The following is a 71,702-nucleotide window of genomic DNA, read 5'->3' as shown; positions in this document are numbered from 1 at the left end:
TCATATTTTGGAAGTCATCATTGCATCTTTATACACATATGATCATTTTTAATGTTGATGTCATTCGTGCATTTTGTGAGGCATGGTGTCCAAGCACCAACACTCTATAAACTCCTCTAGGCGAGATGTGTGTCTCTTTGGAACTTATATCAATTTAGTGACTCCTGTCATTGGCCTTTTCTTATGAAGAAGTGAGTCATTCCTTTTATATGAAAAATTGACTAGACACAGTGAGAAAAGTAGAGTCATCCCAAGGAGCTATGAGTACTTATTTACTGCCTTCCATCAAAAAGAAGGAAAGCCGCATGTTTTGGTGGATGATTGGATTGCCTTCTAGTTCAAAGGGAACTCAGAATACACAAAGCCAACTACTCAAAGGCAAAAGAAATCATGTCATCCTAAGTGACGCGGGACAATCAAAACAAAATTGAAACAACAATAAAATAAAGAGATATGACCTAAGAGTCAGCACCTAGGCCTTGCTTGGAGTCAGCACCTAGGCCTTGCTTGGAGTCAGTACCAAGCGGGGAAACCTCTAGGAGTCAACACCTAGGGTAGACTTGGAGTCAACACCAGACCAAAGAAAGACCAAACGGCCATTTTTCATTCATCAAAATATCAACTATTTTCTCAATGAGTACAATAGGTTGCTTATAAAGGATTGCTAAATCCTAGTTCTAATTGGCTAGGAAACCCTAATTGCCTTATTACGAAAATAACCTTGCTTCCAAATTAAAATATTAATAGCCTAATAAACTACTAGGATCTAAAACGTAAAAAATACAATTGACTTGCAAACATAAATAATACTAAATAAAAATCTTCTTGCATCTCCCGCATCATTCTCCTCTAGTTGGAGAAAACTCGACCTCGAGTTTGAAAGCATTGAAGGATTAGGATGTTGACAAGTAACACTTGCTTCAAGTCTAGAATCACCTTAGGGAGCACAGGAAAAAGAAAAACCTTGAATTCCACCACATCAGACTCATTTGGAATAACAAAATCAATGTGTGGAATCAATATAATCTCTTCTTGAATCTTATGAACCATAGGAAGCACTGTGGTTTTAACCTATTTGAATTCACCAAGATGTAGATCTTCAAGGACTGTGGAAGGACCCTTGGGTGCCCTGGATAGTGGGGTTCATCCCTACCCCTAAAAAAGAGGAGTATACTCAGCTCCCGGTCCTTGCTAGTCAGTTAATCGACTCCAACCTGCACTGTTGGAGGCATCATTTAGTCAAGGAGTTGTTTGACCCCCCTTCTGCTCAAGGCATCCTCTCCATCCCTATCCCTACTAGACCTCTCTCTGATAGACTCATTTGGACACCGGACCTTAAAGGGCGCTTCTCAGTCAGATCAGCATATCACACTTCCCATACTCACCTCCCTGCCTTACCCCCCATTGACCTCAACTAGAGTAATTTATGGAAATTGAAGGTTCCTGAGAAACTGAAAATGCTACTTTGGAGAATCGGCGTCAACTCTCTGCCCACAAGGAAAAATCTCCTGACCCACCTCCAAGTAAGTGACCCATCTTGTGTCTTTTGTAAGGATAGCTCTGAATCCTCTTGTCATCCCTTCTTCAACTGCCCAGCATCTAGGTCCCTATGGTTTGCAGCTTGTTGGGGTCTAAAAAGTGAACTCTTATCTATCTCTCAACCTAAAGACATTGTTAAATTCGTGCTAAACCCCCCTGTCCCTTCTTGCGTTGCTTCTGGAATTGGTCATGTTCCCCTGCTCTTAGCCTTAATGCTTGAAGAAATTTGGCAAGCAAGGAATTTTTCCCTCCATCACAATTGCCATTGGGACATCTCTGCATCCATCAAACTGATCCAATCCAGACACCTTGAATACTCCGTAATCTCAGCCCCACCTTCTACTCCCAACCAACCTCCCTTGTGCACTCTTGGTCCCCACCGCCATTAGGTTGCATCAAGATCAACGTGGATGCAGCAATGTCAAGCTCTCAAGCAGCTATAGCAATCGTTGCTCGTGATTACCACGGTGTTCCTCTCAAAATATGGGCAAGGTTGATAAAGAAAACATCCCCCCTCTAAGCTGAAATTGAGGCTTTGCTATGGGCAGTTCAGCTTGCAAAAGTGGAAAAATGGAGCCATGTAATTTTTTAATGAGATGCCAAGTAGTGTTTTGACGCCATCAACACCCCCAACCATCCCCCCCCCCCTTGGTGCATTCACACCCCTCTGTTCAACATCCGTGCTTTGGTTGAGTGTTTTATTTCTTGCTCTTTTGTTTGGGTTAGTAGAACTTGTAATGGTGTTGCACACCACATAGCTAGTTTTTCCTTAAAATCTTGTTAAGCTTTCTTTTTCTTTTTGGAAAATCTGCCCCCTTCCTTGCTGGATTTATGTAAGGCAGATTTTCCCCTTTGTTCTCTGTTTCTGCAGTAATGAATTGCAGCTTATCAAAAAAAAAAACAACTTCAACTTTCACATCATGTGCACCCTCAAGCTTGTTGGGTAGTTTTTGAGTGGGTGCCCTTATCTTTTCTAGCTGGGCATTAATCTTAGTGATTATTTGCTCCCCCAATGTCCACAAAATAGGTGAAACATTCTGATTTTCCTTTCTTACAATAGCAAAAAGTGAACTTAGAAGATCCAAGGAAATGTCTTCACTTTCATTTATGACCAGACTCATAATTGTTTCCATGGCTGAAAGTACAACAGGTGGATGGTTGGACCTAATCATCTTTAAGAAACTTTGAAACATCTCAACAACCAACGCATCACACTCAAGATCCAACATCACCAAGCATAACTTGACCTTTGCAATGGTATCAAGAATTGAACTCACCTTCTTATAAGAGCGAGTAGACACATGAGACATATTTTCACATGCTGCCACAATCAACTGAAATATTTCCTTCATTTGCTCATCCTTATATGGGCATCTGGTGCTGTTATTCTTGTAATCTCAATAATGCAAGATAGAATTGAAACCTTCACATCCATTTCAGCATGTCTCAAAATTTTATTATTGATCAGAGCCTTTACTAAGGGAAAAAGTGCATCTCGCACTAATTTGGATGGTACTTGCTCCACGTATGCTAACAAATTTTCAACTTCATCAAGAAGAGTAAGGAGGTCATCAATGGAGGAAGGAGGGTCAAGGAGTCTATTCCCAGCCTCCTTAAGTTGCTTTTCAAGTTCACTATGAAAGGAAGTCCTTTTTTTTTTTGTGGGGGTCGGGTCTTCTACTTTTAAAGGAAAACTGATGTTGTATAAGCTGGGCTTAGGGCTTCTTAAAAGGATCGGGCTATGGGTTTTGCCATAGGATGATTTTTTTTTTTTATTATTGGGTGTTGGCCTATTGGATTGAGCTAAATTTATAATGGGCTATGTTGGGTTCTTTATTTGGGCCGGGTAAAATTGCGTTTGAGTGGCTGGGTACAATTTTGAGAGACAAATGCGCTTGTTTTTTTTTTTTTACAAAAAGCTTGGTTACGTAAATGGCTAAAGAGGGAAATAGGGGAATTTAGACAGGTTAGTGGGTTACCTCATGAGATTGGATAGATGCAGGTTTGGCGTTGCAGTAGAACCAGTGGCATGCGAGGCTGAGGCTTCCGATGGTGTTGTGGTTGTGGTGGTTGGCCCTTCCGGCAGCTTGTGATGGCTGTGGGTAGCAACTTTGGAACGACGGGGTGAGATCGGTATTAACGAATTCTTGCGGTACTGTTCTGGTGGAATGGGTTATGGGTTTTCTGGATCCGGTTTTCTTTATGGTGGTTGGCTTTTGTGTGGGTATTATGGTTTGATGGGATGAGAAACATGGCAATGAATTTTTTTTTTGGGTGATATTTTCTGGTTCTTTATTGTGGTGATGCTTCAATAGATTGGTGTTTGCTCTAATACCAAATATGACGCAGGACAACCAAAACAAAATTAAAACAACAATAAAATAAAGGGATATGACCTAGGAGTCAGCACCTAGGCCTTGCTTGGAGTCAGCACCAAGTGGGGAAACCACTAGGAGTCAGCACCTAAGGTAGACCTGGAGTCAGCACCAGACCAAAGAAAGACCAAATGGTCATTTTTTTATTCATCAAAATATCAACTATTTTCATAAGGAGTACAATAGATTGCTTATAAAGTATTGCTAAACCCTAGTTCTAATTGGCTAGGAAACCCTAATTGCCTTATTACGAAAATAACCTTGTTTCCAAATTAAAATATTAATAGCCTAATAAACTACTAAGACCTAAAACATAAAAAATACAATTGACTTGCAAACATAAATAATACTAAATAAAAATCTTCTTGCGTCTCCCGCATCACCAAGCCACCTTTTTATCTTGCTAGCTCTACACGTTTGTGTTTTTGAGTGAAGATATTCACTCAGAAACACAAACGTGCAGATCCAACAAGATAGTTAGGTGGCTAAGGCAATCCAATCATTCACAAAAACACTCAGCTTCCATTCTTTCTTGCTATGATATGGAAAGCAACAAATAAGTACTCACATCTCTTTGGAGACTTCATCATTAATAAAAATAAAATTTAAAAGTCAATGATAAAGAACCTGTGAAATTGATATGAGTCCCAAACAAAGATAAACATCTTGCCTAGAGGAGTATTTTGAGTGCTGGTGCTTGGACACCATACCTCATAGAATGCACGAATGACCTCGACATTACAATCATATGTGTATAAAGATGCAATGATTGCCTCAAAGATATAAGCCTTGTGAATAATTTTCTCACTTCAAGAAAGTACATACCCAAGCCATTCCCAATAGTAGGGTATGTAGCCAAACTCGCCATTGATTTTGAAAACTTTACCCTAACATGTTTTACCATAAATAATGTGATGACTCGCCATAGAACTTAACTCAGGTGTATTCTTATAAATGTGTGGTGCGCAAAGACCATTCCCTAGAAGGAGAAATTAAAATCTCTGAGATGTTTCGTACGTCCACTCGGTGACGACTTTTGGATTCTTAAGGGTCCGTTTGGTTAGGAGGATGGAAAAGTGGAAGGATATAAATTTTTTTAGTTTTCCTCATTTGTGTTTGGTTGAGATGATGGAAAAGTGGAGGGATGGAAAACTTTTTGGTTTAGTTGAAAATAAGGTTTGTATAAATTTACTATCATATCCCTCTTAAATAAAACAAAAAGTAATACATTATACTTTTTTTAAAATTGTGTATAGATGAAAGTGGACATTTCCAAAAATAACATAAAAAATCATCCAAAAGTGTTTTTAAAAAAATAATAAAAATAAAAATTAAGAAAAAATAAAAATTAAGAAAAAAAAAAAAGAAGGAAAAGAAGAAGAAGAACCCACCACCTGACAAAACCCAAAAAGAAAAGAAGAAAAAAAAAGCAAGCCAACATTACAGAGGCAACTGAAAAGTTAAAAAAAAAAAAAAAGGAGAGCCAGTAATGTTAATTAGAGGTGGGGGAAGTTTTGTCCAAATACTTTTCCCACTATTCACTCCAATTTGGAGAGATTGTATTTTGAAGGGGGAAGAGAGAAAACTAGTGAGCCCCACTACTTTTCTCTCCCCCTCCCTCTTTCAACCAAACAGTGAAAAATGTCATTTTCCACCCTATTTTCCATCCTCCCAGTTTTCACCCCAACCAAACATACCGTTAAGTTCAAGCCTTTCCCTTTTCGAAACTAAACCAAAAAGGGGCTTTTGGGTAAGCAAGGACAATCCTTTTTCAACCACATCATTTGAAAATAAACCAAGAATTTTCGTCTATGGTAAACGTCACTATAAGAACATCTATGTGAAGGGGAATGTCAATGTAAAAACATTCGAACATCACTGTATGAACGTCATCTCACAGGGAGTTTCTGAGCTAACCATTGGCAACTAGTGATGGAAATCTTGTCGCAACATTCTTGTCTTACAAGATGAAAATCACATGCAATACCACTCCTGCATTGGAGAAAAAAATAAATTATCCATTTTTCTAGGTTCTAATACATATTGGAGGAGCTGCGAGTAGAGGAAAAAATAAAAACAAACAAACAAAAAAAGACCCTGTATGGGAACAGTTGAGTACGAGAACATACATTCGAGAAAATGATCAATGTTTGTTCGAAGTTGTGAAATTTGCCGTCAAAATCAGAAGGAACAAGGGGGAATCAACAACAGGCAGAGACTAGTAGTTAGTAGCAAAAAAAAAAAACAATAACAAAATAAAGGTTGCATGACAACAACAATAATTTGTTTAGTGGAGCTGGGTCCAAGGTATGGAAAGTGATATTAAAGGACTGAACAAAGAAGGTCTAAACTTATTCTATGATGAACAGGTTTCATGTCTATCCAATTAACTAAGATGGAAGCCAAGATTGTATTCTACAACGTTTTTTGGGCAGAGGTGGAGTTACTTGGGCAAAAGAGGGTCTTCTTCTATAACCAAAGGTGGCGACTAGTGAAAAATTAATAAATAAAGAATACGAGGAAGAAGAAGGAGGAGTTGGCCTCACCTTGCAGCAAGTTTGATTATGGAATTCAAGCTTTTGCAAATAATGATAGATGATTAAAGCAAACCCACTGTGGGTGCTCAAGGACCGAGGATGAAGTTGAAGAGTTGCAGTGCTGATGTGGGGATATCACGGGCCCAAAGAGGAAATTCGCCTCTAGGAGAGGAAGGGAAGAGACAAAGGACTATGAGGCATTCCAGGTGGGAAAAAGGGTTTGAAGAGAGAGAATCAATGATAATAGGGGAAGTTTCCAATTTAGGATAGCCTTTTGCCTCGGCATTAAATGGTGGGCAACAGCTTTATTAGCTGTATTGATGAGGAAGTGACATGAACAGTGTAAATTACAGCTAAGCAAACTCCTTCTATCATCTTATTCAGATGTAAAAAGAGACAAGTGTCATGAGGGGAGATTTGTTAGGTAAAGATGGAAGGCAAGGATGTGAAGGAGGGAGGAATATATAAGAAAGATAGGGTTTTCAGAAAAAGGGGAGAAAAAAAATCAAGAGATAGAAGAAGAAACAAGAAGAGCATTGAGAGGAGAGAGTGAATAGTACCATTTTTGTATGACTTTGGCCTCCTCGGGCTAGCTTGTATTGAGACATTAACTCATCTATTAAACAATATCAGCTTTTTCTTCCTTATTTTCAGTCTCGGGCAAGCTCCCTCTTGTTGTTTGTTTCCCTCTCTTACAACTTTATTGTTTTGGGCCAAGGTTGAACTGTATTACTCACTGTTCTAAGTGAGCCTGGGCTGCTTGTTTATCTGGCCCTTACACCCACATAATAAATACAAAGGTTAAGAAAATAAAAAATTTGAAACAAGGTATATTACCAAATGAAGAATAAGAGATAGATGTTGCTAATTGTGTACAAGAGGAGTCAATTGCCAGGCCTGTATTGAAGAAAACAATAATCAAGATTAGAATTTTTTATACGTAATGAAGAACATCTAATTAAGGTGTCTCTTCAAAGGTGCCTATTGAAGGGCCACACCTCATTATCTATAGATAGTGATCCATATTTATGTTAAGAAGGAGATTCATGCCTCTAAGTTTTGGTTTATCATACTTTTATTCATTGTTTGGATTTATTAACCACAAATTTTCTAACATAACAAAGTGCCAAGTGGCATACCAACTAAAAAAAAATGGTTCAAGCCAAACAGAATTAGTAAGGGAAAAAAAATTCAAGATGTATCTGCTAATATACCAATTCAAAACAAAAAGGCAACAGAAAGTACCTCTCCAATCACACCAAATTTTCAAGCTGAAATTGTTGTGAAAATATTGTACTTATAGCTTTATCCGTCTTTCAAAGTATGGGCCAATCCTTTTTTTTTTTTTTTGAGCAAATCCATTTTGGGAGAGTTATTCATGCAAAAGATAATGTTAGCGATAGGTGTGCTATAGCGTGGAGACACCAGCCTTCATGCCATTATTTATAGGTTGTCACGTCATACTATTAAATGTGCATTTGGGTTAAGATTAAAAATTAAAATTATTTCACTATTCAGTTTATTTTTGCTACTATTTATGGGCCCCACTGCACTTTTTGGCACTATTCATGGGCCCACTATACTATTTCAATTAACTTTTACCTCTATCTACAGTACTTTCAGTAATAATTTTATAAGTTTCAGCAAAATAAGTGATATCCAAGCACACCCTAAATGTATATATCTCAGTATTGTCATTTAGAAACTAACAAAAATAGGTGCCACTGAATGAAAATTACAAAAAATATTCAAGAGTCAATCACATATCAACACATGTCGGTCTCAATTTAAAGTGGCACAAGCAGTCTAATTACATATTGTCATGTGTTGATGTTTGGGCAAATCAAGTGATGTCTTGTGTCCCTTGAGGAACAAGACTTACGAAGTCCCATCATTTAAGTTATAACACATGTCGTTAATCAAAATTAACTCTCTTTAAACCTTCTCAAGACTCCTATATGTAGGGAATTAACACGAAATTCCCAACCTGTGAAAAACAAAAATAGAGAAAACACACACTAAAGAAAAAATAATCATACACACAAGACAGTATTTACGTGGATTGGCAATTTGCCTACGTCCACGGAGTCGCAGGAATTTCACTATTATCACGGAAAAAAATACAAAGTGCGGCTACAGTTTTTCACTCTCTCGAAAAACAACAACCGAAAACCCTAATCACCAAAACAACGTTTTTATATATCCTTCCCACAGGATTCACAATGGGCTACAAAACAGGCCAAAAATTTTGTCCATGAGCGCTACGGCTTAGGCCTATCGGCCTAAGCCTCCGCTCTATGGACCAAGCCTCAGAAAATCTCCCATTAAAAATCATGCAACATTATTTGGGTCGGATCGGGTCGTCAACTGGATCAAACACAACTAGGCTCCACAAAACCCAACAAATCTCCCACTTGGAGACTAGTACGATCACCAACATCAGCCGCTATCTTCCAAAAACAATCTCTCATCCCTGCAACTCATTCTCCTGTCCTCAAGCTAGAAGACTAACTGAAGCTACACACAACTTCAGCTTCTCAATAGTGACACCCTTAGTCAACATGTCTGTCTGGTTCTTAGATCCACAAATCTTCTCAAGTATTACTAGCTTATCTTCAATAAGGTACTAGATAAAATGGTATTTTATCTGTATATGCTTCGACTTTGAGTGAAAAGCTGAATTTTTAGCAAGAAAAATTGCACTATGACTGTCACTATGTAGAATGCCCATCTCCTGTTTCTTACCCAATTCATCTAAGAAGCCATGAAGCCAAATCATCTCCTTACTAGCTTCAATTGTTGCAACATACTCAACTTCTGTAATAGACAAAGTAACAATTTTTTGTAGATTTGAAGCCCAAGATATAGTTGTACCACCCAGAGTAAATACAAACCCAATAGTACTCTTTCTACTATCACTATCACCAGCAAAATCAACATCTACATAACCCTGCAGTTTCAAACTTGCACATGTGAAGCAAAGACATGTATCTGATGAACCCCTAAGATAACTCAGAATCCACTTAACTGCCTCCCAATGCTGCTTTCCAAGCCTACTCATGAATCTGCTCACAACTCCTACTGCATGTGCAATGTCTAGCCTTGTACACACCATAGCATTCATCAAGCTGCCAATAGCTGAGGCATAGGGCACCTTGCTCATATGGTCCCTTTCTTCTTCTTTCTTCGGTGACTGTTCTTTGCTTAGTTTGAAATGACTACTCAATGGTGTGCTCAATTGTTTAGCTTCATTCATGTTGAATCTGCTGAGAATTTTCTTCACATACTCTGACTGTGAAAGTTTCAATGTACCATTAGCCTTGTCTCTAATGATTCTCATACCAAGGATTTGTTTTGCACCTCCCAAATCCTTCATTGCAAACTATTTTAACAATTGCTTCTTTAGATTATTAATCTTCTCAATGCTAGACTCTACAATAAGCATATCATCCACATACAACAGTAAAATAATGTAAGAATTGTCAAAAAGTTTAACATAGCAACAATGATCAACTTCACGTCTCTTGAACCCAATTCTATGCATAAAACTATCAAATTTCTTGTACCACTGTCTTGGAGCCTGTTTTAGGCCATACAAGCTCTTTCTCAATTTGCAGACTAGATTCTCTTGTCCCTGAACAATGAACCCTTCTGGCTGAATCATGTAAATGTTTTCCTCCAAGTCACCATGAAAGAATGCCGTCTTCACATCTAACTGCTCAAGATGCAAATTTTCTGTAGCCACCATTCCTAGTACCAGTCTGATTGTTGACATCTTCACAACTGGAGAAAATATTTTCAAGTAGTCAATGCCCTTCTTCTACTAGAACCCTTTCACAACTAATCTGGCCTTGTAACGCTTGCTACCATCACGCTCATTCTTTATTCTGTATACCCACTTGTTGTGCAAAGCCTTCTTTCCTACTGGTAATTCAGTCAATTCTCATGTCTAATTTCCCAATAAGGAATCTATCTCATCCTTCATGGCTAACTCCCACTTGCTTGAATTTTCATCCTGCAAGGCTTCTTCATAACACTCTGGCTCACCACCATCAATCAACAAGAGATAATTTAGAGTGGGTGAATAACGTTGTGGAGGTCTAATGATCCTGGAAGATCTACAGGCTTCAGCTACAAGTGTACTCTGATCTACCTGTGAAGCTACATTCTCCTTATCTTCTTCACCCCTTAAATATCGCATTTCTACTTCTGATGATTTTCTTGTTTTGTTCATCCCAAAACCTATAGTCAAATTTCTCATCACCATAGCCAATGAAAAAACATATTTTAAACTTTGCATCAAGTTTACTACGAGAATCAGAATTAATATGAACATAAGAAACACAACAAAAAACTTTTAAATGTGAAAACTTTACCTCTTTACCGCTCTAAACTTCCTCAAGAAGTCTGAACTCCATGGGAACTGATGGTCCTCGGTTTATTAAGTAAGCTACAGTGCTAACAGCATCAGCCCAGAAAGTTTTTGGTAGTCCAGCATGCAACCTCATACTCCTAGCACGCTCATTAAGAGTTCTGTTCATGTGCTCAGCCACACCATTCTGTTGTGGTGTCCTAGGAATGGTCTTCTCCATCCTAATTCCTTGTGCAGAACAATACTCACTAAACCCTCCATCTATGTACTCTCGTCCATTATCTGACCTCAAACATTTTACTTTCAAACCTATTTCTATCTCAACCATGGCCTTCCACTTCTTAAAAGTCTCAAATACACCAGATTTATTTTCAGAAAATAAACTCATACCTTTCTGCTTGAGTCATCAATGAAAGTGATGTAATACCTTGAACCTCCAAGGGATGCAACCAGAGAAGGCCCTCACAAATCAGTGTGTACTGACTCCAATTTTTCAGCCTTCGGTGTCCTACTAGTTTTCAAGAAGCTCACATTTTTCTGCTTTCCTAAGATGCAGCTTTCACACATGTCAAAATCAACGGACTTCAATTCTGGTAGTTTCCCTTTTGACAGCAGCATCTTCATCCCTTTCTCACTCATGTAACCAAGTCTGTGGTGCCATAGGCTTGCATCAGTACATGCTTCAGCAACTGCAATTGTGTCTCTTGGACTTGAGGTCATATAGAGAGTACCAATCTTCTTTCCACGAGCTAATACTCTGGCTCCCTTTGTAACCTTCCAAGTCCCACCAACAAATAGTATTGCATGCCCTTTATCATTAAGTTGTCCAACGAAAATCAGATTCCTCCTCAGGCCAGGAATATGTTGAACCTTCTCCAGTAACCAAACAGACCCATTGGGCAACAATATCTAGACGTCTTCCATACCCACAACATCCAAGGCTGCACCATCAGCCAAATACACCTTACCAAAATCACCTGCAACATAATTCTGTATGATTTCTCAGTGTGGAATGGTATGAAACGAAGCTCCTGAGTCCAAAATTCAATCATCAAGTGGACTATTTACTGCAAGAAGTAATGCATCCTGTACCTCTTTTGTTACAGCATTAGCAGAATCATCTTCATTCTTCTTCTTAGGACCTTTGCATTGCCTGACCTATTTTCCCACAATTCCAGCATTCTACTTGTTGGCTTGATCTAGATTTACTTCTATTCCGATTAGAATTTCTAGATTTTGATCTACCCCGATTTGAATTTCTATCCTTACCTCTACCTCTTGACTCAAGGTTTAGGGCAAAACCAGATCTTGAGGTTTCACCTACATCTCTTCTGCAAATCCCCTCAGCCAGAATTAAATCTCGTATGTCATTGTACTTCATCTTTTCTTTTCCTGTAGAATAGCTTACTGCCATCCTCATTGCCTTCGAACTGTTTGGCAAAGAACCCAAAACGATCAATGCACGGATCTCATCATCAAAATCAATTTCTACAGACGACAATTGATTTGTGATAGTGTTGAATTTATTCAGATGTTGTGCTACTGATGCGTTCTCTGCCATCTTCAGATTGAACAGTTTCTTCATCAAATGCACCTTGTTGTTTGCTAACAGCTTTTCATACATTCCAGACAAAGCCTTCATCAGATTTGATGTGGTCCTCTCTTTTACAACATTGTGTGCAACAGACCTAGACAGAGTTAACCTAATAACTCCTAGTACCTGTCTGTTAAAAATAGTCCATTCCTCATCCTTCATAGTCGCAGGTTTTGTCCCCAAAAGAGGCAGATGCAATTTCTTCCCATAAAGATAATCTTCAATTTGCATCCTCCAATACACGAAATCTGTGCCATCAAACTTTTCTATTCCGGACGCCTTTCTTGCTTCCTCTGCCATTGCTCCCACTCTAACCTAACCTAACTTTGATACCAGTTGTAGGGAATTAACACAAAATTCCCAACCTATGAGAAACAAAAATAAAGAAAACACACAACAAAGAAAAAAATAATCACACGCACAAGACAATATTTACGTGGTTCAGCAATTTGCCTACTTAAACGGAGTTGCAAGGATTTCACTATTTTCAGGGGAAAAAAAAGTGCGGCTACAATTTTTCACTCTCTCAAAGAACAACAACCGAAAATCCTAATCACCAAAACAACGTTTTTCTATATCCTGGGCACAAATGGGCTTCAAAATGGGCCAACGGCTTGGGCCTATCGGCCTAAGCCTCCGCTCCATGGACTAAACCTCAGAAAATCTCTCATTAAAAACCACGCAACATTATTTGGATCGGGTCGGGTCGTCAAATGGATCAAACACAACTAGGCTCCACAAAGCCCAACACTATAAATAAAGACCCTCATCAATCTCAAGGGATAGACTCAAAAGTTTCGAAATTCTACTAGAATATCTAAAGTATTCAAGAACTGTTATTTATAGGCCTAAGGCAGGGGCTATAAAAAAATTTTGTTTAGTTTGTGACTTCACCATCTTCACTTTTTCTTTGGTTATTTCAGAAATCTTTTGAAGACACTCTTAATTTGATGCTCTGCATTTCCTTTACTGGAGCACCGGTTTATATTCTTAAAATTTGGAATGCTCAGATACTTGCAGTCTTTTCCCACCCTTTGGTCTCTAACTTAGACTTGTTTGTTTGATTATCATTATACATTCGCTGTGATTTAGTTTGACTACAAGATTATTTTGAAGGGTTTGAATATAGGTAAGTTTCCGACACTGGTGACTCAGCAGGAATTCCTGGAGTCGAAGGTTAATGAAACAAAAGCAATGGTGAAGTTTAAACTTAAGAAGGTTCTTTGTATGAGTGTTGCTGTTGGGAAATGCAGAATGGAAGAAAGCAGATCTTCCAGAAAGTACAAATGAGTGTCAACTTCCTTGTTTCGTTGTTGAAGAAAAATTGGCACACTGTAAGCTCAAAAAAATATAGATTAAACTGCAATCTAACATCATGAGAACCAAACATCATGCAAACCAAATACCCCGTTAGTGTTTTATCTTCACATTGTTTAGCGTCGATCAATTTTGTGAAATTGGAGTGCGCTTAAATAGGTGACGTACTTGCATATGAAGAGTACAATGAGAGTTATCTAGGGGAAGAACACGAGCAAAATGTCTAATGAACACTTTCGTTATTATTATTTCCCTTATTAATGGTAATTTTGTTTAAGTAGCTATTAATATTTAAATCTTTGTCTTGGGAAATTTATGTAATAGATATATATATATATATATATATATATATTATAATGTATGTGAATTTTGTGCATAATTTTTTTATAACAATCCATTAATTTATTGTTACTATAGTCATCCTATTAAAAAATGTATTAATGTAGGAAAGTGAATTCTACACTTCTTATTAAAGTAAAACAATTTCATTCAGCATAATTACTTATTAATAAAAGTTCAAACATAATACCGAACGCAATTTATCAAAATAAATTTAAACATAATACAATCTGTCAATACACTCTGAAAATTGTATTCTACTACTGGGATGCATTCCAACAGAATACAATCTAAGAGTATTAAACCCAACCTTAGCATGGTGAGAATTTTAGTATAAAAACCAACTAGTATAGATAGCCGATCAGATTCATGGAGTTCCTCATGTGTTTGGCCCATTCTTTTCGCATAATCGAACTTGAGTAGGTATTTAGTGGACTAGACAATTATTAAAAGTGGGGTGACCTATATCACAAGACAAATTTATTGTATCATACTCTAGAATAGGTTACACTCATAAATCAGTCATCATTTGACACCCCTAAAGCAGGTTCCTGCTTATCAGCAGGACCTCTATATGACTGGGACATGGGAGTAGTCGAACTAGACAATGAGGATGGATCTGCAGCACTAATCTCACTGACCGTTGATGATGCAGTAACAGAATCAACACTATCAGTTGCTGGTGTATCTACTACAGTAGACTTCGGAATTAGTCCTTGTGCCTCCATGGCCTCCCGTGCTGCTTTCTCCTTAGCTTTTTTGGCTCTTTCCAACACATCTTCCTGCATATCATCAATGAATGAAATATTCTCCTTTTAAAACAGTGATGGATTGGATCTACAGTACCCAAAGAACAGAGATGCCATAATGTAAGGTTTTAAGCTTCCATTGCAAATTAAGAAAAATGTGCCCCAAGTAAATTCGATAAATTGTTGTTCATGATTCTCCTGGACCAATGGAGTTTTAATTCCATTTATAAAATCAAAGAACTAAACATTTTCCAAATAAGAGATGGGCAAATCGCAAACGGGGTCTATGCAACCACTAATCATTGTTCTTCATGATTCTCCAGGACCAAAGGACTTTTAATTCCATTTATAAAATCAAAGAATGAAACATTTTCCAAATAATAGATAGGCCTATGGCAAACAGGATCTATGCAACAACTACCTAAGTATTTCCCCACATATGGCTATTATCAAATATTCTGAATAGTGTTCACCTATCCCTAATGAAAGTTCAGAACAATCTAGAAACTTCATAGACACTGAAGATCCTATTATCTGTTAACTTTGTGCACCATCCGCAGATTGAAACAAAATCCACTTACATATTCAGCTTAAGTGCATGAACTTTGAAAGAAACCCATGAAAAAAACGAAAAAACTTACCACTGAAAATCTGAAACCGAAGAGCTATGTGAGACTGGGAAGGGAACTGGAAATAGAGCAGCTCAGATTTGGAAATGGTATTAGAGCAGTTGGATTGGGAACAAGAGGAACAAAGCAAAGCAAAGCAGAGATTGGAAAGGCTGAAACTGATTTGGCAATTGGTGTGTTTTGTGGGTTTTCTTTTTCTTTTTCTTTTTCCTTTTTTTTTGGTGTGGATCGAATTTGGGTAATACCCAAACCCAACCTGATAATTTCAGATAAAACCCGCCTGATTATATTTACCCATGACATTTTGTAAAATGCCCGACAATTTCGAGTAGGGTCAGTTCAGGTACCCGTTACCGTTGGTAAAAATCCAGGTAGAATTCAGGTACAGGTGCTTAACAGGTATTGGGTTTTGGGTATCCATGAGTAAAAGTTTTGGGTCGGCTATACCCAACCCAAACCTGGTCCATGGCCATCCCTACCCTACCAACTCCTAAGAGAGAGGGACACAGAGAACTCTTCATTTGGCATATTATAATACTAGATTTACAAACACAGCTCCATTTGATTTGTAAAGTAGATTCTAAAAATTGTTTTAGAAAATCCTACTTTCTGCAGCACAAGAATGAGAATGAATGATAATAACAATCGAGTTCATCAAGATTATTAAATTGGATTCTTTCATCATTTCTACATGCCACTTTTTCATAATTTAGCTAAAAGTACTGATTGCTTGCCAAATAACAATATTACAGTCACCATGCCATGCAGCTTTGTCCAAAGATGGGCACAATTGTGATTTTTAATTTTGATTTACAACAATATATTTGGTGGAAAAGTGTTAAATTTCTTTAATAAAGACACAAACTTTTACATAGTTACTACCTCTTTTAAGTTATCTTTTTTTTATAAAGTACCTCTTTTAACTTGTCTGCAATAGAAAACAGCATATATGTAATCTTCCACAAGATTTGAACTGTAAATGAAGCTAGTATTGAAAAGAAAGAAAGTAAAATGACGTAGAAAGTAGCTTAAAACCAGAAAGGAATCTAAAGAGAATCTACCACAGTTTGAATTGCCCAATACCTGGAAGTCCTGTACTTGCTTTTGTTGCTCAGCTTGCAGCCTACCAACTGCACTCAAAAACTCGCCAACTGTAGACTCAATGCGTTCATTTAAGGCTTCCGCTAGAGCTTTTCCCAAGAAAAATGCATCCAGAACACCTCTGCTGTCACTATCACCTACAAGATTGAGATTGAGTAACTCACTCATTAGTCATTACAGAGATAATAAAGGAAGTGACATTCTATATTAGAAATGTTATATAAAAGATCAGCATCATTTTTTAGCAAACTTTTTTCAATAAATCTAAGTTTCCTTCTTTCGTCCATCACTAACTCTCTTCATGTGAAGTGAATCACATGCTTTATTAAAGAAAAATCTCTCCATGTATGGGCTAGAGATGGTAAATGTAGAATAGAAAATAATGTTCTGCATCACATCATGAAACACAAATTGGTGAGGTCTTTAACACTAACCCCCCCTTCCCCCCTCCCCCCAAAAAAAATATAATAATAATAATAATAAACCCAAATCCCACACACCAGCAAATGCCAAAAAATAAAAAAATAAAATTTTAAAAAAAAAAGTATACTGGCAAGTGAAGAAATGAAAATTGAAAAGAGAGGCAAAGGATATTGTTGTAAAATGCAAAACAATAATATAGCAAGCACCACAACAGTAACACACAATTTAATGTGGTTTGGCAAACTCCATGGCTACGTTTACGGGCAACGCCAACAAAAATCCACTATCAATAATAAGGATTACAACCACACTCACAAAGTCTCACTAACCGTCACAAAAACTAACCCAAACCCCTAAGACACCCAAAAGCTCCCCATACTACCTCACAAGACAAAACTTAGTCTTTAACTCTCTCACAAGACAAAGCTTTACTCGTAACTCTCACACTCACACCTTAAACAAAGATGCACTACCACTCTATTTCTAGGGACTAGAACACCTCCCTACTTTTCTTTTCAATGTGGGACTAACTCTTTTAATAGGATTAGTGCACCTTCTTTTTATTTGACTAGCCAATGTGGGATTCCAAAACCAATAAAGAAATTTTTAAACTGCACATATCATGGGTTGGACTTAACAGATATTAATTATTCATGTCATCAAAATCTGCTAAATCAGTACCCGTTTTTAATTAGAAAAGGAATGTGTAGAAATGGTCCAAGTAGGCCTTCTCACAAAGATGTCCCAAATTACTAATTTGATGAATTTCTTTCCAGCTATAATATTCCATGTATAAATTCACACCGTTAAGATGATCCTTCCATCAAAAATGAGAAAGTAAGACAAAAGTGACAGAGAAGCTAGAATAACCTACAAATGACAAATGCTTTTCATGGCCCCAGCAGATAATATCACGAAATCTTATACAGAACATCCTAGAGGTTATTCCCTACAAAGGCACTTGTTAGAGAGAGAGTTTCTTGAATCATGAAAGTGAGCCACTTTGTGGTTGAGTGGAACAACAGGCCATCTTGAGACAACAACTTGTATTTTTTTGTGCCCCTGGACTCTGAAAACCAAAATGAAGATGCATTTATTCTATTAACCCTGTCAAAAAAATTCTGTCTTGGTTCAAGAAATATATTCTAAAGTAAGTCACACACTTTAGTTAAATACATACCACCCAGCCTCAATCATCAGCAGACTCAGTGTTGGTAGCCCATCAACAAGTCTAGAAATGTCCAAAACTTAAAGAGTTACGTTTGCAATTTAGTTGTGCCTAGGATCAATGCCTTTAAGGTTCTACTCTCCAAGCAAGCTTCCCTCAAATCAGATAGTACATATACAATAAATCCAGCATTCATATATTCCCTTTTAATTATGATCACAAGTCACCAAAGTATCATTAGTCTGCGGACTTATTGAGCCAGAGTTGCATCATGAAAAATGCATGAACCAACCCCAGCTTCATCAGTACCAGCTTAAGGGTAATTTAAAGTCCAAATTTGTAGTAAATCCTAAACTATAACTGGTTGCTAGCAAGAATTCAAATTTATCTCACCCACAATTGTACCAAAAGAAATTCATTCACTGGAATAAGAGTTTTTAGTCACATAAGCTATGTTCAAAAGACCTTAGCAATCTCTACTTTCCCCAGGGAGATCGCTGATTTCATGATGCACACATTCACTATGTCTCTGCTTAACCAAAATTCCATGATTTCCCTAATGAGAAGCGATTTATGGAACTTTTGTTAGATCATTTGAAACCCATCCATTGCCTCCATATTGATCTGCTAGCCTTCCCATTTCTTATAAGCATTAGCCAATAGCCAATTTCATGACCTCGTCTACCAACTTCAAAGTCCATCTCTTTGCAACTACAAGACTTACTAACTCCAAATTTATATAAAACTCAGTTTCTGTAAAGAAGAATAAGATGAGAACCAAAGCATATTTCACATATTACACCAAAAAAAATAATTAAAAAAAATAAAGCAGAAAATTAGTATCAAACCTATATAATTACAAAGGGAGGAAGAAAATTACAATGGTAGCCGAAACTAAAACTACTCCCTGATCTGAAATTATTATATAGAGAATATATTCTAAGAGCAATTCTAAAGTGGTTGGAAGCAAATCTCAAACAATGAGGGAATGGGAAGGATGTTAAGTTGCTTAGAGGGGAAACTAGTGAAACAACTCTTCAAAATCACTTTTGGAAATTCAGTTCTAATCAGAATGATTTGTTAAATCCTCTCAAAGACCCTTTACAAATGCCTCGACTTTGCTATTTATAGATGCAAAGTTGTGTGGCTTACGCTAAACTTTTTCTAACTAATTCTTGGTAATTCTGGGCTAAAATCTTTAACAAACTAATTCTTAGCCAAGCTTTCTTAAATATGCCAATTACAATTTGTGACAAAAAGTACTCTAAACAAATTGTTACAAGACAATTGTAGCCCGAATGGTACCCTCCCGGTCCCCTTTAAATTTCAATCCCCAATGAAAAAATATTGTTACAAAAAGAACATACAAGGTGTTATACAAGTGCATTGCATCAAACTTCGATATCATCATTGAAAAGACAAGAAACACCAACTAATCTCTGTGTAAAATTATAGAAATTAGAAACAAGTTATTCGTCCCAACAATTTTTCTAAGAAACCCACTGGCCACTAGATATAAGTTTAACAAGTCACCACTTGAAGATCATATTTAATGAGAAATGTTTTGTTCAGATAAATTAGCTTGGAATGAGATTAGTTTGGATTAGGAGTAGTCTTATTGATACATTATAAGTCAGTCATGAATAAATTCAGATATTGACAATAAATTAAGAACAGCCATAACCCATGAATTTCTAAGTTACAAATTATTAGCTAGTCTAGCCTCCCTCAAAGTAGTCCATTTTATCAAATCAAAAGGCCTGGTCTCCTCAAAACAACCAATAAAAAACTGGGTCTTTATCATTCTACTACAAATAAAATTTGAGGAAAAGTAGTAATGGGAATTAATACCAGAGGCAGAACCACCATCAGCACCACCAGGTCTGTTGCTGCTATTACTGTATATTCGATTTCCTTTGGGTCCAGAAAATCTGAGACCTTTGAGCTTGAGATTCGGGGAAGACAAGGTACGAGGAATGAGTGAAGTGGGTGCATAGGAATAACTACTACATCTGCGGGTTGTTGGTGAAAAGCAGCTTTGTAGGGAAGCTGCTGCTGAACCCAAACCCCCACTACTCATTTCTCTCTAACTTTTCTGTCTCTTTCCTTTCTCACTTTTTCCTTTGTCTATGAACTATCAAAAGCAGTAGAAAATAGGTTTCTCTTTGTCTTTGACCTGCAATAAAAATCTGTTTTTTATATAGTTGGTCATAAGAATGTGAGAAATGATTCGTGAACAATATTTTTACAAAAATCTATAAAAAGTAAGTTGTTAAATAATAATATTCATTATTACTAGTGTAAAAAAAAAATTAATGGTGCAGTTAAAATTAAAATTAATAATAACTTACTATCTAGAATTTATTATAAAATAATTGTAAAAATATTATAGAGGTAACACTTCTCAAAAAATTTAAATAGATCCATTTTTTTTTTTAATATTTATTGAGGTGTCAATATTCAATATGTGATCAGTAAACATTAAAAGTGATATCGATTAAAAATAATGTCGATAGCAATATTATGTAAAGTAAGATCCACTACTCATGTAAAAAAATAGAATAAGAATTTATTATACACCCAAAATATTCTATAATTACCACTAAATTACAATATTATTGAAAAAATAAAAAAACTAATGAAATTTGAACATATCATATAACTTATTAAACAAGCCATGTGACTAATATAGGTAGTGTGATTTATCTTTATCACTCATCACGAAGTGGTTTTGATGGTATTTTCTTTTTCCTAGATTTATGGTGCATGTAACATTGTTGTAAAAATCTTGTAGCTCTTTTTCTTTTCTTTTTTATAGTTTGCAATGTATCTCCACAATATTTAAAAAAAAATTAAATAGCTTCCAAATTTTCTAGTATCATTTCAAATAAAATAAAATACTTGTAAAGAATTTACCAGACTTAGCAGCTCCTTAATTCCTCTTCCAATATTCCCCCCATTCAAATATATCTATAGATTCAAAATCCATGAGCTGGTCCAAGCTACACCAGGTAAAATTCAAGGTGCACTTCGTTGACAGTGAGAGACGGTTAAGCTAAAGATATGAGATTGGGAGTTTGGTTACGCTAACGAAGGGGTCACGCAAAAACATGCACATTTTGGAGTCACGCCCAAAATGCTGATTTATTAGTGTTGTGCAAATAAGTCCAAGTGTCCAACCTTAACGGGTGTTTCGTACATGTATTTTAAAACATGCGAAAAAATACGTGTGGGTGAAAAAGTGTATGAAAATGCATGTAATATTGTTTAAAAACTAAGAATGTGTGTTTGAGTGAGTGTACTAAACACCCCCTAAATCATTTATTAAAATGAAGATTAATATTAAGACTACACACTATTTCATAATTTTTTGTCACAATTTTAATGTGGCAGACGGTGAGAGGTTGTCTGCAACTTACACATAGACCTACTATTTTTCCTCTACCACATAATAGTTGTGGCAAAAAAGTTGTGAGATAAGTTATAGTACTAGATTTTTCCTAAGAAGAATAATGTTTGAATAACAATTTATAAGAATATCTATATGTATTATTTAAAAAAAAAACATATTTAACTTCAAATATGTTTGAAACCTTGAGCTCCAACCAGAAAATAACATGTCTCGTCATGTGCAAGTAAAATGAATTTGAATCACTTCATTGGTTATATATATAAGAACTTGATTGATTGGATTAAGTGAATCATGTGAATTGCACATGACGTAACACAGATCATCCAAATTTTTTTCTATTGCAAAACAAAACACACCTTTGACACTCAGAGAATGAATTAATTTAGTGGTAGGCATTATTTTAATTTCGAGTTTGATGTGTGAAATTTATGTGTGTACTCTAAATTTTGGGACGCCTAATAAAGAGGTTGCAATTTGGGTGTCTTCGACATGGGTAAGATATTAAAGTTTTTAGGCATTATTTTTGAGATTATATTTGGGGTACTTACCTTAAGGACATAGATTAAAAAAATTTAACAAATACTCAATTATAACTTAATAGTTCACAATATTTAAAGAATAAAATACACATGTTAATTATTCATTGTCTTACACATACAAATTTATCATAGTTGTTTAATAAAGTATTAAATATGCCCAATCAGTGTTCTTATTCGTTAACCAAAACCTTATTTTTTGAGAAATTAAAGTTTATCTTTGTTATGTGGGAACATTTACATCCAGTTACTAAAGAAAAAAAAAAATTAGCTCACCAAAAAATTACTTTTTCTATTTTAGATAACCACTTTAATAATACATCTCATTTTCTATTCTCTTACCACTCTATTTAAATATTCATTTCTTATTCTATCTTTATTATTTATTCCCAATAGTCATTTTTTATTTTTCTTCTTTAGTACAGAGTGGAATAAAATATGCATTTTTTATTTTTACATTTACAATGATCATCTATGTTTTGATGCTATTGTACCAATGTGTACAAATTTGAACTATAATGCATGATCAGATATGATTGTATTTTTGGTAATTTTTTACTACAAAATCATCTAAAATATATTTATATGCATTTTGCTCTCCTGATGTGATACCATAAAAATATGAGATAAATCAAACTTATCTGATATGATGAATGAAGGACAGCTAGATACATACATACATACATACATACATATATATATATATATATATATATATATATATATTGATTATATAAAATAAGAAAAATGCTCAAGTATTCAAATGATAGATAAATTTAGGACCAGAGCAAAACTCGAAGGATACAAATATTACCACCTGAAAGAATTTAGCTAAGAATACATAACTAAATTAGCTCACCACTTAATGAGATACATATCATCACTACTCAAAGAGATACATAAACCAAAACTCACCACTCAAAGGAATCTACCCAAGGGGTGAGGGTTAATTTAGAAGAAATTCATTTTTTTAAAAGCACAAAGGCTAATTTTTTGAAAAGCCTCTATATTATCTTCATTCCAATAAAATAGCTTTTTATAGTGCTTAGAACAACCCTCTTAAGTATAGGAAAACAAAAATAGAAATTAAAACATTCCATTTTCAAGAGCATGGTCAAATTTGACTCGTAGAAACAAGAAATAAAATAAAATACTTATAAGTTTGTGAGAACTAAAACATAAAGTCAGAATATTACCTAAGAAACCTAAAATAAATGATCTTTAACTTCTTAGAAAAAATGACTTATTATTCTCCAATTATCTTCTGAATTGTTGGAAAATCTTGTTCAAAACGATGACCTTTTGCCACATAATCTGCTACTTCGTTCTAGCGTTACAATTCAAATGCTCTAAAAATACAGATGGATCGGGCAGATTGATTGGGTGGTCCAGCAACTTTGGGGTATGGTCAAACTAGTTTGCTGATGCGATTTTTTTGGTTAGGAGCTGGGAGATTTTAACTGTTTGGGGCCTTGACTTCAACATGGATCAACTTGGTGGCTAATAGAATAGGGGAGAAAGTCTAGAGAAAAATAACTTTACATTTGCTAATGTAACAAATATTAGTAAGCAAAAAAATAATGTTAATAATAAACACAGATAAAAACTAATAAAAACTTATCAATTCAATTACTTCGAGATTCTCAAGTTGGGTTTCTAGAGGTTGTATTAAACTTTCGGTGGGTTAAATTGCGATGGATTTAATTATTAGATTGCAGATATAGTAATTGGATGATTTTTGAGTTGATAGATTGTATCGTATGGTTTGATTGGATTGCAGATTTATTGTGCGTTTGGCATGGCATAAATTTGCCAGCTTATTTTACCATTCAACTTATTTTTTGTATTATTCATGAGTCTCATTGCACTTTTTGATACTATTTATAGATCCCACTATACTATTTCAACTAACTTTTACTTTTATCTACAATACTTTCAGCAAAAAGTTTTCAATTTCAATAAAATAAGCTAATCCTGAACAGACCTCTAGTGATTAGATGATTTTTGAGTTAATGGATTTTATTATTTGATTTGATTGAATTGCGGATCTATTGTGCATTTGACACGGCATTAAGTTTGACAACTTATTATACCATTCAGTTTATATTTAATACTATTCATGAGTTTCTTTACATTTTTTGATACTATTCAGGGTATAGTTTCATGTGTGGCTTAGCTGGGCCGATCAGATTATCGTGGTGTATCTAGATAGCGGGGGTGTTTCAATAGCTCTAATCAGACCAAGTTTTGCTCTAATTTGGTTGGATTTACATTTATCCAAGGGGTTGTGAAATAGAAAATGTTTACATTTTACTTCAAAACAAAACTATAAAATAATTTCTTATGCATTTTCAAGTAAGCAACAACTAGAAGACTAACAAGGAGTGTATCAACAATTTCTTCGGGGGCTGATCATTCAAGTTCCCCAAGAGAGTTTTAGAACACGGGCCAGCACCACAATATACCTATATATATGGCCATAAGCCCAACCCAATTAGGCCTAACACTTTAAAAAGTTAGGACAGAAGGGAAAAAAAAGAGAGAATTGGAATAATTTTCTTTTGTTTTGTAAAATCATAATGAAAATAAATAAATGATTGATTTCTATTCAAACCCACACCTTCAATCTTCCCAAAAGGTAAAGAAAAGATAACATATTCTATTGGTAACTGTTGTGAAATGAGATAATTGAAAGATAGTGTAGTCAACTCAATATGACCAATCTTTTGAAGTTAATAGAAGAAATAGACATTTTGAAGTTAATAGAAGATAGGATTTGTTGATAAGGCTATCTCATTCTTGCCTATTAATGTACGTTAATAGGCAAGAATGAGATAACCTTATCAACAAATCCTATCCTAAAACATAGCAATTAAATTGAACACAAATAAATAACAATATTAATCTATCTATAGGAAGATTTATTCTAGCACTTAACTAAATTCAAATAATTTATCTGGGTCATAACAGTGACTTTATGAAATAAGATGCTACTTTTTCTATCAACAATATTACTCCTACCAAACACTCGAAATACAAAATATCAGTCTCTCCTCGTTTTCATTGTGTGTATCCTTTCCTTCCTAACAAACAAAAGCCTTGAAAGCACTCAAAAAGGATCCAGCAATTATACAGATGTATCTGATTACATGCAGCTTTTAAACGAGCAGAGGGTGGCCGATGACAAGTTCTAAATGCAAGCATCATACTGGGGCTAACAATTTTTGTAATTCTAAGACATCAAGTTTTATTCTAGGCTCCAGCTATAAACGATTAAAATGAAGCTCTGATTAATACATAATATTTCAAATCAATGCAGCAAACAAAAAGCAACTAGTGCAAAGCCCTAATAGCATAAACTCTAAATCCTCACATGCTATGCAACCAGCAACAGTTTTTAAAGGCTACAGTAACTCCAATGCAGACTACACCAGATCAAAGAAACTGCCATTTCCCAAGTCAATTGTTTCACATCAGTTTGAAACATAACACAAAGGGTCTGCAGCACACCCGCCAATTGTATCCAAGTGAAGGCTCCAACGTGGATATGTCAACCTATGATGGCACTACAAATAAAAAAAATTAAAACAGTTAGTATGCTCCTAGCAAAACTTATTTTGCAAAAATATAACACAAGTATACTAACAAAATGCTATAACAAAAAAGCTAGTGTTTTCTCCAGCAAAACATACTATTAAGGCAAAATGCCAACATTCAATTCATAGAACTAACAAAATGGAAAATAAAAAAGAAAAAATAAATTGGCTAATTCACGTATATTAAAAAGAGAGATACTTCTAGGTCATGAAATCAACTGCAATACACTACAAGCTACTAGGGAAAGGTGTGGTGGGCAGGGTGTAGTTTGATACAATGTCCATCAGCATATTTCCCTTGTACAATGGGAGAGCACACACAAAAGGCATAATTTGGTATAATTTGAAAAATACAATTCATGCTAGCAAACAAGTAAACTCAACCAAAATGACAAGACTTCTGTCACACCAAACCATACAATTATCAAATATTTTAAATCCAAATTGCCAAATAGGTTCCAATATACCCTCATCAAATAACTAACATAGAGCTGGGTTCAAATAAATGAAAAATGGATGGAACCACGCATGAGAGACATACTGTATGTAGAGGTATCAATCTGTTCAGGAAGTTCTTTTATATCCACCTCAAACCTCATCTGAACCTGCAACCATCCAACCAAAGAAAATTAGATCCGCCAACATTTGAGCAACAAAACAATAAAAATTAAAATACTGGAGGCCATACATTATTGAGAACCTCCGAATCAGAAGCAGATGAAACAAATGTAATTGCAAGCCCTTTGGTGCCGAACCTACCAGCTCTACCAACCTGTTAGAAGCAGCCAGAAATCTCAGGAATGACAATGTAAAAGAAACAATATCAGATAAATGATCATAATTACTTTGTACCTACCCTGTGCAGATAAGTGTCTGCTGAATCTGGCATGTCATAATTGATGACAATGTTAACCCGTTCAATGTCTATCCCCCTACCAACCAAATCAGTGGCTACAAGAATCCTTGACTGCCCTTCCTTAAAACCTTTGTAGCGCGTCAACCTTTCAGAAAATCATGTTACTCCACATATTAGACCAACACTTTTATAAGTAACAAAAACTTATTGAAAAAGGGAAGAACCATTATGTACACATGATAAATACACAACTCCTAAAGAATTAGGTTTCTCGACCAAAAAAAAAAACTCCTAAAGAATTAGAATTTAGAGTTCTCAAAAACTAGGATTTCAGCTCAATAACCAAGGCCTCTAAATTGAAGAAACAACAGAAAAACCAGAAAAGCCAAACACATTTCAACCTAAAAGATAATAATGAACATAGGAAAATTGAAGAAACGCGAAATAAATGTGTCAACCTGATAATATAAAAACAAAAACAAAAACAAAAAAAAACACCATAATCTATACTATTGCACAAGAAAAAATCATTTGTACTTGGAAAAAAAAGAGGTGGTTTTGTGTAGTTTTGCTCCTCAAACTGCTATGAACATTACAATTTTATTCTTTTCCTTCCAATTGCAACAATGTTACAACCAGACATTTAGCAAATATTCAATGTTACTCTCTATGATTGGAGCTCCAAGAGAACCTTACAAGTTAAAAGTAACACCACATAAGTAAACATGGCACCATTTTAATCCAGTTGCCATTCTGCCACATAGAGACATTAATAAGAAATAATTTTAATTTTCTTTTCTTCTCTTTGAACCCCAAATCTCTTATTTGATGACAAGAGACTATACCAATTGGGCTAATTGGACCCCACAATTAAGGCCACTTGTAGTAGTTTATTCTTCTAATAAGCTGTGCAATGTGCATCAATGTGTTAACTTAAATCAAACAGGTTTGGACAAAGGGACAATGTTAAAAACAATGCTAAATATCTGATTAGTGATTACTGAATTTTATGACAAGAACAAAATTAAAAATACCAATAGAGGTCGAAATATCAAAATTGAACTTCACTTCACCCAAAATAATATAACATTGTAGCATACTGAAGTGAAATACCCCTTAAAAATTTAAAACATGAGAGCATTAACAATCCATTATAGTTTACTTACAAGTCTACAATAAATATGATACAAAATTAATCCATAAAGGAGTGTCTAAAGCAATAACAAATCCAGGGTGCATCATAAACACCACAAAATCAAGCACAATTTCTAAGCCACACACACAATGACAATGACTGCTTGCCATCCTTGGAGAAAATATAAACCAAAATAGCCCAAGTACACGGGGAGTGGAGTATGCATGGAAACAAGAAAATCTTGCTCTTAGAAGTACAAAGATCAAGCATATCCAAAAGAGTATACATAAAGGGAATTAAATTGGACAGAGAATGGTAAAATTAGCGATATAAGGTATAAACTATGAAATACAAAGCTGAACAGCAGCATAAAATAAACAATAAAAATCAAGGAGCATTATTATAGATAAGAAGCTTCTAATACAAACCTTTCCTCCTGGGACATCCCAGAATGGATGCATATGGAGGGAAAATTGCACTCCTTCAGTAGTTTGTTCAGTTCAGCCGCTCTATTAACACTTTTGACAAAGATAACAACTTGATTGAAGTCCAGTGCATCAAGGAGGTCATTCAACTTGCGGTTTTTCTCTGACTCGCTCAATTTGATGTAGTGCTGCCATTATAATTGTCAAAGGTAAGAAATATCAGCAAAGACCAGAAAGGTGAAACTTAAAAACAACTTAAAAATATATAATACCTGAACAAGACCATGCAGGGTCAACTTGGCCTCGTCGTCAACATAAATTTCCATTGGCTGTAAGGAACAAATGTCACAGTAAATCATATTAGGGCCTTTCCTCAAGCTATGGAATCCAGAACGAAATTAATGATGGATGCACATCCTGTGAATCAAGATCCTGCTCCATCTGCTTTGTCTCCTCGCAGGTACTTTCCCAGTCATGCCAATCAAGAACCATTGGCATTCACAGAAATCTACTGCGAAACTGACAGCGAAATCCACGAAGATAACCACCCTCCCCTATCCCCCTCACTTGAAAGTCAAAGCGCACACCCAACATCCATACTCATAAAGTAAAAAGATTAAAAGTGTACGAAAAATAAGTGCAAAACAAAAAGACACTAATCCCATACGATTTTGGGACCATCTAAACATTTGCCACCTTGTTACTCAAACCTCCCCATAAAATGACTGGATATAACACAACGCCAATAACAAGCTAACAGTGACAAAACCACCAGACTTCTAATTTCTATAACTTAACTCTCGGAGAAAGTGGGCATAATGAAAAATAGACTTCTAAATTCAAGTAGTACTGGCCATGGAACATTACTTCTTGCATAAATCTCTTGCAAACTGGGCGGATTTCTTTGCTGAGTGTTGCAGAAAACATCATTACTTGTTTATCATGAGGAGTCATCTTGAAGATCTCCTGCACATCTCTCCTCATGTCTGCATAAAGTATAAATCATACAATGATTACAGTTAATCCCATTAATACCAGACAAACTTGACCTTGAACAATAAATTTAATCAAATCAAGGTTAGAGGGAGGTTATGTCTTATACCAAGTGATTCAAGCATCTTGTCACATTCATCCAGAATAAAATGCCTCACGTTCTTCAAAGAAAGGTCCCTCTCTCTTGCCAGTGCCAATATTCTTCCAGGCGTTCCAACAACAATATGAGGGCATTCATTTTTCAGCAAATCCTTGTGAACTTTGATGTGGACACCACCGTAGAAGACAGCAACCTTTAGATCAGGCAAGTATGTGCTGAATCTCTCAAACTCATGACAAATCTACAGAGTTAAATGAAAAAATATGAGGGACTAGACAAACTAATAATCTTAACAATGGAAAGCAAATGTGTTTTATAAGCCTTTTGAAAATGGAAGATATTAAATATACCTGGTATGCTAACTCCCTTGTATGACACAGAACAATTGCAGAAACTTGGCCGGCAACAGGTTCAATCTGCTGCAATGTTGAAAGAACAAAAACAGCAGTTTTTCCCATTCCGGACTTAGCTTGACAAATGACATCCATACCCAGAATAGCTTGAGGGATACATTCATGTTGCACTGATGAAGAACCAAAGAAAATTGGATCGAAGGAACCATCGGTAAGTAAAATATAACCTCTCTGATCCTTTTAATGGAAAGGGTAACCAAACCACATAAGTTCCCCCAAATCAAGTTTATGACAATAGTATATTACCTGAAAACAAAAATTAAAATAAATTAGGGAGCATAAACCAAAAAAAATAGTAACAAATAAACATGCAATACAGGAAAAGGTCACGTAGGCTAAGATACAAAACAGGTGAAAGAACTGTTTATATAAAATACACAGAACTGAACTCAAATAAACACCAAATTAAAAAGAACAATATGCTGGCGAAAACAGAACAGGAAATATTTCATTCAGACCAACAGTATTCACTGGAATAGAAATTACAATAAAAGGGACCAAGTCAACATATTTCTCTCTTACACTAAAAAATATGTTTAGGGAAAAGAAAATGAAAATCCACAATTCATTTACAGAAAATTTAAACATGAATGGCATACATGAGTACAACAAAAAACTAGAATCCCTATAGGAGTGCTGCTAAAGCATAATTCATGCCAGCCACAAAATATTTGAAAAAAAAAATCTCAGAATTTCTGCCAAAGCATAATTCATGCAGAAATACAGGGTCACAGAATATTTGATAACAAGCTCTGAATAATTAGATTGTTGTCAGCCAACCACTAATCCCTTTTTAACTTTTTATTCCAAATTTTCCTTAAACTAGCAAAGTTTATAACTTATAAGGTTATTAGACGATATAGCTTCACCAACAAAAATAGTTGAGAAAATGCTTAGATAGTTTGCCTTCAGAAGGATGCTCAAATCCCGAGTCCACAATAGCTCGAAGAAGCTCTGGCTTCAAAAGAAAGTCTCTGAATCCTGAACTGTGAATTCCAACATAGCCCCTGCAAAGAAGGAAGAAGCACATTCATAACCAACTATAGACCAATATTGCTATGGGAACTTGGTTAGTATACATGACTACCAACTAAAAGAGGAAAAGAAACATCCATACATCAAGTTGAAAATGCCATAATAATCCCACCCAGATGCGAGATATGGTTCAAAATTGTACTCATATAACATTTTTTTGGGTGGAAAAATACACAAAATCCCTCTGTGATTTCTCTGTAAAACACCCGAAGTTTTAAGTTCAACCTGTGGTATTGTTTTATGGTAAACCATTAAACATCCATGAAAAATCAACCATGAATTGGTCATTTGATCACACGTCCACATTTAGAGTTGCATTTTCACATAAACAATACCACAGCAAGAGACCATATTAGACACAGCAACTTCTTTATCAAAAAATGGAGACTGACTCGTTCCTCAATTTTCTCAGAAACCAAACATGGTTTACAATAGTGCCAAAAGGAACAGTTTGATTCTCATACTCCTCTGTTTGAAACTAACTACGTCATAACAAAACACAAGCGAATACATTCAAAGGAATGTTTTCTTTTCCACTTTCCCATCAAATCCGAGCAAGCAAACAAATAAACAATGAGACATCCATTTCCTAAACTATCTGATAAAGCAAACAGGAAACATATAAAGCAAAATCGAACATCGAAAACAAACAACACACAAGGGCTACTCCAACTCACTTCTTGACTGTTTCGCCGTTGACTTTGGTTGCGACGGAGGCCGGGGCATTGGCTTCTTCATCATCGTAATCAACAAGCTCTTCTTCGTAACCATCGTTCTCCCTGGTCTCTCCCATATTCTGTACAAGTACACAAAACAGATTAACAATTAGGGTTTCGGAAAATTAGGGTTTGGAAAATGAAATTGAAGGAGTAGTAAGAGAGAAAGAGAGATTAGAGCAAATTTTACCTGAGAGGCTGTGTGAGAAGGTTGGAAATTAGGGTTAGGGTTAGGGTTTGGAGAGTCTGCAAATGAAAATGGTTAGCTGAAAAATACTAGGAGAGAGAGAGAGAGAGAGAGAGAGAGAGAAGTCGAAGAGAGAGCGAGTAGAAACAACAACACGAGCGCACAACTCCAAAGTGAGTGATAATAGGGTTGGAGTGTCATTTTATAGAGAGCGATTTCGGGATATTGACCGGAATGCCCCTGTTATCTGTCAATCATATCTTATCTATTGTATGCATATGGAACCATATCATTCGTAAAACGTGATTTGGTGTGTGTTTTGTAAAAATAATTTTTGTCAATTTATTTTATTATTTAGCTTATTTTTACTATTATTATTGTACTTTTTGGTACTATTCATGAGTCTCGCTGTCAGCTAACTTGTAGCCTTTTATCTACTGTACTTTCAACAAAAACTTTTCAATTTCAACAAAATAAACGAATCTCAAACATACTTTAGTATCAATTTCTCCAATTTTTTTTATACATTCATAAATAACCCTATTGTCTAATCAAAAACCAATTTAATAAAATTCAAACTAACGATCGCATAAGGTGAATAAACAGTTTTCAATAAAATATATATATATATATATATATAGTTATTAATAGTTATTATTATCTTCTAAAAAAAAGTTATTATGTAAAAAATGATAATAATAATAATAATTCAAAATTACCTTAAACATGACATCATTTACTACTCTCTCTTATTTTGCTCCACCATACTTCTAAAGCTCCTTAGTACATTCAAAAGATAAGTGTGTGGGGCAAAAGGATCCTGGTGGGAACGTGGGCCTTTTGGGCCTTGTTAGGGAAGGCCGACCTGACCCTGGGGTTAGAGATTGTTGGTGCTATGGGTCGGCCTATACGCCGAGGATCCGAGGAGCCAGGATGGTTTTCCCCTGACCGATATCAAAGAACCCGAGACTTCATGGTAAAGGTTAGGGAATGACACGGTCAAGGCCAGGTGGTTAAAGGAGAGAACCCTTTATTGTCCTATAAGCGCCGATGTTGGAAGTATATCAAAGGTAAAGGCTGCTACCTCCACATTAAAGACGCACCTACCACCCCGGCCGCATTAATGAGGAAGTGACACTTAAACGTGGAAGGGAAACTTCTAGTCGTTCAAAGGCACTAAGAGAAGAAATATCTAGGCTAAGGGAGGAATTGGGGGCAACACGTGGATAAAGTATTAAAAAGAGGAGTATTTAAGGAGGGACCTAGGACAAAAACGGGACGGAACTTTTTGTAACCTAAAAAGAAAAGGAAAAAGAGAGAGAGATAATATAAGAACATTTCTCGCTTACGTCAGGAGGCCATTTACATTACTCCTTTTTGTTTCCAAGACTTGCAATCTTTAGTTTGTCATTTCATCCTCATACACTTCTAACCCGGGTTTCAAGCCCACACTCTACAAATTCATATTGTTTAAAAATTTCATTGGCTGCCATAACTGTTTGGCCCAGTGCAATTGTGCACTTACAATAAGGTTATTGATTCTCCACAAAAAAAAAGAAAAAGAAAAAGATAAGGTTATATTCACATATCATCCAACATAAGTAAAATACATCCTACGTGTCATTGGGGAGAACCAAATTACATTTTGATTTTTTTTTAAATAGAGAAGAAAAACGTTAGGAGAAAATATATTTTGTGGATGTTTGGTTGGAGTGAAGAATGGAGAGAAAGTTGGTAAGGTCTGAATGTTTTCTCTCAAATCTCACCAAAAAGTTCCCTCTCAAATAAATATAAAACTGAAAGAAAAATGTTCAATATATTGAGTTGAAGAAAATGTCCATGTGCATTTGCACATGCGTTTGTCATTTATTGCCACTTTGCCTCTTCTTTTTTTATCCCTTGATTTTTGTTTTTGCCTCTCCGTTGTACTATTTGTGGCTGATTTTTTGTTCCTTTATTCTTTTTTTTTTTTGCTTTTTTTTCCTTTTCTTTTTTATCTTTTCTTGTAATTCTCTTTAGATTTTTTATTTTTTGTGCTCATCTTCCTCTCATTTTATTTGAAGTGTTCATTCACAATTTTCTTTTAAAAGAATGTGTGCGTTACTTTTTTGTTTTATTTTAATGGTGGCATAATTGTAAATTTATACTAACTTCATTTTTCATATTCTCATTTTCCTTCTCAACTAAATAAATAAGTTTTCTATATCTCCACTTTTTTATCTTCTCAATCAAACACAAATAAGGGAAAACTAATATCTTCTATACTTCCACTTTTCTATCCCTTCCCCATTTTTTATCTCTCATTCCCACTTTTCAACCCCTCCAACCAAATGATCCCTGAATATGATAAAAAATACATAATTTTTTAACTTATTTTTAAAATTAATACACTTTATAAAAAGTGAATTGAATTCATGCTTCTTTTTTTCTTTTTTTTTGTAAAGAATTGAATTCATGCTTTCAAGATTTGAAAATCATGAATTTAATGTTGCGTCCAGTTTTTCAGTAATGTTGTGTATTTGTGTCTCATAAGTCATACCTTAATGGGACACTTGTTCTCTTTTCTTTCTCTTAATTTCCTATTGAAAAAAAAATCTGAAAATTATAAGTTTATATTACAATTTCAAAATTAGTCGTGAATATTTGAATAGGACGAATTGTCCCGTAGATATATTTATTTTGGAACAAAACAATAAAAATTGAGGATTCACTCTTTTAACATTTCAATATAAAATAATGAGTTCGGGTCACGTTTTACATGTTACAATTTTCGAATAAGTTTCATAAATTTAATATTTTCAATATTTTTTTATTAAAATAAAAATTTCAGCCAAATCAAGCTTAAATTGCCTACCGCTACCAAATCAAAGCTAAAAATTCACAACGAAACTGAGACCATACAAAATTCAAATCTATCTATTTGGGCTTGTGCTCCAGCCCCGCCCGGCCCTTACACGCTTTTCTCACTAAGGTCCAAAGCCAATCTTGAATCCATGGACCGACACTGTGCCACGTTTCAATGTGAAAAAAATAAAATAAATCTTGTTTCCATTTCCAACCAGTTCCAACTTCCAACTAACTTACCTTACCTAGACCAAATTCAACTATAACTTGGTTCTCAAATTGTCAATGGCTTCTGTTCTGTGCTCAGCAACCATAACTTCCTTCAATGCTACACCAAAACCAGGTCTCTCTCTTTCTCTCTCTCAATACCCTGTAGTTACTTAATTTAGCAAATTCATTGTTTACTTCTTTTTTGCTAAGGAATTGTCTGTTCATTCAAATGATCAGGGAAGTGTATGAGCAATGATAACAATCAAAAGCATGCTCAATATGATGTGTTCCAAAATTCTCCAGCTGCTAAATTTGGCAAAGTGAAAGCTAAGGTCCTGCCTTTTCACATTTAAATCAGTTCCAATTGCTGGGTTCTTTATGGTATTTAAATTTGCACCTCAGTGGATAATATAATTGAGATGTTTATTGGTAAGAATATATATTGCATTTTTTATTTTTTTTTGTTTGCATATTATGATTTTGATTTTGTGTTTCTCTTTTCATGATTTCATCCTTATCCAAGTAGGCTGCAAAAAGTAATCAAAGTGGCAAATCGAAAAGCGTTATTTGTGCTGATTGTGAGGGAAATGGTAAGCTTAAAGTAGATGGTACATCTTTGATTATCAAAAGATAAACAAATAAAATTGGTACATCTGAGAATACAAGTCCTTTCCGTTTGATCTTTGTTCACTAATTTAAGATGACTATGGGACTTACTATTGAATGGTTTGTGTTGCTGTTGCACTTAAAAGCATTTTAGTGAACTAACTACATGTTTCCGATGATGAAGGAGTAGAAAATTTCAAAAGAGAATAAATTCTGTGGTCATTTGAAAGAGTGCTCATACTTCCAAGTTATGGAAGAAGAAAAGAAACAATTGAAAAAGTATGGAGGTTATATATATATATATATATATATATATATATATAAAATGTGTACAATGGGCATGCAGGTGCAATTCAATGTTCGCAATGCAAAGGTAGTGGAGTGAACTCTGTTGACATTTTCAATGGACAGTTCAAAGCTGGTGACTCGTGTTGGCTTTGCGGGTAACTACTTCCAGTTACTTCCTCTTTTGTATTTATTTTTTGTTTTTATTGCCATTGCATGTGTTATCTGACTACTGCTGGTAAAAATACCATATCACTGCCCTTGTGATCTTATACAATGATTACAATTTCAAGGATGATCCAAAAAAAAAAATTTACAATTTCAAGGGTGGAGACTGGAAAGAATGCTCATATTTGAGGGGAGAGGAAGAGGAGGGATCATTTAGCTTGCACATAGCACATACAAACATAATTAAAACTATACAATCCTGTTGCTTATCATTATTACTATAATTTCTTTCCCTCTCAGTGGTAAAAAGGAGATGTTATGTGGAAATTGCAATGGAGCGGGTTTCCTTGGAGGTTTCATGAGCACCTTTGATGAATAGATTTTTTGTTGTTTTTCTGCTATTTCCAAAGAATAGAAGTTGAGAGGTGGATGATGAAGCAGGAGTGCTTGTGCCATATGTGGAAGTACGATTTGGTCCTCAGTAGTCAGTACCCCAGAGCAAGTGTATGTCAGTGAACAAATGTATATCAACAAAGGTTTTTCTTGGAGCATGTATAGTTTTTGTATGATATTGTGGCATGTAAATCCTTTCCCTGTTTTCGTCTAAATATTGGGCATGTATCATGTATGTTAGAAAGTACACCGGTGCTAAAGCAAGCAGAAGACAATGATAGTTTCCCCCTACCCATTCCTGTGAGAACTAAACCTACTCACTACTGTGAAGGCTAGATTTCTGTCTGTAATTTCTTCTCATTCGTATTACATCACCAGGTTATGTGTTTAGGGTAGGAGATTGGAGGATTCTGCAATCTGCAGTGGCAGTGTCAGTTTGGAAAAACGATTGTATGTATTTTAAATCCAGAAAATTGATTAAAATTCTCATTCCATAAATTTCACGTATAGCATTTTTCATTTATTTAAAATTCCGTAGTCCATAGTCCTTATGATTACTAAATTTCAATAAGAAAAAATTATTTCGAATGTGCATATTGGATGTTAATACTTAACAGCTCTTCATGAACTCATCCATTTGTTGTTGGAGCAAGCGAGTTGCCTCAGATTTAGGATGAAACACATGAAACACATGCGGCTCTCCCTCAGTCTCCACCAGCCTCACCACTTCAACCCCTTTCTTCTTCAAAAATTCTGCATACATAACTCCCCTTTCCTTCAAGAAGTCCAAGCCAGCCACAAAAACCACCACAGTAGGAAATTGACACCATTCAGATGCAGACAATTCTGCCTTCTCAAAATTACAACCAAAGTAATCACGGTTTGATCCTTCTGGTATACTTAGTCCCCAGAACATGTCATTGCTTGCCACATTCCCTGCTTCTCCTTCAGCCATCTCATTCTCAGTCCTCTTCTCGCTCCCAAAATAAGGATGTATCAACAACAATCCCTTGATTTTTACATTACAAGTTTTGTTCTGAATTGCTTTGATGGCAAGATGGTGTGCAATGTTCCCCCCAGCACTGTCGCCAGAGAGAAACACACGTGAAAGGTCAGCTTGCTCAAGCCATGGTTCAGACCTTACTTGGTGACTAAGCCAATCTAGTGAGCTATAACAATCTTCATATGCTATAGGGAGACGATTTTCTGGAGCTAAACGATAGTCAACAGAGAGAACAATGGATTGTGATGCCACAGAGAAATCTCCCAGGAAATGATGGTAGCCAAGCCATGTACTCGAGCCAATGCAAAAGCCACCACCGTGGAAATAAACCACAACAGGAAGCTTACTTGAGAACCCCTGAGTAGGAGTACTAGGAAGAAATAACCTTCCAGCAATTGGCTTTGATGAGTCAATGATCACATCCTTGAACTTGTGTCCATTAATTGATTCAGTTGAGGCCGGGACAATCTCAGGATCAAAGCGTTTTACAGACCCATCAGAAAAGACTTGAAGGTAACCAGGTGCTTCTGCTATTATGGACATTGTTCTTACAAAGGCGGAGGGAGAATGGAACACAAAGTTCTCTGTCTTGTTTCTAAGAGTTTGTGGGGGTAGTTATAATAGGTTCGTTGGAAATGTGCTAACTAAAATAAAGCTTTAGTATAATGGCAATGGGTTGGTCATGACAAGTGCATTGGGAATTTGGGAGTCTGTTTGTGAGAAGTTAGGTTGGAACTTTGAAGTCTTTGAGATTGTTGGTTGATGGAATGGTAGAATGACCACAAGGAACATGCCAGGTAGCGGTTGTAGTTGAACTCTTATGACCTTCTGCTTATGATGCTTAAAACTGCCCCACTTGTTACTGGAGATCCATTATTTGGGAACTATTTTACAGAAATAGAAATGTTTATTGAACAATTTTTTTTTTATAAAAAAAATTCAATAGTTGGGAGAGAGTGATTTGAATACTGAACATCTGGAAACAGTAACATACTCTTGACTATTGAACAACATTCTCTCTCTCTTTTTCTTTTCTACAAACCCCAACATACTATTTTTTTCGTTTATTCGCTTTGCAACAAATGTGGAGAAGCAACATGTCCTGTTGTTCCACTCATTTTTGTTTTTAATAAACATAAATAATAATTACAAATTTGTTGAGGGAGACTAGCCTCTGTTTGGGAAGCGCGTTTCCCAGCATAAGTATTTTTTCTTATAGGTTCCGTGCACTGTTCAAAAGACCCACAATCACAAGTACCATATTTAATAACTTTTTCTTTAAAATTGAGTCTCATAGCACTATTCACACATTTAAAAATTATTTTACTCTAGTATTTTTAGCAATAAGTGGTATCCGAATAGGCCCTACAACTTCAACGTTTTTACTTAATCTAAAAACTTGGGCTCTAGCCCTTTTTTTTTTCTTCTTTTTTTTTCAGCTCTACACCCTTTTTGTTTCCTGTTTCATTTTTCTTATCATATTTTCGGGTATTGATGACCACAGAAAGAGGATAGCATTCTCATATGCCAAAAACAATTACCAGCAAGCAGTTCAATAAGAATAAAGAAAGGGGAGGGCAGGCTAATGCACTGGAGAAGGTATTTAGTATCTCAGTGATATATCAAATATCTCTTACAAGGGTGGGCACCCTGGTAAGAGATATATGATACATCACAGTGTCTAAAAATAAAAACTGAATGCAATGACAGTGGCACCTAAACGTAACAAGCCGCAAGACAACATACTAGCGCGAGAAACAACCCTCAAAATTTTGCCAAAAGCAGAAAATGAGAATCAAATAAGAATGATTAAAATTATCAGAGAGAAATACAATCTCAATGAATTCGTCCAGTTACTTTTCATCAAAATCAAAGCCCATCCAAACTCCAAAGTCCAAACCTAGACATAGCCACAGCCAAGATAGCCACATCTACAACAAATGGTTTGGCCAAGGAAAAATCAATGGCAAACCAAATTTTTTCTCTGCATGCTATTGTTCACCTCATTTCACATTGAAAAAACAAAAGTAGGAAAGATCCTCCATTGCACAAACCGATTATAGTCAGCTTTCAGTAAGTAGTGGTCCTTAATACTCAAGCTAAAAACATCATTTTGAAAAAATAGATCAAAAGCATACCAAGATCTGAAATTCTCTACAAAAGAGGGAAAAAAGACTTTCCAAAGTACCATCCAGAAAGTGGTTATTAGCATACAATTGTGTTGGTATCCAGTGACAATGGTAACGGAAATGTACAAGGGAAGGGGAGAGAGATAATTACTCTATAACTATTTGGCTGCTTGTTCTAGGAGAGGAAAATTTTTCAACTCCGTTGCATTATTTTGCAGAGGGGGCAATGAAAACTCACTCACTGTTGAGCTTCCACTCCGAATCTCTTTTACGGCACGCAATGCTGATAATGTTAGCTTCATGTACATGCTCTCCATATTCTCGATTTCTGCGAGCTCTTTGGGAACTTTAAGTTGTTTTTGTTTACTTTCAGTCACAGCCTTGGGATCATTCCCTTCTTCCTTATTGGTTGCTTCAGGACAGCCTGATGGGTCATCATTCTTGGAGAAAAGATTATCAAGCACGCATTCACACTCTTTCACAAGATTGTTAAGCACATCAGTTGAGAAGAATGGTTCTTGCAAGACTTTTTGGATAAAAGGCAGGCGAACAAGAGCACCGCTTCGCTTGTCGTATTTCTTCAGTATCTTCACTAATCCTGTGTATATCATATCACGGCTATTACTAGGAAAGAAAAGAAATGCGCACTATGTTGTCAGAATCTAAATTTAAAATAAATAAAAAAGAGGTCACGAGAGCTGACAGGTTCCACAGTCAAATATTAACCATCCATTTGTTGATCAATTTCTCCTCCAGGCCTCCCAAATTTTTTTTCTCTTCATGACATCTAATTTTGCATATTTATCTCATATCATATCAGGCTAGCTAACTATATACAAATTAACCTTAACCTGGATTTTCAACTGATCCAATTAGTGTTTCTATCAACTGGATTTTAAATTTATACTCTTGCAACCCTTCCTTCAGGATGCAGCTACCCCTTTTTTCCCTATCTTGAACACATAGACAGCAGCCTAGCATATGTACAATAATGTAATCCAAGAAACCAATTGTGCCCAAACATCAATCACATTAATTTGTGACATAGCAACTGTTATTCATCGTAATGTTTTTCTCCTTTTTGTCTGCTTCATTCATGTTTCCCTTTCCCCAAAGAAAAATTCAGAAAAAAATACAAATTTTGTAACAAATGGGTGTTAAGTTACATATTCATGACGATCATAAGATCCTTGACGCTTGCATCAAGGGACACTCATTTTTACCAACTTGAGGAAGTCTATGTTTGCTTAGTATAAGAGGATGCCAAAGTATTCTCATAAACATTAAATAAGCCAAAAAATATAAGAGTACAAGAATTCTGCTCAATTTGTAGGAAAAAATTAACACGGATCAAGAGAAATAGGCTCCCACACCCTCACCCTCTCAAAATGGAATTTATATTCAAGTATGACATTCGGCATGTAATGTATGCATTTTTCAGTGCTAGTAAGGGTTTCAGCTACTTCAAAGGAGAAACAATATATGGTTACTCAAGTTTTTCTTGCAATAATTGTCAAGGATCAAAACAAAACCCATGATATTTCAAAAGTTTATCTCACCACATTGTCTATATTGACCTATATGTAAACATGGTATGCTATCTCATATGATACTAACAGTTTGTTGGATTAGTTCTAGCTTATTATTATTTTGCATATCTATAATTACAAGAATCAATGATTGGTTGTTTCTCACAAGCATTTGCACAATCAGAATTCGAAGTTAGTCCAGACCACACATCTCTATTGACCATATATTACTTATTTATTCACTAATAACATGGCCCTACACATCCAGGAAAGAGAGAAGCACCTGTGTAGTTAAGTGCACTGTAATTCTCTAAGAGAATCATCTCTCCGTGAAAATCCACCACTTCTTTCCCTACTTCAATCAACTCTTCGCTTGAATCTTTGGCCTTTGCTATACTATCTTGCAGCTCCTGCATTCCAAAAACAAGCCCAAACAATTATTTTAAAAGATCACTTTAGAACACTTGCCCATGCATATTAGATCCTTTCCTTGCCAAAGGGCATGCCCCAAAGCAATCAATGTATTCCATATATGTAAAGAATCAAAGAAGGGGAAAAAAAAAAGTAAATGTAGAAATTTCCAGAGACCTTTGAAAAACACAAATAAATCATGTGAAGAGCAAGGTGTTTAGTGCCATCAAATACCAAACAATAAAGCATGATGCTTGGATGGTGGTGCTAAGAATGCATGATTTCGTAGGACAAACAAGGACTTGAACATACATGCAGATCAATTGGGAAAGAAATTAATTTAGATTAAATAAGAGCACCTCAAGGGACATGGAAACTTAAAAAAACTAATATAACGGAAATCGGAATTGATTAAAGTGTAAGAACTAGCAAAGCATTAATTGTGGAATGCAAATTATAATATACCATATGGACACAATGACATTGAACAAATCAAAGAATATGAAATAGTTAACCATCCTCTTTCCTCAAGGAATGGCAATCATTATTGATTGGGCAGTAAACCAAGAAATGGGAATTGATAATTTGATTAAGGCAGGTAGATTGCAGTATATGTATGAGGGGTTTTAAGCTACAACTCCTGGCGGAGTGAGCTAGACTATTGTCTCTTTTGTGTTCTTTTGCTAGTCAATTTTGTCATGACAAAATCATTTCAAAGAAACCAATGACTCTTGCACTTAAAACCAGAGCAGACCATGATCTCTAAGAACAAAAAGTAAATCAATCAAGCAATCTCATCTGCTTCCCATTGCTTTCATTTACACAAAAACCAAAAACAAACCCATTTTTTATTATTAATATATTTTTTAAAATCAGCTTTCCAATTATTCTTCTTCATTCATGATATCTTGTTGCAGGGACCACATCCGAATCTCATATTCAATATGGTCATTTAAATTGCCATTAAAAACACATATACTTCAAAAAATTTAAAAACCCAAAAACGCAAACGCTCTCAAAGAAAAACTCAATCCTCCATAACATTCTAAACAGGAAAGTACCCATAAACAAACAATTCCTCAATTTCCCATATTTCTAAAAGACAAAAAAAAAAAAAAAAACACATTACCTTCCATCTAATAACGTATTCCTCCTCCTTGTCGACAAAGAAAGCGTTGAACTTGTCGATCTCGACCTCCAAAAGCCTGAGAAAATCGACGAGCTCCTTCGACACCTGGGTTTCGCTGTCTTCGTCGGCTGTGGAAGTGGGGTGGTCCAATCTGCGGCGTTTATTGTTGGGTTGATGGGTCGGGTAAATAAGCTTAAGCTGCTTTTTGAGGTCCTTGTAGGACAAGAACTTGTCTTGCCACTCCGGCAGAGTTTCCTCGATAAGGTTGCTTAGGATTTTCCAGAACTTCATTTTGTCGCCGCGCCGCCACAAAACCAGAGATTGCAGTTTGCAAAGGTTCGATAGTGTTAATGTATAGTTTTTTTTTTTTGATAAGAACAGAACTGTTGTTGACGTTGTTATTATGTTTATAGTTATCCGTATCTCATCATGTGGTTGAGATTGGAATATTCGGAAGGAAGGTGTGAATTCGGGAATATACTCTTTTTATTTGACACAGCAACAGGATAATCTTTCGGAATTATTCTCTACCACTTCTACTTGCCCCCTCTTCCCTATTCTCTCTCCCTCTCTCTCGCTCTCTCTCTCTCTCTCTCCAACCAACGTCCCAAAAAAGAAAAAGAAAAAAAAAAAAAAAACCCCTTTTTTTTAATAGAATTGGATAATTATCCATTATTATTAATTATAATTATATTTTTATATGGAACTATCTATTTAGTATCAAGAGTGGACATCATATGTTAAAATTCTTTATAAAAAAATCTATTATTTAGAGAAAATATGACATAAAAATAATAAAATGATATATTTTCTAACTTAGAAGTTAGAAATCGATATTCTAATAAAAGATTTAAGGACTATTTTTTATATTTTTTATTTAGAGAGTTTCAAATCCTACATAATTACAATATTAGGAATTCTATCTTAACAATTGTCCCTAAGAAACTCAATAATAAGATCAAAGATTTAAATATAGATTTTTTTTATAAAAAAAAAAAAAAAAAACATCCTCAGAGGTTATTATTTTGTTTGTCAAAATTTTTCATTCATGCCAGTTTTATGTTCATTTTTTTGTGTTGGGTTTTAATGTCTTATCACATGCTTGACTATTTGAATGCACCAACATTATTATTTTTTATTTATCCACTTATGCTATGTCTCTTTATAGCCTTAGGTGTAGTTAGGGGTGTGTAGCCAACCCACCAACCCGCCAAAATCAACCTAACCCAACCCAACTCACTGAGTTAGGTCGGTTGTTAGGGGTTGGCAGGTTAGGTTGGGTTATGCAAATTTATTTTTAACAGTGAGTTAGGTTGGGTTCGAGACATAACAATCACAAACCCGCCTAACCTGACCTGACCAACCTATTATTTAAATTTTAAATTATATATTTAAAAATATATTATATAATTAATAATTTTTTATTTAATTTTTTTCCCTATTCGGCTCTTCCTGTATAAAATCCAATTAACTCACAGACCCTAACAATCTTATTTCTCTCTCTGCCACCTCTCACTTCCACTCCACTTCTGTTTGTTTATAACTGAGTTTAGATACTAGTTCATATATATATATTGTTTATAAACTGAGATGAATATATTTTGTTTATAACCGAGTTGAAATATTAGTTCATGTATATTTTGTTTATAGGTATACATGTATAAAACTGCTTATATGAACTTGATGTTGCATCAAGTAATGTTGTAACCAAGTTTCTAAGATATTAAAGTAGTATTTATATTTATAATTTATTGATAATATAAATAGTATACTGTGTAAAAACTATATATACTGTGTAAATTTAATTTGTATAAATTCATAAACAAAAATAATTCTATTTGAGTACCTCAAATAATATAATTTTAAATATAATTTATTTATTAATTACTAGTATAGATTTGTGAATGTGTACATTTTTTTATTAGTGGTGTTTTACTACATATTAAAAAATAATAAGTGGGTTCCAGTTAACTCAATTGGTAAAATTTCTGATTGTTAAATAAGAAATTTGGGGTTCAATCTCCACTTACACTAAAAACCAATTGGTGTCTTGGTCTAATGATAAAGAGCAAAATCGCAGAAGCGAGCGTTATAGATTGAAATTATATATATATATATATATATATATATATATATATATATATATATATATAAGGGAAGATATTAGACTTTACTACCTTAAACTATACCCCTTATTACACTTTGTACCCTAAAATTTTAAGATGCATGTTTTGCACCCTAATATTAGAATTCTTATTACACTTTGCACCCTAACATTAAGTTTGTCGTTAACTTTGATGGAAATATATGACACCATATGAAAATACCTAATTTTCTCTCTTCTCAATCATTTAAAAACAAAAGATAAATTATACTCCTAATTACACTTTGCATCCTAAACTTTGAATTTTCATCCAAGTTAACAACAAACTTAATGTCAGGGAGCAAAGTGTAATATGAGTCATAGTTTATGGTTCAAAATGTGCATTAAAAAATTTTGAAATAAAAAGTGTAATATGAAGTATAGTTTAAGGTGGTAAAGTGTAATTTTTCAGAAAAAAAAAAAAATTTGAAGTAGATGGTGAGCAAACTCAAGCATGTTCGACAATTAAATAAACAAAGCTTAAACATGTGATCTAGTTTGTTGATAAAATCAAGTTCGAATGGTATTCGAAATAAAATTAAATGAACAATCTTGAACAATAAGTGTGAGTTGTCTCCCTTTCTCATTCTTAATTATTGAGATATAGTGAAATTCCTTAAATCCAAAAAAAAAGTCCTTCGATATAGTTATAAAGATCACAATGTCTTGGGCAATCAAAACTTTCCTAATCCTCTTTTCACATAGAAAATTCCCAGTCCCACCTCATCTTCCACAAAACCAAATAGCAAAAACCTACAAGACTAATTGCAAATTTATCAAACCTACAATATTGAGTGTAAACACTCAATTTGGTACCCCTTCTACTTAAACTATTGTTAGATACCCCTAATTTGGTTACGAGTAGAGGATCAACCACCCATAACGGCATCATGCGAGAAATGTTCGCTTGTGTTCCTCATTCATGCTCTGTGTGCATATGAGTGTGGATTGTGGGGATTACCTAAATTTTCAAAGTCATCATCAATTATTAGGATTCCTAAGGTGCAATTAGTCACCTATGTCTATTTTATTTTGTTACCAAGCATAAATTGAAAGGAAGTCCAATGCTCCTAATCTAAACATGGGTAAAAAAAATCATGTCTTAAACCACTATCATGAATTAAGGAGTTTAGTTATGCGTAGGAGATATATTAGGCACCTCGCAACATCCATCTCATATGACACTATATTTTGACTTGTTCCTAGGATTTTTAAATTGATAGATAAAAAAAAAAGCTATTGGCATTAGCTTTGGGGACAAAATGTTTTTAGGATTTTAAAATTATTTGAAATCTTGTGTGGTCTATTTGCATGCTTTGCTAGCTGATAGGAATCCTTACTATATTTTTATGAATTAATAACATTTTGCCTTATATTCACAAAGGAAATTTGACAAAGTCATATGCACCTAGTATGATCCTTGACAAATTTTCACAATAAAATTTTGGCAGCATATTGCCTTACTTTCATGGCAAAAATCCATAAGAGTTTTGCATTAGGTGTGTTATGACACACCAGCAGGGTTTTGCGTCTGTATGTACAATGTGCACTTACAACAATCTATTCTAGGTGTATTGACATGCACCAATGACTTTACATGTAGTGCATGTCATACACATGGCGAATCCACGTGTCACTAATTGGCATAGGCAAGGCCAATCACACATAATGACACAATGTACAATCATGAAACATATACATGTCTACAACATATGCCTTGATGCATGCATACATCCTAAGGTTAAAAAAAATGCATTCCCAAAGAGTATCACTCTCAATTATGAACCTCCATTACAACTTACCTTAGTGCATACACTTACATCACACATAACTTATGTGCGATGTATATTATAAATTGAAAATATGGCTAACCAAAGAAAGTGAAAATTATGAATTGGTGCATGTTCTACAATTTGATTTGAAGAGTTTGGTTTAAACTCCATTCTGAATGGAAAACTTGTAGAGCTTTGTTAGATGGAGGGGACTAAAGGGGAATAAAGGGAAGAGAATGGAAAGGTTTTAAGAAACCTTGTTTGGAAATTTTTTGGTTGGGAGGGAGGGGGGGAGGGGTTTTGTCCGTTTGGAGGGAAATCTTAATTCCACCATATTTGAGAATTTTGGAGGGCGAGTAGAGGGGAAGGATTTCACTTATATTAAAAATATTTAAATTATCAATTTAATCTTTTTGATGTTAATTTATATCTATTTCCTTAAAATTATCAAAGAAGGATTGAGGATTTTAGAGGGGGAGTAAAGGAGAGAGATTTCACTTATATTAAAAACATTTAAATTATCAAAATTTTGTTAAACCTTTTATGATGTAAATTTATATTTATTTCATTAAAATTATCAAATAAGGATTACAATTGTTAATTTATATGACCACTCCGCTACCTTTCTGTTTGGTTGGAGTGATTATTAGAGGGATGAAAAATAGGGGGAAGAAAAATGGGAAGAAAATTGTGTTTTTAGTTGTTTGGTTGAGAAGAAAAAATGAGAGAAGAGTGGTGGCCTTGAGTATTTTTCACCCAAGCTCATCAAAATGCAATATCTATGATTTGGAGAAAAAACACGATTGATTTTGGCTTGCTTCAGTCATCTCCAATTACATTTCTATCCCTCAGCTGTAATGATTATTATTATTATTTTTATTTGAACCCTCAGCTGTAATGTTAATTAATTATGCACCACAGCCACATATCTTCTACAATTATCTTATCTTTTTTTTTTTTTCACTATTTTGTCTCTTCCTTGTACCCATCTAAATATTGGGATGTGTAGCTCAAACATATGTACATTGATGGAATAAAATAATAGTATACTTTTTTACATTAAAACAAAAAAACAAACTAATTGTTATATTTATAAAAATTATAATAAGAAATAAATTAAATTAATATAAAATGTGTGATTTGTGATTTTTTATAAATTGATTTTGATTTTTAATAATTAATTTTTTTGGTATTTCGGGATCACAAAATCTACTTCTTATAATATTACGTAAAAAAGATACTAGTAAATTTATGTAAACAACATTTTCAACTGTCTTACTTTTTCTCCTCAAATTTTTTTTTTTTTGAGAAACACACACACACACACACATATATATAGGGGAAGGAGGATGAGATAAGGGAATATACTCACACGCCAACACCAAAATTACATGCTTTTCTCCTCAACTAAACATATAAGTTTTATATTTTTCTACTTTTCTATCATTCCAACCAAAAATATATCAGAGAAAACTAAAATATTTGTTATCCTTCCAATTTCCCCCCTCACCATTTTCCATATCTCTAACCAAACAAAGCCAAAAGAAACATCCAAGACCCTTATATGGGTCATTGGATATCATGTGACTAAAATGAGCCTAAGCACACATGAATCCTACACACAAGCCATAATCAAAACATCACATAAAATATATTTGTTAAGATATTTTTCATGAATATATATTTTTGGGCTTACTTAATATCTGTTTGGGTTCGGCGTTTGTTGCGTTTTACGTTTACGTTTTTTTTTTTGCAACACGTATTATGGGGACAAATTTCACTGTTTATGCTACTGTTCATGAGCAGTAGTCGTATATATTTGACTTTTCAGCCCCTTTTCATCACACCCGTGAGTCCCGTGCACTGTTCACGGAACCCACAAACTTCACTTTTCAGCAACTTTTTCATTAAAAATGGGTCTCACGGTACTATTCACACATCTAAAAATTATTTTGTTACAGTGTTTTCAGTTTCAACAAAATAAGTTACATTCAAACGGACCCTTAGTTTGAAAGAAGATTTTTGGGCTTATTTTGGTAAAAAAAAAAAACTGTCATGTTTATTTTTGGAAAAAGTGCATTTTTGCATGAAAAATGACTTTATTTTGGATAAAACATGCCTACAACAATTTTTTTCTTCTTCAGTTTTTGCTTAATCGTGTAAAATAGCTACATGCTCGTTTGAAAATTTTAAAACAGTGGAAGAAATTTACATATCTCATGCCATTGTTGTTCCAGTGATTTGTAGAGAAAACTTACTGCAAAATAAAGAATTCCACAAATCACTTGAACAACAATGGCATGAGTAATTCAAACTATTCAGTTATTAAGGTGTGTTGGTTAGCGCGAGGGAGAGAGGATTTTTTTTTTTTTATATATACAAGATAGAATTTCTACTCTAGCCTAATTTAAGTGTATATATATATATATATGTGTGTGTGTGTGTGTGTGTGTGTGTGAAGCTCTCTTTTGGAGATTTGAACCTCGACCCTTGTCTCCCCACACCCCATAAACACTTATACTTATGGAGTGACCACCGCACTAAAAGTATGCGGTGGGTTCTACAAATTTGTAAATATTTACAAAATTACCATTGAATAATGTTACTTGAAAACTGAAAACTGGTAAAAGAAATTTTCTAAATTCAGTGTTTTAACATCTTAAAATGAGCAGTGTAACTCAAACACTCGTAAAAAAATACTCTTACCAACTGCGTTTTTTTTTTTTGAATAACAGTTTTTAGTGTTTAAACACTGAAAACTGTTGTTTGAAATCACCAATCAAATAGGCCCTAAAATATTGAGTTTGCCATATGTGTGGCATAAAAGTCAAGATGAGCACTCTGTTTGTTTCGCTGAAAAACTTTCTGTAAATATAGTTTTTCACATTTTTCAGTGTTTGGTAGCATTAAAAAAAATTTGGTCAACGGAAAACTATCTTTAGTCAACGGAAAACCTTAATAAAAACAAGGCTCATTTTCTATAGGTTGTTTTTCAAAAAAGTTTTTTTGGAAAACATCTCTCTCTCACGCGTTGCATCTTCTATAAATATTATCTTCGTTTGTAGCTATGGGAAACAAAATTTTTTTGGTGCCTTCTCTCTCTCACGGTAAGCTCTCTCTTCTCTTTACTTTTTCTCTCCTCACACTCTCATTGTCACTAACTCTGGTCTCTCATTTTTCCATAGATCTCTCTCTCTCTCTCCATGTTTCTCTTCTCCTCTGTAACATAGTTCTTTGATTAGATTTTTTCCCCTCACTTATTGGTCAATAGCTCTAACTTGCAAAGGAGAATAGATTTGCAGCGGTAATTATTTCATTCATTTTTACCAAAATCTCAATTCTTTGCTTTGAATTTCAAGTTTGATTTTCTTTTTTCTCTAAGAAATTTTTAGTTTGATGGATTCTAGGCAAAAGTTACTTCTTTTTTGCACAAAAACGTGCAAAAAAAAAAAAAAAAAAAAAGAAGAAGAAAAAGAAAGAATTAATGAAGTAAAAGATGAGAATTTTAAACATAGTGCCTATATGGCTCTAAATTGCTTTTACATAGGACAATATTTTCGGTAAATAATATTGTTATATGATGAATGATAATTGTTTAGGGGAATTGCATTTGTTGGTAGATACATTATGTAGATATTATGTAGTGATGATATATTATGTAGATATATATTATGTAAATACATAATTTAGAGTAATATTAAAAACTTGTGGTTAATCATAGTAAAAAATTAGTGTACCAACAAAAAGAGTAGACAGTTAAAAGTTATTGCTATTTGTACTTATTGAAGATGCATTCCCCTGTCAATTTTATATATCTAGACAAATGGTTGATATATGCATGTGTGTGTGTGTGTGTGTGTGTGTGTGTGTGTGTGTGTGTGTGTGTGTGTGTGTTACTATCTATTTATATGAGCAAGATGAGTGATAGAGATCATGAATTTGACAACTAATTTTGATTGTATTTATATATTATCAAAATTTTAGTATGAAAACCAAATTCATTCTCGATTTTTTATTTATATTGATTACATTAGTTGGTTTACATAATACACATATTTTAAATTATACAAGAAATGTTAAAAAAAATTGCATACCAAATACTATAAAACATTCTTAAGCTCATTTTCAAGATCACTACCAAACACTGAAAAATGAAATAGTTTTCTAGAAAATACTCTTTGAAAAATGAACCAATTTTCAGAAAACGTTAATGATGAAACAAATAGAGTGAAGGTGTAACTCCCATCCTTTTTCTTTGGTTTTGTTTGTGTTGTTATCCTTTCTCTCTGGTAACACTAAATCTTGTTCAGGAAAAAAAAAATTGAGGAGTAAGTCCTATGTAATTGATATGGAATTTAACACTCCCACGTTTTTATATATATTTATATAGGGTTAATAAGATTTAACTTGGGTGTTCTTCTTAAAAAAGAAAAAAGAATAAAAACTTGGGTGGGTGCTTGTTTGGATTGGAGTCCTTGGAATTATGTATAACTACAAAGAAGTAAAGACAATGCAAAATAGCTAAATAGAGACATTATTTTGGAAGCACAACGGAACCGTGTGCGGTATCTAATAATATGGTTTTGTTTACATGCTTTCTTTATAAACATATTTGTTATGTTATTGTACTTTTTTTCATCAGATTAGAACACTAAAGATATGTTTGGTACACTAAATGTAGAGTACATTAGGAATAATAATATTTATTATTGGGAATAAAATACATTGTAATGAAATAACTATTATTATCTATAAGTTTGGCTGTTACATATAGAAAGCTTGTCAAAGATGATGTATAAGGAAACTTTATATTTTTGGAAATATATTAACGCTTTGTTCATTTCAATAATGATGTTTTCTAGAAAATGAGTCATTTTCTATAAAACTATCTCATTTTCCAATGTTTGGTAGCAACTTTAAATAAGTTGAAAAACAACCTCTTAACTTCCCTTATTTAGCTTGCTGTGAGATAGAGTTGTTTTCCAAAAAAATTTAATGGAAAACAATCTCTAAAAATAAGCCATACTTTTTATATTGACCAAAGAATGTTTTCCTTTGACTCATATTTTTTTATATTACCAAGTATTGAAAAATAAGGAAAACTATCTTTACACAAGGTTTTCTATTGAAACAAACGGAGCGTAATTTTAAAAGCTATTATATACATTAAGGATTAGCTATTACATCAATTTTAGAGAGGAACAACTATTCTTCAATTTAAAGAATAGTTATTCCAATGTAATAAAGATGTAACTAAATGACCGAATTGCTATTACACATGAATAACTATTTCATTACAGGAGCTATTATAGCATACCGAACATACACTAAGATTTTTTGCGGAGGCAGAAATTGAATCTCAAATCTCTTATTCAACCATCAAAGAGTTTACCAGTTTAGCTAACTAAAACTCACTATTATTAGATTCTTAAAAAAAAAAAAAACTCACTATTATTATATTATAAAGAATAAATTGATTCTGTTTCATGTACATAACTATTGTGAAATTATATTTATACATGGCAGGACAATTTTTTTGTCATTGATGGAGAATTCTTTATTAAAACAGTTTTTTAGTTTTAATCTTGGTTGGCACTCTTATGAATTCTAATGTATTTAAAGTTCCTTCCACTTGTCTTGAAATGGTAATTCGTAATACTGTTTGAGTGCATATAGCCATGATCAACGTTTGGATTAGTTCCTACTTCCTATATAAAAAAAATGTTTAGATTAGTTGATCTTTATGATGCCATTCAAAGTAGCAAATATCAAAATGACTTAAGAGTGATGATAACAATGATGGTCACATAAAATAATAGTATCTAAGTGGCAATTTATTCATGAAGATAATGTCTTGGCCCCATAGAGAGGTTATTATTTTTGTAATATTGTCTGAGTGCATATAGCCATGATCAACATTTTAGTTAATCTTTTTCGAAGTAGTGAATATCAAAGATTCAAAATGACTTAGCTGTGGCCATAACATAAGGCATGATGAAAATATGACTTCATGTTTTCTATTTGAGTAAAGCCTCATTGGTGTTTTGAAATAGTCTCCTTCGGAATCTTATATCAATAATTATAAGTATTATTTTCTTGCGACCTATAGATCTAACTAATGCTCTAATAGTTTTTACCTAGAGGGAGGGGTAAAGAAAACAAATAATAGATTGACATCAATGTGATTTTTTTTTTTCATTCCTCTTTTGAAATTTCCCGGATCAAGCCACAAGTGTGAAGCTTCTTTTCATTCTTCAATTTCCATGAATACTTTGGAGCATTAGGTAGTATAATTAGTAATTACACGGGTAAATGGCTTAACATATGTGTTTCTTTCCATGGTTTTTCCCCTAATTTTTATAGCTCTTTTATCGAGGTAATGCTAATATATAAATAGTTAAATGTGGTTTCCTAATTTCTAAGCCCCCTATCAATCAAGTTCTCCTTTAGCAGACTCAACCTTATGCATCATTTCATTGATTTAAATAGTAAAATTTTATATTTATTTTATTCTAATTATACAACAACAATAAAATTTTACTCTTCTCTTATCAAGATCTTTCTTTTCTATTGTGTTTTGCGATGGTTATGTGTACTTGCGCAACAGCTTATGTATCACTCTTTTTTTTTGGAGATATGTATCACTCATAGTATCCAAATTTTTTAAGGTTAATTTTCGTTTGTTCTAATGATTAGTAAATAATAGGGATTTAAAAGGTTTATACAGTATTCAAACAAAAAAGACAAATAGTATGTTAATAAGTAGGTGACGTCTAGTATTATATAATGAAGATTATATATATATATATATATATATATATATATATTTTAGTTGTACAAAATGGATGCCTTCTCAAAAAAAAAAAAAAAATTGGATGCCTTCACATTTATTTTTCTTATATCCTGTAATTACTTCGAAAAAAGTATATCAAAAAAATTAAGTCAAAATCTAATTTAAATGTTTCGTGAAGTTTAAAAAATATTAAATCCCGTTAAAATTATAGTATTTTAAATTTAGTTTTTTTATTACTTATTTTTCTATTATTTCAAAATTTATAAAATCTTTTTATTCTAAAGTAAAAAAAAAATTCCAATGGTTCAGTTCTTTCAATGAAAAGCAGGGTGGTCTTATCAAAAGAAAAAAAAAGCAGGGTAGTGGGATCCACCGATGCTAATCACATCAGATCAAACTCAATGATATCAGACTCCACCCTCTCTTCCCTCCCACCACACCCATATTTTAACTTGTATTTATTCAATTTTTTTTTAATGTTATGGCAATTTAGTGTATATAGTTATGAAACTAAAATAAAAAATTAAGTTATTGTCCCATTAGCAATTTTTATTAAAAAAAATATAACGATAAAAACTAAATTGATACAAAATTAAAAGAAACCAAATTGATTAGAGAACAAATTAAAATATGGCCTAAAAAAAAAATAGAGAAATAAATAGTTTACTTTAGTGTGCATTTGTGAAGCGTGTTTTATGCTTCCCAAACGCAGTATTTTTTTTAGCAAAAAGCTTTGACTTTTCTTGTAAATAGTGCATATCGTGCATGGTTTAAGAACCCACAAATTTCACTTTTTAACAATTTTTTTATTAAAAATGGGTCTTATAACACTATTTAAATATTAAAAAATTATTTTACTACAGTGTTTTTTAGTTTTCAGTTTTCGGTTTTTAATTTCAGCTACATCCAAACAGACCCTTACTCAAAAAAAAAAAAAAAATCATAGAAAATAGAAAGGAAAGCAAAAAAGCCAAAGCGGGAAAAGAAAAAAGAAATACAACACACGTGATTTTTTTTAATTCTCTTCACTCTCAAACGAACTTGCTTGAGAAGTTTAACCGAAAGAAACACACAACATGCTTGTTTTTAAGTCTAAAGCACACTCGCCACACTGTCACACACATTCTCTCGTACTCTCTTTAATTGTCTTTCTCACTCTTTTGAGGTTTTCAGCACTGTTTCGATGATCCATGAGCAATTTGCTTGAAAAGGTCAGTTGGGTTTTATCTGATCTTGTTTAATCTATAATCGTCTTTGAGTTAATTGGGTATGTATGTTTATCCCATGTTTCGGTTTTTTACTGTGAAAAAGTTTGATTTCTTATAGTCATTGATTGATGGGTATGTGTTTGAGATTGTGTTTGAATGCTGGGAAATAATCGTCTTTGAGTTTATTGGGTATATATGTTTATCCCATGTTTCGGTTTTTGGCTGTGGAAAAGTTTTAACTTTTATTGTTATTGATTGATGGGTATGCGTTTGAGATTGTGTTTGAATGCTGGGAAAATGTGTGGGAAAGAAATGGATGGTGGGATTCTGTATTGGGTTTTTTTTGTTGTTGTTGTTGTTGTTGGTGAATGGGTATGCATGAAGACTGTTTGAGTGTTTGGTTGCGGAGAAAAATGTTGGAAGAGAGAGTTAAAACGAAGATATGTACACATGGCTTGATTGATAGGATCGTTATTATGGATGGAATTCAATTTTTTAAATTTGTGATCAGGTTTATCCTAATTTAAGGTAATGCATTGAAATTTTTGTTCATGACATTTGGTTGTTGACAATATAATAGGGTAAAAGAAAAAGCAAATGAAAAATCAAAATTTTGCGTACTTATGAAATGATTATCAAAACAGGTTCAAAATCATACTATTTGTCACCTCCTTAATTAATATACACTGTTTTACTACTTCCAATGTTATTTCAGTTCTTCCTCTACTTGTTTTCATTTTTTTTTTTTAATAAAAAACTTGAATCTCTTTCTAACAGGTGCATTGATAATTCTACTTTGCACATAATTAAACCGTCTCAAGTGAATTTTCCTCTTCTTTTTGATAATAGGAAACATCTCTATCTCTGAATGAATTTCTTTATTCATATCTTATCTTTCTTTATACTTCTGCTTATCCATTTAATATTCTCATTTCAACTAGTGATTGTTTTATGCATATCTTGCTTTATAGCCCGATATTCAATACCTTAGAGACTAGCTTGTTTTATAATCCTTTTAACTTAAAGGATTCACTTCGGTATGTCCATTGGTACTGGAGTGTCGCAAATATGTATTTTACAATTACACGATACTCTTTATGAGCTTCTTCACTTTCATCTACTGTGCCCTTATCTGATATTTTACATCCTCTTTTGACGTGTGACCATATTGGGAATTTCTCTAGGTGTTGCTGTTGTAGGCTTAGGGTTTTGGTAGGTAAGAGGGCTTGATTTGGTGTTGTAAGGAAGAAGTAATAGAGAAAAATTTTTGGTGTTCAAGGGTTGTGTGTACAGTACTATAAGAAAGAGAAGAAGTAAAGAAAGAAGAGAAATGGAGAAAAGAATGCACGGAGTCTAACACATGTCAAATTGTCAATACTCAAAACAATCAGTATTTTTATTTTTTAATTATTCAACTCACTCTTATCAGACTAGTAGACCAAGGCCTTCTACAAAGTATGAAGGAAACTCCTAATTAGACTAGTAAACTAAAACCCTAATAAGGTAATAAAAATTTAACTTAAATTCAAGGCTTTCCAAGTGAAGAGCTATTATAGTCTTGAGGAAGGTGGATCAACATTTTCCTGGGAGAAGCATATGGAGAGTTAGGGTTCTGCCAATGGTGGCTTTCTTTTTGTGGGTGTGTGGCTTTATGAAGGATTTTGATTGTTGATAATTTACGAATGAGGTGCATCATTATAATGGAGTGGTGTTTCATGTGTAAGAATGATGGGGAAAATGCAAATCATTTATACCTACATGATGATGTGGCTTGGGAATTGTGGTCCATGGTATTTTGTTTATTTGGAGTCTCTTGGGTGATGCCATTCTGTATAGGAGTTGTTGGCTTGTTAGATGGGGAGGTTTGTCAGGTGGTGATGCAGTTCATTTTTAAATCTATCTGATTACTATTTTATGTTGTATAATAAGTAGTTTCCTTTTACTTTTAATAGTCTTTATCACTTGTAATAGAAAGTTAGTTAGCTGATAGGTTGTTAGTGACAAGTGCAATAGCCTATTAGTTAGTTAGAGAAGTCAGTTAGGCTTTGGCCAATCACGTGGCAGCCATATGGTGGGTTCTTGTAACTAACTTTGCAGCTTGCTTATGTAACTACAAATAAGCAAGGCTGCCCTCATTGCAACTAGCTGAATTTGAATACAAGAAATCTACCATTGAGGTATTATTCCAAGAGTGTCTCTTGAAGAGCTAGTTCATTCTTTCCTTTCTCTAAGCAACTTAGCTTTCTAAAAAATCTTTCATTTTCACCATTTTTCCTCTATCATAATTTGGTATTAGAGCTTGAAATCCTTTGGATTTTAGTTGGTTTGCAATTTGTTTCTTCATTTTCTGTCATCAAGAACCTATCAAGATCCTATCTTGATTTCATTTTTCTTATCCTCTACTAGCGAGCCTAAGAATTGGTGAAGATGGCAACAGTAGTTTATAATAGAAGTAACAAGAAAGGTTTTGTAGCACATGAACCTGAGGTGTAGGTTCATCCCAGGCAGTAGCTGCAACCACACCAAGAAGGAGAATCCTAGGTGACATTGGAGTAGACTGTGGAGCTGCTAAGGGGGCAGCTTGCTACCTTGACCGAGGAAGTGAGAAGAAACCGGCGTTATCATCCTAGAAATGATGATGAACCCGTTGAAGATGTTGAAACTGACAGTCACAACAATTTTAGTAACCCAATTGGTCAGCCTAGAGGAGGTGTTCCAAGGAAAGTGTCTAGTCCTCCAAGGGGAGAACCAAAATGGGAATCAAACTTCAAGATTGAGTTTCCTAAGTTCTACGGTAGCTTGAATCATGAAGAACTCATGGATTGGCTTAACCAAGTGGAAAGAATCTTTGATTTCCATGATGTACCAAATTCCAAAAAGGGGAAATTGATCTCTATCAAGTTGAGAGGGAGAGCTTCAGCCTGGTGGGAATAGCTCCAAGTTCAAAGAGTTAGGAGGAGTAAAAGAAAGATCCAAGATTGGTGCAAGATGAAGCAGAAAATGAGAAACCAGTTTCTGCCTTTCAAGTATATGCAGTCCTTGTACAAACAACTACATAATTTAAAGCAACATGGTAGTGTGGAAGAGTATACAGAGGCATTTTATCAGCTGGTAGTTTGAGTAGACCTAAATGAGAGTGAAAACAGGTGGTTGCAAGGTTCTTGAGTCGTTGTAAACCATCAATTCAAGATGTCTTATCTTTGCACCAATTGTGGTTTGTTTTTTGAAGCTTATAGTAGAGCCTTGATGTTTGAGGAGCAACTTGCAACAGTTCCAAGCTTTTATGGTGGTAGCAGAAGTGCCCAAGTCAACACTCAAGGAAGGCCAACTACTAACAGTGCACAACCTTTCAAGATTGACAGTGTAGTTTGCCTTTAACTTCTGGTGTAGCCAAACCAGTCCCTAAAGTAGGACAAAGTTTTACATTTAATTGCTAAAAGTGTGAAGAAGCTGAGCACAAGGTCACAGGTAGGGCTGTCCACGGGTCGGGCGGGTCGGGTTTGTGCCCAACCCGCAACCGACCCGTAAGAGATCGGGTATGCAAGAATCCAACCCGCAACCGACCCGTTAAGAGGGTTGGGTTTCATGGGTCGGATTTCCATCGGGGTAGGATCGGTTTCGGGTGAAGCCGAAACATGCCGGAAACCACCGAAAATCGGCGAAATTGGCGAGATCTCGCCCGATCTGGCCAAGATTCGGTGAGATCTAGCCGGATCTGGCAGAGATTTCGTTAAATCTGATGATTTTCCCCCTAAATCGTGCTGAGAATCACCGGATCTAATTGTTTTGGTTGACGAAATCTACGAAATCAAGCTGAAATCTCATCCAAAAGCTGGAGAATTAGCCAAAATGTTCATGCTCTTCGGGCGGGTCGGGTTTCACAGGTTTTGAAGGAGGGGACTCGAAACCGACCCGCCGGTGTCGGGTTTTGGAATTCGGGACCCGCGTCCGACCACCGGAGCAGTCGGATCGAGTGGAAGCGGGTTGGGTACGGGTGGTTTGGGCGGGTGGCCTGGTGGGTTGGACAGCCGTAGCCACAGATTGCACGAAAGGGGGAGTTAATGCTCAAGGCAAGGGTAAAGCTTTGATAATTGAAGGCTGTGAAGACCAAGAAGATGAAGATTTTCCAATATATGAAGATGAAGAAGAAGAATGCTTTCAGGAACCCGTATATGATCAATACGTGGAAGAAGAAGGAGATGCTCATATAGAGGAAGAAGAGGATTTATCATTAGTAAAAAACGTCTTGCAAGTTCCAACGAAAGAAATGGAGGATGGCAAGTGGCCTAGAAGAAGTAGTTACGAGGATATGGTGTCACAAGAAGTTTTTAACAATATTGAATCGAAGAATCAAGACTAGTCCCAACCATAAAAACTATCTTGCTTCAAGAAAGGAGGTGAAGTTAGAGATTCTAGAAAGTTCTTAGTGTTTTTAGATTTTATTTTTTCCAAATAACCTTACTTTGCTAACAATTTTGTTAGTTGCCTGGTTTTGAAAGAATGTTGGAAACTAACATCTCGAGTTTCTAAAACTCGAGATCAGTCTAAAACTTGAGTTTCTAAAACTCGAGATCAGTCTAAAACTCGAGTTTCTAATACTCAATTTTGGGGTTTTCATAAAATGACATGGACAAAGTTTTCCACTTGGATATCGAGTTTATAAAACTCTCTTTGCAAACTCAAGTTTCTAATACTCGATTTCTAATCCACGTTTTTATTAAACTCCCTTCTAAAACCGAGTTTCATAAACACGTTTTCTGACCACTTAAAACCTAAAATCTGGCCTCACTCGTCACTCTCGCTTTCATACACTCACTCTCGGACACTCACTCTCAAGCTTTCATCAAACACTCTCAGACACTCTCACTCTCAAGCTTTCAAACCCAAACTCCCTCTCAGACACTCCTTCAGACACCGAAACCCACCCAAATCACTCACTTTCACCCTCAAACACTACTTTAAACACTCTCGTCCTTCAGACACCGACAGCCTCACATTCAGACATTGTTTCACTGGAGACGCTCAGTCACTCAAACGGAGACGCTCTTTCATCATCATCATCAATGTCTCTCTCAAAGTCCCTAAAGTCCCTTCGTTCAATCCTCTCCTCATACTCATCTCTATCGACAAAATCTTTACCGTTAATGGCAGTCTCATCAACATAGTCATCATCATCATCATCGTCATCATCATGATGAACATCATCCTCTACATGTGTAGAATACTCATATTGAGCATCCGGAACTATAACCTGTAAACTTGTGGTTGTTTGTTGGAATTCCTCGATACCAACTTCTGCACGCAACTCCAACTGTATATACAACTCCATACCATTTACTTTGGGTATTCTCTCCAGCTTGTCAAACATGATCTTTACATGTTTGTCTGCTTCTATCGCCATATACTTGTAAATAACCTAGTTCTTTAAGACTTCATGTGGCATACGATAAGTAATTTGTATGTTGTGCACAGCAGGATTCTCACACAATTCTTCCGTAACTATCATCTTCAATTCATCAAGGGTCTTCAACCTATGATCATTTGGATATAATAGCACTTTATACCCGGCCCTTCAAATAGTAATCCCTTGTTCGCATTGGCATTCTTAAGCGGACCACCGTGGTATATGATTATATTAATTACAGTCATTGTGAACCTGTTCGAGTCAAGTTACTATATTAGTTAAAAAACATTTTATTTAGTCAAACTACACAAAGTACAAATTCCAATTCATTCAAAGGGTATGAATTTCATTACATATTCGTTACACATTTCATAGCCAAATCATTTTTCCGTCATGCTAAGAGTACCCATTTCATACCCAATACAAAAAAAAAAAAGGCCAAAATCCTTGTAAAAGTGTACAATATTTTATCTAATCATATTTACATACCCATTTCATACCCAATACAAAAAAAGCCATTTCATTACACATTCAAATGGCATAAATTACATACCCATTTCATTACAATTCATTTGAAGGGCATGAGTAAGTCACATTTCATTACATACCCATTTCATACCCATATACCCATTCAAAGGGCATGAATTACATACCCATTTCATGACAATTCATTCACTACCCATTTCGTACTCAAAACGATGATGCATAAAGTCAAAACCCTTGTAAGATCATGATAAAAATAAGAGCCTACAAATGATGAATCATGATAACAAAAACCACGCAAATAAATACTCAAAAAATTAACACTAACAAAACAAAGTTCTATAATTCACAATATTGGTATCTTAACTAAGTTATGTTAACTATCTACAAAATAAATAGTCAAACTCTTTAACCCACACCCAACAACAAATAATACCCAACTACAATGACAAAGTCCTCAAAAAACCCTTACCTAATATATGAATTTGTTGAGAGGGAGGAGCAGTGAGAGAGGCAATGTGGTGAGTGAGAGTGAGAGGCAATGTGGTGAGTGAGAGTATGAGAGTTATGGGTGACTGAGGCAGTGAGGAGTGTGAGACTGAGTGTGGGTGAGAGAGTGATAGCAAAGTGAGGCCGAGTGTGGGTGAGAGAGTGAGAGCAAAGATTGTGACTGCGTATGCTGAGTGTGGGTGAGAGGTGTTTTTATAAATTTTTCCCAGCAAAACTCGAGTCTATAAGACTCGAGATCTAGCTAAATTTTAATTAGATTTTGAGTCTTATAGACTCGAGATCTATGTGTCAAAAACGGTTTTCCCTCAAAAAATCGAGTCTTAGAGACTCGATTTTAAGACTCGATTTTTATTTGGCAGAACTCGAGTCTTTAAAACTCGAGATCTATGTGGCATTTTCCTGTCCAGGTCATCAAGTACAAAGCCGCCCAAAGCGAGTCTCTGAGACTCGAGTTTTAAATGCATCTCAAGTTTCTAAAACTCGAGATGTTAGTTTCCAAAATCCTTTCAAACACGTGTTAACTTACTATTTTGTCCTCTCTTACTATGCTAAAAGCCAAATATCCTCAGTGTTCTTAATTAATGACTTTCAAAGTTATGTTCTTTGTGATGTGACAACCATGGATGTTTGCCATCTCTTACTTGTGTATAAAAGATTATGTCCATATCAAACCGTTTCGAGTGGAAGGAGCAACACATCCAACTTATACAAGAAAGGAGATTGTTATACATTGTACCCAAAGAAGGGGAAAGCTAGTCCCAAACCAATGGTCAAAATGAAGAAGGTTGGATGCAAGAGTATCTACATAGCTGCTTACACTTGCAACCTTGACACAAAGTAGCAACAAACCTTAATCTCTAACATGATGCAACAGCTTAATACAACAACTAATGAGAATGCAGATCAATGGAACTACTAGATCATATGCGTATCTCCAATAGTTTCAATGTGCATCACTTGCAGCCCTGTCATGCACCAGATCATCTTACAATTAGCCACACTAAAGGACAAGTCTGTTCCAAAGAGGGACAATCTGGATGCAGTTCATTTTTAAATCTATCTGTTATTAGTTTATGTTGTATAATAAGTAGTTTCCTTTTACTTTTAATAGTCTTTATCACTTGTAACGGAAAGTTAGTTAGCTGATAGGTTGTTAGTGATAAGTGCAATAGCCTATTAGTTAGATAAGTTAGTTAGGCTTTGGCCAATCACATGGCAGCAGGCAGCCATATGGTGGGTTCTTGTAACTAACTCAGCAGCTTGCTTATGTAACTATAAACAAGCAAGGCTATCCTCATTGTAACTAGTTGAATTTGAATCCAAGAAATCTACCTATGAGGTATTATTCCAAGAGTGTGTTTCTTGAAGAGCTAGTTCATTCTTTCTTTTCTCTAAACAACTTAGCTTTCTGAAACATCTTTTCTTCTCACCATTTTTCCTCCGTCGGGGGAATTTGGAAAGCTGTACTGTTGCGCTTAATGTGGTGTTTTTAGAGAGAACAGAATGATTGGTACTTTGAGGGACAAGAAGTGCGTGTGGCAAAGCTGACATATCTGTTTCTGAAGTCTCTATATGACTGGACTTAGCCTTGTCCTTTGCCTTTTGTGGTGGGACTCCTAGATTTCCTGGATTCCTTATGATTTCACTATTGTTGTATTTTTGTTTAGTTCTGATTGGTTCTTGGAGTAGGAATTAAAATATAGAGTTGCAACTACGTAAACATTGGTATTGAATGGAAAATCATAGTTATGTTGTTTGGGTGATATATAAATTAACCTTCTTAAGTAGAACCTCTCAACATATTATCTCTACTCTATGACCCAACCAAATCCAAATACTCCTCAATAGCTATTCAATCAAACTCTTCTATATTGAAGAGATCATTTTCAGTTTCACACTATTGTAGAATTTTGAAAACAAACTTAGCAAGAGAGAATGAAGAAATTTGAAAACAAACGCACTCGCCTTAGAAGAAGAGAGATGCTTGAAATAGCCATTTTTTGTACAAATAATCATTTGTGTGAAACTCGAGATGCAGCGAGGTGAGCAAGTTTATTGATAAATTGAACCTACGATGTTGAAGTAACATGTGTGTGCGTGTAACTCGAGATTTAGAATGTTGAGCAAGTTTATTGATAAATTTAACCAAAATTTTGAAGAGAGAGAGAGAGAGATGTAAATGTGTCGGATTCTCTAGGCTACACTATATGTATAGGTTATGTTTAGTGTAGTGTTTTTATTTTTGGTTGAGCTAGAGAAAACAGGGCAGTACTTGTGATGATAGAAACAATCTTGTTAGCCTGTTTATATTGCTTTTGCAAAGCAAGATTTCTTTCCAAAATGAAAATGTGATGTATGTATGTATGAATAGGTTCTGTTTAGTTTAGTTTTTGTTTTTTGGGTTGAACCAGAAAAAATAAGAGAAGTAATTATGATGATTAGTGTGAGGTGCCGAAGATCCGAAGACCCGAGGATCCAAAGAGCCGAAGACCCGAAGACCCGAAGACATACTGAAAGGTCTAATGAGCAGAGGAGAATAAAGAAATAGGCCCAAGGATGAAGTGGAATGGGTGGGTAAAGGAAGAAAAAGAGATTGATGATGTAGGAGACATATTGCAAATATCTGGGTGTGGCTGGATAACTATGAGCGTTGCATTAAATGTTCTGTACCAACCGTTCTGGCCGCGTTGAATAGGGAACACCAGCTTTGTCCGTTGCATTAATGTAGAAATGACCTGAACAGTACAAAACACAGAGCTAAAGCTTCTTTCCATTACCGACTACAAAGGAATAGACATGTGTCAATAGAAAGGGGTCGAGTAGATGGAGAGGTGTAGGGCTGAGATGATAAGGGCAAAGGGTATAAATAAGAGAGGAAAGACACAGAATAGGGGGACTGAAAAAAGAGCTTTGTTGTTGCTACCCTCTCTACAAATTCATTGTATTTGGATCTTTAGTCATTAACCGTTGTTGTGGTTGTTGAGTTTGTTATATGATTTTTGGTCCTTACAATTAGAAACAGTCTTGTTGACCTTTCTATTTTCGGTAGAAACGATAGCAATGTTGACCATGTTTATATTGCTTTTGCAAAGCTGGATTTCTGTATAAAATGAAATTGTGATATTGGAAATTACTATGTATCCTTGTAATATTTTCTCTTGAGTTGCTGAAAAAAAAAAAAAAAATCGTGTTTTACGAGTGCAGAGAGGCATTTTTTCCCCCGAAAATGAGAAAGAAAATAATACAGATTCCACTATTCCACACTTGTTTGTTAGACTTAGCACCTAATTCGCTAATGGGATTTAATATTCTTAATTTATTGTTTAAAGGGTGTTTCCAATATTTTCTAATGAAAATGTGATGTACACTTTGGAAACGTGTCTCAAAGGGTACTCCCTCATGTAGTTTCTGATCATTGCCATCTTTTGGTGGTGGCAGGTAGTGTTAATAAAGGTTGGAGTGCCTTTAAGTTTGAGAATATGTGGTTGAAAGAAGAGGGTTTTGTAGAGAGGGTTCGGCAATGGTGGGATGGGTATTGCTTTTCGGGTTCTCCTAGCTTTATTCTGGCTCGTAAATTAAAAGCTCTTAAAGAGGATAAGGAGGAATTTGAGAATTTGGCCTTTAGGAAGAAATGTCTTTTATCTGAATTGTTGGCATTGGATGCTAGGGAGGACTTGTCAGGTCTTTCCTAGGAGGATCAAACTCATTGTATTCAGATTAAAGGTGAGATTGCTCATCTTGCCTCTTTGGAGGAGATTTCTTGGAGACAGAAGTCCTAGATTTTATTTGTGAAAGAGGGGGACAATAATACTCGCTTCTTTCATCGGGTTGCAAACTCCCATAGAAGAACTAATCATATTTGGGGTATAGAGGTGGATGGTGTCCTCTATGAGGAGGAGGAAGAGGTGCGGTCTAAGGTGGTCCATTTTTATCAGAGTTTGTACTCTGAGTTAGATACTTGGCGCCCTACTATGGATGGATTAGAGTTTGCTAGAATTGAGGAGGATGAGCGGCTTGAATTAGAGAGGGTTTTTTCTAAGGAGGAAGTGGTAAAGGTTCTTCAAGAGATGAAGGGTGATAAAGCCCAAGTCCTGATGGTTTTACTATGGCTTTTTTTCAAAAATGCTGTAGTGTAGTAGAAATAGATGTCATGGCATTCTTTGATCATTTCCATAGGAGCTCTGAGTTTGAACGGTCTCTGAATGCTTCTTTTTTGTCTCTGATTCCCAAAAAAAATAATGCTTTAAATATCAAAGATTTTAGGCCTATCAGCTTAGTGGGCAGTGTGTATAAACTGTTGTCTAAGGTTTTAGCTAATAGATTCAGGCGGGTGCTGGATAAACTTATTTCGGAGTCGCAAAATTCTTTTGTTGGTGGCAGACAGATTTTGGATTTAATGCTTATTGCTAATGAGTGTTTAGACAGTAGACTGAAATGTTGTACTCCGGGGGTGGTGTGTAAGTTAGACATTTAGAAAGCATATGATCATGTGAATTGGGACACTTTGTTTTATCTGTTGGAGAGGATGGGCTTTGGGGATAGATGGAGGAGATGGCTAAAGACTTGGGTCTCTACCGTTCGCTTCTCAGTTCTGGTTAATGGATCTCTTGCTGGTTTCTTTGGTAGCTCTAGAGGTCTCAGACAAGGTGATCCTTTGTCTCTCCTTATCTTTCTTTTGATCATGGAGGTTTTAAGTCATATCTTGAAGAAAACGGAGGAAGGTGGTTTCATTCAGGGTTTTCATGTGGGTCCTATTAATTCTACTTTCTCACATTCTATTTGCTGATGATACCATTCTTTTCTGTGATGCTTTTAGAAAGCAGATTCTTTCTATTAGGCTGGTTTTGACTTGTTTTCAAGCTTTTACTGGTTTGAAGTTGAATTTGGGAAAAAGTGAAATTGTCTCTATTGGGGAGGTGCGTAACATTCAGTCTTTGGCTAATATCCTTCAGTGCAAGATGGGCAGTTTGCCTATGATTTACTTGGGTATGCCATTGGGAACTTTGTACAAAACAGCCTCTATTTGGAATCTGATCCTTGAGAGGATGGAAAAGAAGCTTTCAGGCTGGAAGTAGCTTTATTTGTCAAAGGGTGGTAGACTCACCTTGTTGAAGAGTACCCTTTCAAGCCTTTCAACTTATTACCTTTCCCTTTTTACTATCCCTAAAGTTGTTGCGACTAGATTGGAACGCATTCAAATGAACTTTTTGTGGGGTTCATCAGTTGAGTGTTTTAAATATCCATTGGTGGCTTGGGAAAAGGTTTGTTTACCGCGGGAGTTGGGTGGTTTAGGAATTCGGAAGTTGGTGCCTTTTAATCTAGCCCTATTAGGGAAATGGCTTTGGAGGTATGGTCATGAAACCTCGCATTTGTGGCGAAGGGTTATTGCCATGAAATATGGGGAGGGAAAAGGGGGTTGGTGCACTAGAGCTTGTAGTAGGGCTCATGGTTGTGGGTTATGGCGGAGTATTAGTGAAGGGTGGGACACTTTCGCTAAGCATTTCTCTTTTGTGGTGGGGGATGGTTCTCGCATTCTTTTTTGGCATGATAAGTGGACTGGGGATGTTTCTCTTAAAATTCTTTATCCTCAATTATTTTTGTGTTCAGCTAATAAGGAGGCTTGTATTTCTGATGTGTTAAGCCCTCCAGTGGGTGATAATGACAGAGTGTGGAGTTTAAGATTTTATAGGGAATTCAATGATTGGGAGTTGGCGGCTTCCTACTCCCTTCTTCATTTCATCCAAACCCGAATTCCTAGGGGTGGAGAGTGTGATAGGCTTTGTTGGGATCTTAATGGTAGTGAGAAGTTTGATACTCGGTCTTTTTATCATAAGATTCGAAATGCAGCTCCTTCCACTTTCCCTTGGAAAGGAATTTGGAAAGTTAAGGTTCCTAAAAAGGTGGCTTTTTTTATGTGGATAGCAGCCCATGGTCAGATTCTAATTTTGGATAATCTTATGCTTTGTGGTCACCCTTTGGCGAATCGTTGTTGTTTGTGCTGTTGCAATGCGGAATCTGTGGATTATCTGTTACTTTTTTGTCCCATAGCTCATTCTTTGTGGATGTATATGCTTCAGTTGTTTGGGATCGATTGGGTCATGCCAGGTTCAGTTGTGGACTTATTATTTTGTTGGTATCATTGGCTTGGAAAGCATAGCTCTGATATTTGGGATTTGGTTCTAGGTTGCTTAATGTGGACTATTTAGACTGAATGGAATCGGCGGTCTTTTAAGGATGAGGGGAAAACTGTGATTCAGTTATTAGAGTTTTGCCAGCGGACCCTCTTTGATTGGTCTCGATGTTGGGGTTTCTCGGATTGTTTTACCCTTTTGGATTTTCTTTCATCTATTAGAATAGATTAGGGGTTGCTTCTGTCTTTTTGTTCCTTTGTTTACTACCGTGAACTCTTTGTGTTTTTCTTGCTATTCTTTTATTAATAATATTCTCTTCTTACTTATCAAAAAAAAATAAAAGAGTTTCCGTATATTAACTTTTGTCACGTTTGAGGTGATGAAATAGATCTTTTCCGTAACCTTCAGTGCCAAATGTTGTTTTTAAATATTGCTTCCATTTAAGTAGTAATGGTCTTTTCTTGCAATATTTCCAAATATAATCTTTAGGTTCCTGTAAGTAGATTATTAAGAAAGAAACTAATGTTTCTAACGTTGCATTACTAATATGTTTGGTATTGCAAATCAAGATTTTCAAACTGAAGAAGGTAGTAAAACTAAAGAAAATTGTTGTTCATCTGGATTAGTTTTTTGCTAATTCCTTAAAACTGGGTAAAAATACAGTTGTCCCTAGAAAAAAATGAGGCCATAAAAAATTGTAGATAGGCAAATAGCTAATAAGCTAAAGGAGAGAAGCTAATACAAAGGCATGCTATGCAATACGGCATATGGCATATTAGTGAATTCTTTTTGCCCTCAATGAGCTTTAGCTCAAATGGCACTTCATCCTTAGTCCTTACCCAATAATGGAGTTAAGGATGGAGGTTGTAGGTTCAAGACCCATCTTGTGTGTGTGTGTAATTTACCAAAAAAAAAAGAAAAAGAAAAAAAAGACAGATTTCTCAGCTAACAGAAAAAAGGTTATTTATTATTTCAGAAATGGATTGGCTTTGTGGTTGAATTGTGATATAATCCTTGAGCCATTTTATTTTAGGTTTCTAATGCAGTTTTGGGTTTTGTATCAGGTTGACTTAAAGAGGTTTTTAGGAGTTGAAATTAGCAGAATTTAAGGAAAAGAAATGGGTTCAGAAGGAAGCTTAAAAGAGACAGTGGCAAGTCAAGTTGGTTTTGGTGGATTTGACCGTCATGTCAAAGCAAAAGACCTTTTGCAATACTTAGAAGTTGAAATTGGACTTGTTTATAGGTGCAGACTGAAAACTTCCTGGACCCCTCCAGAGTCGTATCCAAATTTTGAAGAGAGCATTAATACTGGAGACATTGAAAGCACAGATGATTATGACTCAGTGGAGCCTCATGCATTTGTGCATTTTGCCTTGCCCGAGTCAGCAACTTGGGCTATGAATGCTGCAGGGCATTGTGAGCTTTCTTTGAAGAATGAATTATTGAAGGCTAGTTTAGGTCCTGAAAATCCATTCTGCTTGAATAAGAGGAGGAGGGCTACAACTCCTATTAAGTTGTCTGATGTGGTTGTTGACATTGGGACCTTGGTTAACCGAGATGATTTTTTTGTTGCTTGGAGAGGACCTTCTAGAGGGGTTGAGTTTCTAGTGGATCCTTTTGATGGGACATGCAAGTTTTGTTTCACAAGAGACACTACTTTCACTTTTAAAGGCACGGGCAAGCATGCAATGGTAAAATGTGATTTCAAGGTGGAATTCTTGGTGAGAGACATCAATGAGATCAAGCGATATACAGAGCCATCATATCGAGTAATCCTATTGCAGCTGTCTTCATCACCCAGGGTCTGGTATAGAACAGCTGCTGATGATATTGAAGAAACAGTGTCATTTGATTTGTTGGATGATGATGATCCTTGGATCCGAACCACAGATTTTACGCCTAGTGGGGCAATTGGTCGGTGTAATTCTTATAGAGTTTCAATCCCACCCCGCTATGGTGGGAAGTTGGACAAGGCCATGGATTATCTTAAAAAACGAAGGGTGCATGAGTTCCACCTTAAATCTCCCCTCAGGATCAGGGATGAACCTGATTTTGGGTTGCCCATGCCAGATCCTTTCTTTTGTATTCAGTACAAGGAAGGCATAACCTTTGAGATAATGTTCTTGGTAAATGCTGCATTGCATAAGGGCATTTTCAATCAGCACCAGCTGTCAGACAATTTCTTTGATTTGCTGAAAAGCCAAGCCATGGATGTCAATTTGGCTGCACTAAAGCACATATGTTCTTACAGACGCCCGGTGTTTGATGCCTCCAAGAGGCTGAAAATTGTTCAGGATTGGTTGCTGAGGAATCCTAAGCTTTTCAAGAGCCCTAAACAGCTGGATGATATTGTTGAGGTTAGGAGGCTGGTCATTACACCAACCAAAGCATATTGTCTTCCACCAGAAGTTGAGCTTTCCAATAGGGTTCTCAGGGAATATAAAGAAGTTTCTGATCGGTTTTTAAGGGTTACCTTTATGGATGAAGGGATGCAGACAATGAACTCCAATGTTCTTTCGTATTATGTTGCTCCTATTGTTAGGGAAATCACATCAAACTCTTTCCCACAAAAAACCAAAATATTCCAAAGGGTGTGTACATTTCTAAGGGATGGGTTTCATGTATGTGGTCGGAAATATTCTTTTTTAGCCTTCTCAGCCAATCAATTGAGGGACCGTTCTGCCTGGTTTTTTGCTGAAGACAGGAACTTAAGTGTTAACAACATTAGAGATTGGATGGGGAAGTTTGACCAAAAAAACATTGCTAAGTGTGCTGCTAGGATGGGTCAGTGCTTCTCATCGACATATGCTACAGTAGAAGTTCCATCAACAGAAGTCAATTCTTTCCTTCCTGATATAGAGAGGAATGGGTATTGTTTCTCTGATGGGATTGGTATTATTACTCCTGATCTTGCAATGGAAGTTGCAGAAAAATTGAAATTGGACATGAATCCTTGTGCTTATCAGATTAGGTATGCTGGTTGTAAGGGGGTTGTGGCCTGCTGGCCAGCAAAAGATGATGGGGCCCGACTTTCTTTGAGGCGTAGTATGAACAAGTTCAAGTCATGCCATACTATCCTTGAGATCTGTTCTTGGACAAGGTTTCAGCCTGGTTTCCTAAACAGGCAGATTGTGACTTTGCTTTCAACTTTGAATGTTCGAGATGAAATATTCTGGAAAATGCAAGAATCAATGGTCTCCAGACTAAACCAAATGCTTGTGGACACAGATGTGGCGTTTGATGTTCTGACAGCATCCTGTGCAGAGCAAGGAAATGCAGCAGCAATAATGTTGAGTGCAGGTTTCAAGCCTCAAATTGAACCTCATCTACGAGGCATGTTAACCTGTATACGAGCTGCACAGCTTTGGGGCCTTAGGGAGAAGGCTAGGATTTTTGTTCCTGAAGGGAGGTGGTTGATGGGCTGCTTAGATGAGCTAGAGGTTCTTGAGCATGGCCAATGCTTTATCCAAGTTTCTACCCCATCATTGGAAAACTGTTTTGCAAAGCATGGTTCCAGGTTTACCAAGAGAGGGAATAATCTTCAAGTAATTAAAGGGTACGTGGCCATAGCGAAGAATCCTTGTCTTCACCCAGGAGATGTAAGGATTCTTGAAGCAGTTGATGCCCCTGGTTTACACCATCTACATGATTGCTGTGTTTTCCCTCAAAAGGGTGATAGGCCGCATCCCAATGAAGCATCTGGAAGTGACCTTGATGGGGACCTTTATTTTGTGACTTGGGATGAAAATCTTATTCCCCCTAGTAAGAAGAGCTGGCCGCCCATGGAGTATGCTCCAGCAGATGCCAGACTTTTGTCACGCAAAGTCACTTCTAAGGTACTTGATCCATGCTGTTTGATTCTAGGAACATTTGCAATCTGGAATGTGATAAATTTTTACAAATTCTAAAGTTCCATTCTTTCATTGTTATTATTTCGTACTTATTCCCTTATATGAAGATCCTTGTTATTTTCTTGGTGTGCTTCTCCAACCAAGATTATAAAGATAAGACTGGGGAGGTTGATTCCAGAAATTTATGACCCAATTTCATTTTGAATCTATATTATGGGGAGGAAAGTAATGTTCCTTCTAGAGCAGGACAATTCAAGTTCTACTGTCCGTGGACACTTGAAATAATGCAATGTTCTTTTCACAACTAGTTCTTTATACCACAAATGGTGTTAACGATAGTGAATGACACTACTAAGACTATTCGAATGGCATAATGGAGTTCCCTACATGGTTGGTACAATTTCAAGAGGCTGGCACTTTATTGTGTTAATAACAATTTTAACATAGCCTGAGCAAAAGCTTTTGATGAAATGAAGTAGAATTCTGAGTAATGCACCTAGAGGATTGAGTAACTAAGATATGATACATTTGGCAAAACTATGTATATATTTCTCTTGTTTGGTTTACTCTGATGCATGCAATACAACCAAAATGTTTTCATTATTTTTCTCATTTGAAATTGTTTTAGAATTTAGAATTTAGAATTTGAGACTTTGCCAGATCTCATTTTTTATTTTTGAATTTAGACTTTAATGTTGTTGAGGACTTTCTGGAAGTAATTGTGGCTTGATGTACTCCTTGAAACCTATTAACAAGAGGCTCCAGTTTTTAGCAATACAATTTTAATAAAAATCCTGATTAGAGATGTTTCTCTAAGTTTGATGGTGACTCTAAGCGCCATTAGTTAGTGAAGCCAATAGTTTCAGACAAATTCTAGGTGATAAAACCTAGGATTTTTCCTGTTCTTTTTTCTTTTCCGTTATTTCTATTTTCTACCCATTCCGTTGAGCATTGTACATTTTATTAGAATTCAGAGCATGTAACGGAGAAGCTCTCTTACTTTCAAATTCTATGTTTATTTTATAGGATATAATAGATTTTTTTGCAAAAAACATGGTGAATGAGAGCCTTGGGACAATCTGCAATGCACATGTGGTTCATGCTGACCGTAGTGAGAATGGGGCTTTGGATGAGGGCTGCATCAAACTAGCAG

At 35.1% G+C, this 71,702-nt stretch overlaps 6 protein-coding genes across 7 annotated transcripts in view; 2 read left to right on the top strand and 4 right to left on the bottom strand.

The window, feature by feature from the left end:
• Positions 1-14,249: 14,249 nt before the first annotated feature.
• LOC142622949 (uncharacterized) lies at positions 14,250-20,322 on the bottom strand. Its single transcript, XM_075796517.1, has 3 exons — positions 19,995-20,322; positions 16,535-16,689; positions 14,250-14,855 (listed from the first exon to the last, which is right to left on the bottom strand). The coding sequence occupies exons 1-3, from the start codon at positions 20,221-20,223 to the stop codon at positions 14,592-14,594; spliced, it is 648 nt and encodes a 215-aa protein (XP_075652632.1). The 5' UTR covers positions 20,224-20,322; the 3' UTR covers positions 14,250-14,591.
• Positions 20,323-25,085: 4,763 nt separating this feature from the next.
• LOC142609228 (DEAD-box ATP-dependent RNA helicase 15) lies at positions 25,086-31,722 on the bottom strand. Of its 2 annotated transcripts, none has more exons than XM_075780830.1 (12): positions 31,551-31,722; positions 31,322-31,440; positions 30,516-30,616; positions 29,547-29,855; positions 29,206-29,437; positions 28,971-29,089; positions 28,376-28,432; positions 28,107-28,291; positions 26,544-26,688; positions 26,376-26,459; positions 26,229-26,292; positions 25,086-25,657 (listed from the first exon to the last, which is right to left on the bottom strand). In XM_075780830.1, the coding sequence occupies exons 4-12, from the start codon at positions 29,682-29,684 to the stop codon at positions 25,647-25,649; spliced, it is 1,035 nt and encodes a 344-aa protein (XP_075636945.1). In that variant the 5' UTR covers positions 29,685-29,855; positions 30,516-30,616; positions 31,322-31,440; positions 31,551-31,722; the 3' UTR covers positions 25,086-25,646. The 2 variants fall into 2 exon arrangements, with proteins under 2 accessions (XP_075636945.1, XP_075636942.1); XM_075780827.1 differs by having other exon boundaries at positions 29,547-29,719.
• Positions 31,723-34,584: 2,862 nt separating this feature from the next.
• On the top strand, positions 34,585-36,341 carry LOC142622292 (protein BUNDLE SHEATH DEFECTIVE 2, chloroplastic-like). Its single transcript, XM_075795738.1, has 5 exons — positions 34,585-34,734; positions 34,839-34,933; positions 35,128-35,191; positions 35,554-35,650; positions 35,961-36,341. The coding sequence occupies exons 1-5, from the start codon at positions 34,677-34,679 to the stop codon at positions 36,037-36,039; spliced, it is 393 nt and encodes a 130-aa protein (XP_075651853.1). The 5' UTR covers positions 34,585-34,676; the 3' UTR covers positions 36,040-36,341.
• Positions 36,342-36,663: 322 nt separating this feature from the next.
• Positions 36,664-37,769, bottom strand: LOC142622642 (putative carboxylesterase 6). The gene has a single exon (XM_075796162.1). The coding sequence runs from the start codon at positions 37,597-37,599 to the stop codon at positions 36,664-36,666; it is 936 nt and encodes a 311-aa protein (XP_075652277.1). The 5' UTR covers positions 37,600-37,769.
• A 1,398-nt stretch (positions 37,770-39,167) lies between these two features.
• LOC142621572 (SPX domain-containing protein 1-like) lies at positions 39,168-42,863 on the bottom strand. Its single transcript, XM_075794865.1, has 3 exons — positions 42,255-42,863; positions 40,998-41,124; positions 39,168-39,783 (listed from the first exon to the last, which is right to left on the bottom strand). Exons 1-3 carry the CDS (start codon positions 42,543-42,545, stop codon positions 39,344-39,346), a joined length of 858 nt encoding a protein of 285 aa, XP_075650980.1. The 5' UTR covers positions 42,546-42,863; the 3' UTR covers positions 39,168-39,343.
• Positions 42,864-53,980: 11,117 nt separating this feature from the next.
• The window catches only part of LOC142621880 (RNA-dependent RNA polymerase 6), an 18,755-nt gene continuing 1,033 nt past the window's right edge, over positions 53,981-71,702 (top strand). The window contains exons 1-3 of the mRNA XM_075795252.1: positions 53,981-54,173; positions 67,763-70,534; positions 71,576-71,702. The exon at positions 71,576-71,702 is cut by the window's right edge and continues 1,033 nt beyond it. Coding sequence (XP_075651367.1) covers positions 67,817-70,534; positions 71,576-71,702 — 2,845 coding nt within the window. The 5' untranslated portion in view covers positions 53,981-54,173; positions 67,763-67,816. The remainder of the gene's footprint in view (positions 54,174-67,762; positions 70,535-71,575) is intronic.

The sequence above is a fragment of the Castanea sativa genome, chromosome 1 (assembly GCF_040712315.1).
Source record: "Castanea sativa cultivar Marrone di Chiusa Pesio chromosome 1, ASM4071231v1".
Lineage (NCBI taxonomy): Eukaryota > Viridiplantae > Streptophyta > Magnoliopsida > Fagales > Fagaceae > Castanea > Castanea sativa.
This window is presented reverse-complemented; position numbering and strand designations above follow the sequence as displayed.

Bases quoted from the DNA above. Each gene is read 5' to 3' on its own strand.
- LOC142622642 (XM_075796162.1), bottom strand. From the start codon at position 37,599: ATGTCCATAATAGCAGAAGCACCTGGTTACCTTCAAGTCTTTTCTGAT.
- LOC142609228 (XM_075780827.1), bottom strand. From the start codon at position 31,437: ATGGGAGAGACCAGGGAGAACGATGGTTACGAAGAAGAGCTTGTTGAT. The intron at 29,720-30,515 runs GCAAACTATCTA...GTTCTTCATCAG, and splicing joins ATTTGAGCATCCTTCTGAAG to TGCAACATGAATGTATCCCT. The intron at 26,460-26,543 runs GTAGGTACAAAG...TGCTTCTAACAG, and splicing joins CAGACACTTATCTGCACAGG to GTTGGTAGAGCTGGTAGGTT.
- LOC142621572 (XM_075794865.1), bottom strand. From the start codon at position 42,545: ATGAAGTTCTGGAAAATCCTAAGCAACCTTATCGAGGAAACTCTGCCG. The intron at 41,125-42,254 runs GTAATGTGTTTT...TTTGGAATGCAG, and splicing joins AATACGTTATTAGATGGAAG to GAGCTGCAAGATAGTATAGC. The intron at 39,784-40,997 runs GTGCTTCTCTCT...TGATATACACAG, and splicing joins CAGTGCACTTAACTACACAG to GATTAGTGAAGATACTGAAG.
- LOC142622292 (XM_075795738.1), top strand. From the start codon at position 34,677: ATGGCTTCTGTTCTGTGCTCAGCAACCATAACTTCCTTCAATGCTACA. The intron at 34,934-35,127 runs GTCCTGCCTTTT...TTATCCAAGTAG, and splicing joins TTGGCAAAGTGAAAGCTAAG to GCTGCAAAAAGTAATCAAAG. The intron at 35,192-35,553 runs GTAAGCTTAAAG...ATGGGCATGCAG, and splicing joins TGCTGATTGTGAGGGAAATG to GTGCAATTCAATGTTCGCAA.
- LOC142622949 (XM_075796517.1), bottom strand. From the start codon at position 20,223: ATGAGTAGTGGGGGTTTGGGTTCAGCAGCAGCTTCCCTACAAAGCTGC. The intron at 16,690-19,994 runs GTATTAATTCCC...TCAATCTTGTAG, and splicing joins TGATGGTGGTTCTGCCTCTG to GTGATAGTGACAGCAGAGGT. The intron at 14,856-16,534 runs GTATTGGGCAAT...GATGATATGCAG, and splicing joins AGCAAGTACAGGACTTCCAG to GAAGATGTGTTGGAAAGAGC.